The sequence below is a fragment of the Lycium barbarum genome, chromosome 9, assembly GCF_019175385.1.
Source record: "Lycium barbarum isolate Lr01 chromosome 9, ASM1917538v2, whole genome shotgun sequence".
In the NCBI taxonomy this organism is placed as follows: domain Eukaryota; kingdom Viridiplantae; phylum Streptophyta; class Magnoliopsida; order Solanales; family Solanaceae; genus Lycium; species Lycium barbarum.
In genome coordinates, this window is record NC_083345.1 from 44928484 (window position 1) to 45000572 (window position 72089).

At 38.8% G+C, this 72089-nt stretch overlaps 2 protein-coding genes across 7 annotated transcripts; both read right to left on the bottom strand.

Annotated features, from left to right (window-relative positions):
* Positions 1 to 40998: 40998 nt before the first annotated feature.
* On the bottom strand, positions 40999 to 54969 carry LOC132611513 (uncharacterized). 6 transcript variants are annotated; one of them, XM_060325930.1, is made up of 9 exons: positions 45637 to 45923; positions 45342 to 45542; positions 45174 to 45242; positions 44841 to 45088; positions 43252 to 43458; positions 42907 to 42999; positions 42728 to 42826; positions 42362 to 42644; positions 40999 to 41216 (listed from the first exon to the last, which is right to left on the bottom strand). In XM_060325930.1, exons 4-9 carry the CDS (start codon positions 45048 to 45050, stop codon positions 41197 to 41199), a joined length of 912 nt encoding a protein of 303 aa, XP_060181913.1. In that variant the 5' UTR covers positions 45051 to 45088; positions 45174 to 45242; positions 45342 to 45542; positions 45637 to 45923; the 3' UTR covers positions 40999 to 41196. The 6 variants fall into 6 exon arrangements, 5 of the variants coding, with proteins under 5 accessions (XP_060181913.1, XP_060181916.1, XP_060181914.1 ...); XM_060325933.1 differs by lacking the exons at positions 40999 to 41216; positions 42362 to 42644; positions 42728 to 42826; positions 42907 to 42999; positions 43252 to 43458 and adding exons at positions 54441 to 54525; positions 54695 to 54966 and having other exon boundaries at positions 44949 to 45088; positions 45342 to 45392; positions 45474 to 45542; positions 45637 to 45696; positions 45782 to 46301; XM_060325931.1 differs by lacking the exons at positions 40999 to 41216; positions 42362 to 42644; positions 42728 to 42826; positions 42907 to 42999; positions 43252 to 43458 and adding exons at positions 54441 to 54525; positions 54695 to 54967 and having other exon boundaries at positions 45035 to 45242; positions 45342 to 45392; positions 45474 to 45542; positions 45637 to 45696; positions 45782 to 46301.
* Positions 54970 to 55787: 818 nt separating this feature from the next.
* On the bottom strand, positions 55788 to 58431 carry LOC132611909 (uncharacterized). Its single transcript, XM_060326266.1, has 6 exons — positions 58110 to 58431; positions 57799 to 57920; positions 57523 to 57726; positions 56448 to 56540; positions 56272 to 56370; positions 55788 to 56168 (listed from the first exon to the last, which is right to left on the bottom strand). The coding sequence occupies exons 1-6, from the start codon at positions 58429 to 58431 to the stop codon at positions 55788 to 55790; spliced, it is 1221 nt and encodes a 406-aa protein (XP_060182249.1).
* Between the last annotated feature and the right edge of the window lie 13658 nt (positions 58432 to 72089).

The window sequence follows — 72089 nt, forward strand, 5'->3', positions numbered from 1 at the left end:
CAAAATTTTAATTTTTCTTCCAGTCTTTTCACTCTCAAAAACCCTAAGGACGAAAATATCTCTCTTGGGCTCCAACACTAAGGTAAGAACATCTCAATCATTGATTATCAATCCTTACAACAAACTCATGATTCTTAACATGATTCTTATGACTAAAACCTAGGGTTTGAAACAAAATTCTTCCTAAAGTGATTCAAGCTAGGGTTTGGGTGTTCTTCACTAGGAAAGTGAATTGTTAAACTTTGTTTAACACACTAAGGTATGTCTCCCTTTTAAAAACCTTATTATGGATATATGTTTTCTTCTCAAAGGTTCTTTATTGAATAAAAAGGTGAACTCTTCATGCAAAACCCTAATTCATGTCTTTGCTTGTGGTTGGTGTGCGTAAGGGGACAAGCCCACATTAAACCTTGATTGTATTATCCTCTATATACGTATATGGAATCATAATCGTTTTCTTCTATAAGAGATGATCAGTGATGATGGTTAATTGTTGTTATGGATGACTTTACAAAGAAACTAAGACAAAGGAATCTTGTTTAAAGAAGTGGAAACATTTTCATGATTATCTATGAAATTATGAATTTTCGTAATGCCATAATGAGCTTTAATGCTATTTGATGGTGTGACTACTTGAGACAAATTATGAATCGGCTTTTATGATATGAACTTTGTTGTTATGTTTTGCCTAGCTACTCGGGAAGAAGGGTAGCCACTATGGATCCTAGTGTGTCATTGCCTATCCATTCGGGAGGAAGAGTGGCCACCGCTGGGTTCGTTACCCGGGGTGTGATTTATGCCTAGCTATTCGGGAGGAAGGATAGCCACTGAGAATTATATGTTCCGGTGCGGTGCGCTATGCGCGATATGGTTGATTCTTGGGCCTATATTGGTATGTGTGACATTCTTATTCTCTTATGGAATTGTTGATGACTATCATAATTGATTAAAAAGGCATATTTGAAGTTGTAACATGACAAGAGGCTTTATAAATGGGTTTTGATACTTATTATTGAGATACATAAACTGAATAACTATTCTTACATCGTTCTCACCTAACTTGTAAGACTAATTTCTTTATGTATTATGTACTTTATTTTCTTATTACTCATTGTCCCCGAGGCACACACTGAGTACGAAGTACTCACGCATACCATTGTTGTTTTTTATGGTATGTTAGGTAACGGTGAAGAGCAGGTTCTTGATACTCCGGGAGTTTAGGAAGGACTTGCAGTTGCTGCTGATTGGGTGAGCCCACACATTCATTCGTGGGACACCCTACTTATTTAATTCCATTTATTTATATTAGTTTCCGTGCTGCGTCTCGATGAGTTAGACATTTATTCCTTATTCTTAGAAGCTCCTTAGTATACATTCGAATGTGGGTAGAAGAAGAGTTGTTGTTTAACTCTTTCAGGCACACTATCATGCTTTGGTTGAATTATTTAAATTATAAAGACTTTCACTGATTTAACTCTTATATTCATGATCTGTTTGCATTAATTTATTAAACTGTTAGAGGCGAATGTTGAACCTGGCGGGTTCAAGTGTTATTATTGCATCATTTAGGTTCTTCCGATGTTGTTCATGACGTCGGATGCCGGTCACGTCTATGGTGGGTTTTGGGGCGTGACAGTAGCTTTTTGGGATTAGCATGCTATTATAGAATATTTGTGGAAGGGTTCTCTTCTATTTCAGCACCATTAACGAAGCTAACTCAAAAACTAGCAAAATGTTAGTGGACTGATGATTGCGAGTGCAGTTTTCAAAAATTAAAAGATAGATTCACTTCAGCTCCAGTCCTGACACTTTCAGAAGGACCATATGGGTATGTTTTTTATTGTGATGCCTTCGGTGTCGGATTGGGATATGCGTTGATGCAGCACGGTAGAGTCATTTCCTATGCTTCCAGGCAGTTGAGGAAACATGAGAAGAATTACCCGACCCATGATCTTGAATTGGCTGCGATTATTCATGCGCTAAAAATGTGGAGACATTACTTGTACGGTGTACATGTTGATATTTATACAGATCACAAGTGTCTCCAATATATTTTTACGGAGAAGGAGTTAATCTACGACAGAGGCGGTAGTTAGAACTATTGAAAGATTATGATTTGAGTATTTTATATGATCCTGGAAAAGCAAATGTGGTGGCTGATGCTCTTAGACGCAAATCTATGGGCAGCTTATGTGATGCTTAACCAGAGAAGAAGGAATTAATCCGCGAGCTTCACCAGCTAACTAGCCTAGGAGTCCGTTTAATTGATTCAGGTAATACAGGAATTGGCATTCACAACTCAGTTGTTTCATCCTTAGATATGGAGGTGTGAGAGCGCTAATATGAAGATCTTCAGTTAAGTCACTATAGAGATATATTTTCGGAGAAAGAGAAGTCGCCATTTGAGGCTTCTACAGATGGAGTTCTTAGGTATCGAGGCAGGCTGTGTGTGTCAGATGTGGCAGGATTACATCGTCAGATTCTAGAAGAAGCTCATTACTCTCGGTATTCCATTCACCCAGGAGAGACAAAGATGTATCACGATCTTAAGTCAATATATTGGTGGGATGGAATGAAGAAGGATATAGCAGAATTTGTAGCCCAGTGTCCTAATTGCCAACAAGTGAAGATTGACTATCAGAAGCCCAAGAGGATTATTGCAAGCCATGGAAATTCCAACCTGCAAATGGGAAATGGTCAACATGGATTTCATTGTAGGTTTTCCTCGTTCCTAGTGCAAGTATGACTCCATATGGGTAATTGTTGATAGACTCACGAAGTCGGCTCATTTTCTAGCTACCAGTCAGAACTACCTATGTGGCAGAAGATTATGCAAAGTTGTACCTTAAAGAAGTAGCGCGGCTTCATGGTGTCCCTGTGTCTATTATTACTAACAGAGGAGCACAATTTACAGCTAACTTCTGGAAGTCTTTCCAAGAAGGTTTGGGTACTCAAGTGAGGCTTAGCACGACATTTCACCCCCAAACTGATGGGCAAGCCGAACGCACTATTCAGACCATAAAAGACATGTTGCGGGCATGTATATTAGATTTCAGAGAAAATTGGGATGATCATTTGCCACTGATTGAATTTGCCTATAATAATATTTATCACTCCAGTATTCAGATGGCCTTGTATGAAGCTCTATATGGGAGGAAGTGTAGATCGCCAATTAGGTGGTTTGAAGTAGGAGAGACACAACTGATAGGTCCATAATTGATTCAGCAAACGGTGGAAAAGATCAAGCTTATTAGAGACCGATTGTTGAAAGCCCAAAGTCGCCAAAAATGTTATGCAGACAATCGCTGACGAAAACTAGAATTTCTAATCAATGATTGGGTATTCCTAAAAGTGTCACCGATGAAGGGCGTGATGAGATTTGGCAAAAAGAGAAAATTGAGTTCTCGATATATTGGACCTTATAAGGTAGTCCGCAAGATAGGCCAAGTAGCTTATGAACTGGACTTACCTCCAGAACTTGAATCAGTCCATCCAATCTTGCATGTATCGATGCTCCGTAAGTGTATCATAGATCCTACTAGAATCGTGCCAGTAGATGATGTTCAAGTTACGAAGAAGTTAGTTTATGAAGAGGTACCCATTGCCATACTAGATAGACAAGTACGGAAACTTAGAAATAAATAGGTAGCCTCGGTTAAGGTCTTGTGGAGAAACAATAGCCGAGAGGAAATGACTTGGGAAGAGGAGGAAGACATGAAGTCTAAGTATCCGCAATTGTTTCCACCCCCGGAAGAGATTCAATACGAGACGCCATTATCATAAGGTATGTAATACTTTCTTTTAATGCTTTTGGTGGATTGCTGGTCGTATTTTCTTGCCATTGTGCTGTAGCCCTGTGAGGCGATGCTATTGTGGGTTGTTGTGACAGGATGGTAGCGCCATATTAAAGGGAAAACTTTGACGAAATTTCTGCAGAATTCTCGAAAACTTAACATTCGAGGACGAATGTTTCTTAGAGGGGAGGGATAGTGTTACACCTCGAAAAATTTCATGTTGTTGTGCGGTAAATAGGCTAACGTGAGTTAAGATGTATATGATGTCCCTACAAGTAAGAAGGGATGCTTAACGATTCTAATTAAGATTCCAAAGACATTTGAGGAGAGAGAAGAAAGCTTGTTGGAGAAAGTTAAGGTAGAGAATATCTTACCCCGAATATAAATGTACCAGCAGGTATTCCAGGTGATTTACGGGGTTAGAAGTTGAACAAATCAAATTGACACAATCTGAACGGATTCAGGGAATCCTGCAGACACCAGTCAGTGCCAACGGGCCATCGACATGTCGACGGACAGTCACTGTGCACTGTCAAAATGTTTCTGCAAACTGAGACCTGCAGGCGCCAGACGACGGACCAAGTTGATGGACCGTCGACACGTCGACGGGACCGTTGACCTAATCGTTAAAATGTTTCTACAATCAGGGAATTACAGGTGTAAGTCAACGGACCGTCGATACGACGACGGGCCGGCGACTCGACCGACAAACCGCCTCTCTGGAATTTTCTGGTTCAACTATAAATAGACGACCCTTGTCCAAAAATTTTAGATTTCATTTTCTCTCAAAGTCTTGAAGGCTCGAGAATATTTCTCTCATCATATCATCACAATCCAAGGGAAATCAAAGATCAAACACCAATAATCAAGGAAATCAAGTGTTTGGATGTTCATTAAGGTTGCTAGAAGCCAAGCATCTCTTTGGGATTAAAGTTGGGTTTCTCTCCAAGTAAAGTATTGCCATCCAAAGCTCATTCCTACATCATAATAGGTGCGTTTTATATTCATTTCATGTTATTGAGAATGTTGAGTGGTTAAAAGACTTGGATTATGGAAGAAAGTAGAGTATGGAGTTCAAATATGGAAATAGTGATATTCTTGAATAGTGATTTAACTTGAATGATAGTTTTTGACATGTTATGGGTATAATCTTGTTATGAATGATATTAATGATTTTGTAGAAGCATTGTATGAGAAGGAATACAGTATGGCGCAATAGTTAGGGTTATGAATGATTTTGATAGGGAATGTTGAGAATTGAATAATGTCTAGCTTAACAAAGTTTATTGATTATGATATTATGGATGTTGTTATTGATGTCTGGGAGATGTTATAGTATATGGAGAAAGTTGTAGAAACAAAGGAAGTGCTGCCCAATTTTCGTTAGCCCTTAGTCGCCTTAGCTTAGCTCCAAGTATGTTTCTGGTTATCTAACCTTAGTATGAATTCTTTTGGATGTAGAATCGTGAACTTGGAAGGAAGCGTTTACTCAGAATAGTTAGAGAGACGTAAAGGTATGCAAGGCTAGTCCCTTTCCTTCAAAGGCATGACTCTTATTATGTGACTCCTTTCTTACATTCCCATGATCTTCTTACATTCTAAAAGATAAAAGTTAGAGATTCTCAAGAGCTTTTTATGAACTAGAAATGAGATATGTTCTATGAAAATGATGATGATGATAATGATTCTATGAAGAGCTTGATATTCTTATCCTTATGATTCCATTGATGTCATTTCTTGTTGATACCTCACCTTATGATGTTAGATCCTTCAAGGTGGCGATGAGAGTCATTCCATAATGTAATCGGAGGCTCCCGACCTTATGTCACTCCGATAACGTTAAAGCTTTTACTTGAGCTCTCATCCATGCTTTAGATTATGTATATGTAAGAATACACCGCGCCTAGTTGGTTGGGCAGACACCACTACGATAGGCGTAGTGGGAAGCTATGACGATAATTACACTGTACCTATATGGCCGGGCAGACACCACTAGTGGGAGGTTTGAGATGTTTACCCCGAACGTGGGAGGCCCGGATACGGGCTAATAATGATCACACCGTACCTATATGGTCGGGCAGTTACATATACTTATATGATATGATGTGATAGTTATATTTGTTGGCATGCATGTCTCCGCCTTAAGAGGCAATCAGTTACAGGTTATCCCTTTATCTTATATTCTTGCATCCATTTATCATGTTATTATGTATGCCTTACATACTCAGTACATTGTTCGTATTGACATCCTTTCTTTTTATGGATGCTGTGTTCATGCCCACAAGTAGACAGGGAGGCGGTACGGATTCATAGGAGTCTATCAGCAGCTACACAGGAGCACTCCACTGCTCCGGAGGTGCATATTATTGATGCATTCCTTTGTGTACATATTTGGGTATGACGGGGTCCTGTACCGTCCTTATGTCTCAGTACTCTAGTAGATGCTCGTAGATACGTATGCGTGGGTAGTAGATGTCTCATGAATACACTAGCGTATGCTTTGTATATCATTTTGGTAGCTTCGTGGGCTGATGTGTATATATATATATATATATATATATATATATATATATATATATATATATATATATATATATATATATATATATATATATATATATATATTTTGTAAATGTTAATGACCATCTGATGAAGAGTTTTATCTTGAGAATGATATATATCTAGGTTGGGTATGATATATAGAATTGTGAGTGGTGCTCGGTAGCCAGCTCCGGGTTCCCGTCATGGCCCCTAGCTGGGTTGTGACAGTTGCCCACTAAGTTGGCGATGCCGGGCGGACAAACTCTATTTTTACCTCAGGTTCTCCCTCTTGATTTACGAAAGCAATGGAGGCGGCCTCTCTTGATGGCCAAGTGGGTTCTAGCGGACCAGATTCTGCTTCATGATCTTCGTCTCCTTGTCCCTCGAATAGGGGTACGTACCCAGGCGGTATTTATTTTTCTTTGTCCGAGATGCTCTTAAGATGACACTTTATCTCAGTAGTCTCTTTGAGCGGGCTCTCCGCCGAGTCCATCAACTCATCGGCCTCTTTGATCTTGGCCCTAACAGCTCGAATTTTCCTTTCCAGGTTTCGAATCTTTATTTTGATGTAGCATGTTCCTTGGTGTTCATGGCATCCATTCAGACCTTTTTGGGGAAATGTAACTAAGGTTAGTATGAGCTTGTAACTATTTTGGTGTATTTCTTTATTTTTCTTTTGGTAGTGGTCGGTACCCGAGATCAATCAAGCATTTATACGAAGCATATAAAACAAACAAAAAACATGTTAAAAGATATATTACTCGCATTCCTAAGGTTTCTAATTGCTTGAAACATAAATCTGCCATTTGTACTAAACCATTGCCCCATAATAAAAAAAAATCATTAATAATAATATTCCTTCCCGAAGGGGTACAAAAGGATAAAGTAGAGACAAATACGTAAAGTAAAACCGCAGAAATGTCCTCCCGTAGCCGATGATGAGGCTCGATCAGTCCTTCCTTTCTTTGCCATCTGGAGAATAGTCTGGATGTGGTGGTGGGCCTATGTCAATACAACGTCCATTAAGAAACTCTTCTCTGTGAAGATTATTGGAGCAATGTCATCCAAGGTCTTTTTCATCCGGTCATCGAGCTCAATCAGGCAGTCATGGGTGAATTCCAACTCGCGTCTCAAGCTTGATATTGTAGATTGATCTTGCTCAATCTTTTCCAAATATTTAGCATCCCTTTATTGGCTCTCCTTTGACTTAGACGGGCTTAGATCTCAGCCTTGGAGTCTTTATCTTGCACACGCCTGTAAAGGATAGGGCTAGGAGGGAGAGTGCCCTGTAAGTTGGCCCTTTGCCAATATTTATATTCCTCCTCACAACCCGGATGAAACCTATTATGAGCTAAGGTGTCGGGACCCCAAGTCGTGCGACCGTTTCACTCACGCATGCAATCCCCGGCTCTCGAAGTACTATCCCCGTCATAGTCAATGATGAAATCCCCATGTTCGCAACTTGGGTTACTATTTGGGTCCTCCCAAACTGCCTCAAGACTGTAGAAGGTGCATAAGGGCGAATCCCTTGAATTCCCATAAGCGGCAAGAACAGACACTTTCTACCCTTGACTACAACCGTGTCTGACACGAAGTCATCAAACATCTATTGAACACCCTCTTCCTTAAGTCTAGAAAAAATGAAGGTCCAACTCCGCTTGGTCTGATCCCCAAATTTCGGACAGAAGTTAAAGAGGCCATCCTTTTTTGCCGGCTTACTCAAGTATTAGTTACCCCCGACTTTGGTCATGTGTTTGAGGATCCACCATTTTGGGAGTAGGTTGCACTCTTAGAAGTATTTATAGTGGTTTCTAAAAAGGCTTAGGCATGGTACATATCAGCTAGGATGATGGCGGTTAGGTTAAAATATTTGGTGTTTTCTTGACGGGTTATGCCGTATAAGATGGCATAGGTGACTGTGATGACTCGGATATCTATGGCTAAAGACCAATCTTTGGGGAAGGCCATAAGTCCCAAGAAGCTAATGGCAAAGGCCAGGGGTTAGGTGGCTAACCATTTGGCATAGGTTTCGAATTCGCTCGGGTTACCGAACCGTTGTACAACTCTCTAAAGGGGATAGTTGGGCCATGTGCCCAATTGGCATGGGATAGGGAAAGTATTTTGAGTATTTAGGGGTAGGTAGGATTTTCTGGGATTAGGACATTTTTGTTGGGTTTCTTCCTTCTTTTTAAGCCCAATCCTACACTGGTTAAGACATCCTTCAATTCCTCCAAAGTCGGGGCCATTTCCACATTATCCCCAGAGATGAAAACCATTCTATCCCGGTCCTAAAACCCGATGATTACCTTTATTAGCTCCTTACAACCCTTCATTGTCATTATAGAGGTTAGGTTTCCCAGATGGAAAGAAATACCCTTTCTTTCTTCTTGAATCAATTGGCTCCACCATATATGTAGCAAGTTCGGTGTGTTAATAACCATATCAAATTGAAAGTAGATAGACACCTACAAAAATAAAGCTATGGTTAATTCTCCCACCTCCCCCCCCCCCCCCCCCAACAAAAGGCAATGGTTTAGCACATAAGCACATTACATGTTTCCAATTAGCATATAAATGAGATGCGGTGTTTTCGAGTCATGGACCGTACTTGACACGGGGTAGTCTTCTTAACGGGTTTAGATACGTCCCAAATATCCAAACCCAATCTAGTTCATCTTTGGATTTGGCTTAGTTCTAACCAAGGCTTATGCAAGAGTGGGTTTTTCGAATTGGCCTTGGACTCGAATGGACCACTCGGGGTGAACCGTTGTCGGTTGTTGGGTGACCGCACACCAACATCGCATTCAACGTGTTCGAAACAAGGGTGTTTTGGGTTTTTTCATGAAGGCTAGACCGTGAGCCCGTGTATCCCCTTTGAAACCATGTTTTTTTCTAAGAGTGGCGGAATTTATGATATGAAATGAATGACAGTTTATAATTGCAAAAACGTAAACACTTAAGCAAATAATTATAATTTAAATCACATTATATTGAAATCCTTATGGTTAGAACCTAGAAAAATCTCCAGCAGAGTCACCATTTGTTAAGGTTCACTTTTACGTGGGTGCATAAAAGCTTCTAAGATATTGTTGGTGCAATAATTAGATTATGTATTTTTTGAGTCGCCACCTAATTTATTAAAGGAAAATTAGGAAAATGGGTAAAAAGGGTTTATTCAAACAAGACAAAAAATCTTTTTAGACTAGACTTCGAGATAAGGGTTCTCGTGATCCCCTAGGGAAGGTTTTAAGCACCCTAGTGTTAAGGATCCATAGAATACGGCTGACCTACGAGCTTTAACGTGTAATTAATGTGATTATTTGATTAAAAGGTTTACTTTATCGCAAAATGTCATGCTTATCATAAATTTAAAATTTTGGCAAAATGTACCCTTAGGAAAGGGGGGTTTTGGTTTAAAAAAATCTGTATAAGTGCTCAACTCGCTTCATTTTCGAACCAAGACACACTCATGATTTCTCTCTAGTAGAGTCACTACTACTTTAGTCCTAATGATATGAGTTTTGTTCTTATAGGTTTTTATTATATAAGAAAGTAAGTGGAGTAGCCTCCTTTTTATAATATAAGTATATAAAGGGTTGTGTTAAGTCCATTTGTTAATTCATTGAAGCTCATTGTCACGACCTATTTTGCCTAAGTTGCGCGGGCACTTACCTTCCCACCTCGGTAAGTAAGCCCTCAACCCAACAATGAATAAATACATAAAATAATGAAATCAAGCAATGGAACAGAAGAGATATGTAAGTATCACAAAATATATATATATATATATATATATATATATATATATATATATATATATATATAAGTAGTAGAAAAGTGTGAAATGACAATAACACCCCAGGGTTTAGTCTGAATAACACAAGAGCATCTAAAGGGAAATAATACAACCTGGAATACTACTATGTAAAATGTCTATGTCTCTGAATAGAATAGGACATAATGATAGAAAGTATTCAAGGCAGCGGACGACCATGCTCGCCCTAGAAACTCGAGAGAAAAATGAAGCGATGATCAGCCACGCATCACGGAAGTGGATCCGATCTGGTACTCTGCATTCATAAAAGAATGCAGCAAGTGCAGGTCAGTACAGACAATAGTACTGGTAGGCATCATCAGCCAACTAAGCATAGTTAACACAATTCAGATAATAAAGCAAATAAGCAAATAAACCAACAAGTATAAGACAATACGATCAATTCCAAATATCCATCATCACCTATGTAAAGCATTTAATCCCCAAATGTGCTAAGTCTGAATATATCCAATCCAATCCAATATCACAATATACATCGAAACATCTCAAGTCAAGTCAAAATGCAATCCAATACAATAATGGTATGAATGCCATGCAATGCCATGCAAATGCGGTGTACACATGTACTCCAGCCGGAAATATTGACGTCTCGGTAGCACAACCCTATGTGACTCGCGAAGTCTAAGTGCCACCCGTCCCGGATCTTTGCCCAACAGACAGACGGGACCTCGGATCTTTGCCCATGGGGGGTTCTCACCGGCACCACCCTGGGGACCCGCACAGTCCATGCACACACTCAATCCACGATTCCTTAATGAACATCGGACATCGGACTCTCACGTCACTCAAGTAAAGGAGTTTCATCAAGTATCAATCCACGATTCCGGGATGAAAATCGGATATCGGACTCTCACGTCACTCGAGTAAAACTGAGCCTAGCTCATTAAGTATTTCATCAAAAATGATCAATATCTCAACAGTGTATCACAAAATGAGAGTGCGTGCAATGCATGAATCACATCAATAATCATGCTCAATATCACAAGTACCAACAATGGGTACGCCAACAATATATCTGAATCACAAATACCACCAGTGGGTATGCCAATAATATAACCAAATCACAAGTACCAACAGTGCGTACGCCAACAATATATCCAAGTACAAGTACCAATAATGGGTATGCCAACTATATGTGTAACACCCCGAAATTTTTAAACTAACACTTGAATTTTCGATTGACCACAACTTGATAGTAAGGATATATTTTATGTCGTACTTCCTGAATGTGAACTTGACGACATGTGAAACTTGTTTGAAAAGTTATGGCGTAGTATGTAAGATACTCCTATTATTATCTTAGTAATTTATTCGATGGATTAGATAGATATTTGTAAAAGTGGGAAGCCTTTTTATTTTATTTCATTATTTTCTTTCAATCTTATCAAGTAAGATACACACCCTTTTTATTCTATTATTTTCTTTCAATCTTATGAAGGAAGATCCATACCCTTTTGTCTCTTATCCTCTCCACCTCCATAAATTTCGTTTTCCCCAAGGAAACAAGACACCAAAACCTCTCTTCTCTCATAATATTCATCCACTAAATCAATCATCAAGACTTTCCTTGGTCGAGCCCCAAACAACTCTGCACGATTGAGGTAAGCTACAAACCCGTTTTTGGACTGGACTGCTGTTAGTATTTTTAGCATATTTCCTTGCATAAAGCTCCGTTTTAAGCGATTCAAGATGTTCTAGAAATCTATTTCATAGCCCTACAACTTTCGTTCAGGCTTCAAAACCCAGTTTTGCTTGTATTTACTTGAAAAGGGGAGAGGAAGTACAGGGCAGGTGCTGCCCAGATTTTGCTTTGCAAACCCTGCATGTACTGCTGTTAGTATTTTGAGCATATCTTTTTGTACAAAATTGCTATTGGAGTGATTCGAATTTCTCTGAAATCCCAAGACAGATATCTACAACTTTTATGAAGGCCACAAATTCTATTTTTCCCTGAACCCTTTGAAACTGAGCGACAGTACAAGACAGTAGTACTGTCCGGAATTCCTGTTTTGCTAGTTTAAGGTGATTTTCACCGATATCATTGGTAGTTTTGGTGTGCTGAAACTATTGAACATAATTACACATTTTATTGTGTGTTAAGGCATATATATACTCTTGTATAAGCTAAGGGAAATTGGCTAAGGAAGTCGACATATCTACTTGATCGCTGCCTTGGGATTTATAACTTCTTGATGTTTGTTTGAGCTTTAGAAGCTCTAAAGCTCCATGGTTTGCACCTAAACTTTAACTCCGCTCTCGATTAATTTGGTTTGATATATTGTGAGAAGCTTGAATATTGGTGAAATAATATCTACTTTAAATTGTTGGCATATTGATTTTGTTGCTATTTGGATAGTTTACTTGCTTTGTGGGTTGTGAAGAATATCTCGAGAGACATCAATATGATAACATGATCATTGAGAGTATGATTTTGTAAATTGAGTTATGAGTATGCTAAAATCACATTGGTGTTATATGAAGCGTTTTTGTAAGACGACTTAATTCGCCCACATATACGGATTGCTTGAGCGTTATTACACTCTTGATTATGGGGTGACGACCCTTCTTGATTTCGGATCTTGCCCATCTTGACTTTGGATTTGCATTTCGTCTTGATGATGGACTTTTGTCCATTCTCGAGTATGAGTGGAAAGCCACTTTCAACATGGCGCATGATTCTCTTGTTTATTGGATGACGATCCTTCTTGATATGGGCTTCAGTCCTTCTTGATATGGGCTTCGGTCCTTCTTGATATGGGCTTCGGTCCTTCTCGATATGGGCTTCGGTCCTTCTTGATATGGGCTTTGGTCCATCTTGATAGGGGCTTGGGTCCTTCTTGATATTTGATAGTGCTTGATGTGATGGCATGAAGTATGTGTTGGGCGAAATTAACTAACTGAATGATGTTTCGTGAATTAGCTTCGACAGTCTTTTGACACTTGGTATTTGAAGCTTCGAAAGCATTCTTGAAACTTGGTATTTGAAACTTCGAAGGCTTCCTGACACTTAGTATTTGAAATATTAGTATCTTGAAATATCTTATGGTTTGGTGACTCTTTTGAAGTGTCGTACACTGATTAAGTACTTGTCTATAACTCGGATGAGCTTATGTCTTGAACTTACTTCTTGCACTTATATTTGATTCATAGCTCACTATTAAATTAACCAAATGGTGGAAATTCTTGGAATTGCTTTGGAAAGCTTCTTGATACGTGAGATTTTGAATAATGATATCTTGAACTATTTTAATATATGATATTTACGTTCTCGAAAGAATTGTACCTTCATTTAGTTCTTGTTTGATATTTCATTTCCTTGAAACCATTGTACTTTCGTTATGTACTTTATGAAGATTTTGACAAGCTTATTCCCAGAATTTATTATGTGCTCCTTACATAGCCTGCTTCTCTTTTTGATATGAAATGTTAGTTGCGTTTATGTACCACTAAGCTTTATGCTTAGCGATAGTTTGTTACTATCATAGGTGATGCTCCGAGGGAGACTTAAGGATGGCCAATTGAGGTAGACTATTTGGAAGCTTAGAAGAAGATCACATTTGCATAAGCATGTTCATTTTGCATATGTTGGGGGACTTGTACATAATCCATATGACACACTAAGGTATGCACTTTTGAAACTTGTTCACATGGGCCTATTTTCGCTACTAAATTATTGTGAAAATCTTATTAATTAAATTTATTCTGAACGTTGAGGTATGAAATTTGCTTTTGTTTCGTAGGTGGCATCCTCCCAAAAAGGGGGTGCTACAATATGATAATCAAGATGATAAAATAGAATCCAATATCTACCAACGACTCATGGCATCAAGCCGGCACAATAGAACAACCAATATCATACATAACGAGATGGCTAGTCCAAACACACAACAGGGCCCAATCTAGGGCAATATCCAACCTGACTTCATACTCGAAGGTTCACATGCTATCTCCGACAATAAAATCTAAATACGTGCTTCGCCATACGAAATCTCACCAAAGGTAAGCCGTAACCTACCTAGATAGGTGAACCGCAACACCAACAACTTACTCCTTTGCCTTGCCCTTCCGCTGAACCTCAGAACCAAAGTAGTCTAAGCATAATCGAATTCTAGATTAGAAATCATGAAAAACGATACTAATATTGCTACTATTCAAATTAGGTCAATTCTATCCCTAGAATTTAGGGAAACGAGCCCACAAGGGAAAAACGGGAAATGCGAAAGAAAAATATCAAATTAAGCACTAAGTGATCATAACCTAACCACTAATTGCTGATTTAACCCAAGGATTAGCCCAATTTCTAATTGCAAGCAAAACCCCCAAATTGGGTATGAACCCTAATTCCTTGATTCCGAAATTCAACATTGGGAATGCAAGATATATGATTAATATGCTTAGATTCATCAAAATCCAACATAAACATCATCAATTTATCATTATCAAGCCTAGAGAAATTATTCATCAAAACCCTCTTTCAACTTCCATTACTAAGGGGTTATTAAAGGGAAGGGGGGAATCTAAGATGATTATGATTTAAGGCAGAGTAAAGGAATAAGCAAGATTTACCTCCAAGAATCTTCTCCAAATATCTCTAAGAACTGTTCCCTTAAGCTCAAATATAGATATGCGAAATAATGAGGGTCTAAGGGCTTTTATCACTTCATTAACTTAACAAACTACCCGTCATCGGCTGTAGCGGCACTGGGACCGCACCAGCGGCGCCGCTTCGGCAGTCAAGCCTAAAATACTTGGACCGCTACGGTGGAAGGGTTACCACTCACGCGGTACTGCTGCCGCGGTGCTGGTGCTGCCAAAGCGGGCGCCAGACACCAGAAAACTTCTCAAATTTCACAATTTGATCCGATTTTCTGACTAGTTTTTGAGGCCATTTGCTCACATACCATAACACATAGACACACATAAAAAAGCGCTACGGACACGCCCGTGGCCTCGAAATTCCCAACGGAGGTCTAATTGACCGAGTCAACGCCCGATGCCTTAATTCTAATTTCCCAACTAAAGTCCCAAAATGCATCCGAGTGCATTAGGAACCGAACCAAATACACACTCAAGTTCTAAACAACCATCCTGACCTCTCGGAATTGATGAAATTTCAAAAAAGGTTTGTTTACCCAAAAGTCAACTTCGGGTCAATCATTTTTCACTTTAAGCCTATTTTTCACAAAGGTTGCTCGAATCCGGTCTAGACACCTCGGGAAGTGTGCCAACGGTCCCCTCGGGTAAAAAATAAGCTAGTCAATGCTCGGGATCAGGAAAAAATGCCGAAAAGACTATAACGACCAAACGGGTCATTACATCAAATACCAATTGAACCGTAGAAAGGAAGGAAAACAGGTAAATACCTGAATCAGTAAATAAGTGAGGATATCGGCTACGCATGTCACACTCGGTCTCCCAAGTAGCCTCTTCAATAGGACGGTGTTTCCATTGCACCCTCACAGAAGCAGTCTCCTTTGACCTCAACTTTCGAACCTGCCTATCCAAGATCGCGATAGGCTCCTCCTCATAAGTCAAATTCTCATCAAGCCATATAGAATCCCAATGAACAATGTAGGTACCGTCGGCATGGTACTCTTTAGCATCGAAACATAAAAATCGGATGAATTCCCACCAAGCCTGGCGGCAATGCCAACTCATAAGATACATCACCGATACAGTCCACAATCTCAAATGGATCAATATATCTGGGGATCAACTTGCCCCTTTTACCAAACCTCATAACACCCTTCATGGGTGCAACCTTCAACGGAACCTGGTCACCAATAGCAAACTTCAAATCCCGGACCTTCCAATTCGCATACATCTTTTGCCGACTCTGAGCTGCCAAAACCTTGGCCTAAATAACTCTCACTCTATCAAGGGACTCTCTCAGCAAATTTGTACTCCAAGGCCGAGCCTCGAACCCATCAAACCAACCAATCGGAGACCTACATCTCCTACCATACAAAGCCTCAAAAAGCGCCATATCAATACTTGAATGATAGCTGTTATTGTTCGCAAACTCTACCAAGGGAAAGTCCTGATTCCAATGCCCACCAAAATCAATAACACATGCTCTCAACATGCCCTCGAGCACCTGAATGGTCCACTCAGACTGGCTATTGATTTGGGGATGAAAAGTTGTACTAAGATCCAATCTGGTACCGAACTCCTCACGAAATGCCCTCTAGAAACGGGAAGTGAAAATGATACCCTGATCAGATACAACAAAAATAGGGACCCCATACAATCTCACAATAGCCCGAACGTACATCTTGGCTAACTTCTCCGCGGTATAGGAAACCTGAACTAGAACAAAGTGAGCGGACTTAGCCAATCGATCCACTATCACCCAAATAGAATCAAACTTGCCAAGGGTCTTTGGAAGATCTGTGAAAAAATCCATGGTGATCCTCTCCCACTTCCACTCGGGAATGGGCATCCTCTGAAGTACCCCACCGGGTCGCTGGTGCTCATACTTTACCTGCTGACAATTTCCACACTTATCCACAAACTCGACTATATCTCTCTTCATCCAACGCCACCAATAGTGCTGTCTTAAGTCACGGTACATCTTAGTCACCCCCAGATGAATGGAATAGCGAGAGCTATGGGCCTCAGATAAGATCAACTGAATTAGATCACCAACCCGAGGAACGCACACGCGTCCTTTAATCCTCAGAATGCCCTCAGAATCAATCATGGCCTCCTTGGCCTCACCTCTAAAAATTCTATCTCGGATCTTGCTCGACTGAGCATCCTCAAACTGATGAGTTCTGATCCGATCCAATAAAGACGACTTCGCCTCTATACAACCCAAAATCTTTCCCGGGGCTAAAATATCAAGACGGACAAAATTGTTGGCCAGAGTCTGAACCTTCATGGCCAATGGACACTCAGAAACAATCAATCAAGCTAAACTCCCCATACTCACTACCTTGCGACTCAAGGCATCAGCTACCATATTGGCCTTTCCGGGATGATACAGAATAGAGATGTCATAGTCCTTCAGGAGCTCCATCCATCGGCGCTGCCTGGAATTAAGATCTCTCTAGGTAAACACATGCTGAAGGTTGTGGTGATTGGTGAAAACCTCACAATGGACACTGTACAAATAATGTCTCCAAAGTTTCAAAGCGAAGACTATGGCCAACAACTCCAAATAATAGGTAGGGTAATTCTTCTCATGAACTTTTAACTGACGGGAAGCATAAGCTATCACTCTACCCTCCGGCATTAACACCGTACCCAAGCCCATACGTGAGACATCACAATAGACAGCGAAATCCTTACCTTCCACAGGTAAGGCTAGGATCGGGGTTGTAGTCAAAAGAAGATTGAGCTTTTGAAAGCTCTCCTCACAATCATCTGCCCACTGGAAGGGAACATCCTTCTGAGATAATCTGGTCAAGAATGAAGCAATGGCAGCAAAACTCTTCACAAAGCGATGGTAATAATTGGCCAAACCCACAAAATTAAGAATCTCAGTAACAGTAGTAGGCCTCGCCCAACCCCTCACAGTCTTAATATTTTGTGGATCAACCATAATCCCATCCTTAGACACAATATGGCCCTAGAATGCTACAGACTCCAACCAGAACTCACACTTAGAAAACTTAGCAAACATGCTATGTTTCTTCAAGAACCCAAGAACAGCACGAAGATGGCTCTCATGGTCCTTTCTACTCTTGGAATACACCAAGATGTCATCAATAAATACAATAACAGAGGAATCAAGAAATGGCATAAAGATGCCATTCATCAAGGTCATAAATGCAGCCGGGGCATTGGTAAGCCCAAAAGACATCACTAGAAACTCATAGTGGCCATATCTCGTCTGAAATGTTGTCTTCGGAATATCCTTTGCCCTAATCTTCAACTGGTGATAGCCAAAACGAAAATCGATCTTCGAAAACACTGAAACACCCTGAAGCTGGTCAAACAAATCACCAATACGAGGTATAGGGCAATTGTTCTGGATAGTGACCTTTCTCAACTGGCGGTAATCAATATACATCCTCATGGTCCCATCTTTCTTCTTCACGAATAACACAGAAGCACCCCAAGGGGAGACGCTAGGTCTAATGAACCCCTTGCTCAATAAATCTTGCAATTGCTCGTTAAGCTCCCTTAACTCGGCAGGTGCCATCTGATATGGTGGGATGGAAATGGGACGAGTTCCTGGTCCAAGTCGATACAAAAATCAATGTCGCGATCGGGTGGCATACCCGGCAGATCCGATGAAAATACCTCCGCGAACTCGCTCACAATAGGAATAGACTCAAGGGTTGGAGATGTAACAGTCATATCACGAACATGCGCCAAATACGCTAAACACCCCTTACTTACTAACTTCTTCGCCCGAAGGAAGGAAATGATCTTCTTCGAGGCGGGACTAGGAGTACCTCTTCACTCAAGCCTAGGAATGCCTGGCATGGCTAAGGGAATTGTCTTAGCGTGATAGTCCAAGATTGCATGATAGGGAGAAAGCCAGGAAATACCCAAAAAAATATCAAAGTCCTCCATATCAAGGATTATCAAATCTACCCAAGTGTCATACCCCATAAAAGTAACCAAACAAGACCGGTAGACTCGATCAACAATCACAGAATCTCTGACTGGAGTAGACATATGAACAGGTATATCTATGCTATCACAAGGCAAATCTCAACCAACGGCATGAAATGCAGATACATACGAATAAGTGGATCTAGGATCAAACAACACAGATACTGCTCTATGACGGACATAAATAGTACTTGAGATCACAACATCTGAGGCCTCTACCTTGAGCCTACCATGAAATGAGTAACAATGGGCTCCACCATGCCCAATCTGAGATCCCTTTCTCATACTCTGGGAACCACCTCTAGCTGGCTGGGACCCACTTCTAAAACCATGGGAAGTACCGCGGCCTGACTGAGCACCGCCTCACTGCGAAGTCTCACCTCGACCACCAGATGATACAAAAGTCCTCGGCAGCTGATAATCCCGCTTGGGTTGGGGACATCTCCTAGCAACATGCCCAACCTCTCCACACAAAAACCAGGTGATGAGAGTCGAATACTGAAACACAGAAACTGAACACTCGGATGAAGCATCCCTGTCCACTGGTCTGGAGAATGAACTCTCAGGAGCTCTCTGCCGAAGTGGCTCACTAGAGGAAGCCAGTAACGCTGAATGCACGAGACGACCGGAATAGGACTGAGGTGACCTCGAAAACAGACCGATGCCCCTCGAACCAAAACTCCCAGAATTGTCGGTCTGATTTGGCATCTTGTCACCACCACCAAAAGCACAGGCCTTGGCGCACTCACCCATAGAAGCATGCTCGATAATGGACTGAAAGGAAGCCCCCATAGACTCCATCTGAAGACACGGAATCTGTAGAGAGCCACTGGTCCTTCAACAAAAATGCCTGATCCTATCAGCTTCAGTAGGGATCAACGGAGTAGAATAATGGGCCAGATAAAGGAAACGGGTCACATAGGACTCTAGAGACATGCCCCTCTACTCAAGGTGTAAAACCTGCTCCTTGCGAGCCTCTCTCAAAGACCAGGGCACGTACCTCTCAAGGAAGGCCCAGTAGAACTGAGTCCAAGTCAAAGGAGGGGAACCCTCAGGTCTGCACGCCACGAAATACCTCCACCACGTCTTCGCTTCGCCGTGAAACTGGTAGGACACATAATCAACGCCGTGGGTCTCCACTATCCTCATACAGTACATCAACTCATGCATATCATGAATAAACTTATAGGAATCCTCAGACGAGGTACCAGCAAACCTCGGCGGCTCTAACTTCCTGAATCTCCCAACCAGGTCCTGATCAGAAGCAGTCATAATAGCGCCCTCCGTGGGCCTTATCTCATCATTAGGAGCGGGTATCGCATTAATGTGAGGAGCCATAGCTGCAGCGGGATATACTACCCGTGTAGGTCCCTGCTCAAGGGTCTGCGCCCCAACCCTAATCTGTGAACCCCCGCTAGGTGTAGTAACATCACCTGCCGCCTGCTGGGCATCAAGATGAAGCAATACTCTGGCCATAGTATCATGCATGGCCTAATCAGAAGTAACCTCAGGTTGTGTCTGAGCTGGAGCCACATCCTCGGGCTCAGGAGACAAGGATCTCTCTCGATGTAGTCCTACCGCTGGAGCTCTACCCCTGGTTGGGGAAGCCCGGCGGCCTCTCTCTCTTCCACGCCCTCGGGTGCCAGCCGTAGCTGCGGGCTCTGGTACCTGACCTCAGACCATAGTAGCTCGAGTCCTCACCATCTGTGAGAGAAGATATAAGAGTAAGATACTAATTTGATCTTTTCAGATACCAATCTGAATAAAGTAGCACGAAGGAAAGAAAGAAAGTGAGATTTCCTAAATGTCCTATAGGCTCTCATAGATAAGTACGGAGCTCATCGTACCGATCCACGAGACTCTCCTAGACACGCTCTGGTATTAAAGACTGAGCAACCTAGGGCTCTGATACCAACTAGTCACGACCTATTTTTCCTAAGTCGCGCGAGCACATACCTTCCCATCTCAGTAAGCCAAATCTCAACCCAACAATGAATAAATACATAAAATAATGAAATCAAGCAGTTGAATAGAAGAGATACGTAAGTCTCACGATATATATATATATATATATATATATATATATATATATATATATATATATATATATATATATATATATATATATATATATATATAAGTAGTAGAAAAGTGCAGAATGACAATAACACCCCCAGGGTCTAGTCTGAATAACACAAGAGCATCTAAAGGGAAATAATATAATCTGGAATACTAATACATAAAATGTCTATGTTTCTGAATAGAATAGGACATACAGATATAAAGTCTTCAAGGCAACAGACGGCCATGCTCACCCCGGAAACTAGAGAAAAAGCTGAAGCGACGATCAGCCACACGTCACGGAAGTGGATCTGACCTGGTACTCTGCATTCTTAAAAGAATGCAGCAAGTGCAGGTCAGTATAGACAACAGTACTAGTAGGCATCATCGGCCGACTAAGCATAGTTAATACAATTCAGATAATAAAGCAGATAAGCAAATAAACCAACAAGTATAAGACAATACGATCAATTCCAAATATCCATCATTACATATGTGAAGCATCCAATCCCCAAATGTGCCAAGTCTGAATATATCCAATCCAATCCAACATCACAATATACACTGAAACATCTCAAATCAAGTCACAATGCAATGCAATGTAATAATGGTATGAATGCAATGCAAATGTGGTGTACACATGTACTCCGAACGGAAATATAAACTTATCGGTAGCACAACCAGTGTGACTTGCGAAGTCTAAGTGCAACCCATCACGGATCTTTGCCCAACAGACAAACGAGACCCCGGATCTTTGCCCACGGGGGGGTTCTCACTGGCACCACCCTGGGGGACCCGTGGAGTCCATGCACTCACTCAGTCCACGATTCCAGAATGAACATCAGACATCGGACTCTCACGTCACTCAAGTAAAAGAGTTTCATCAAGTATCAATTCACTTAATCCACGATTTCGAGACGAACATCAGATATCGGACTCTCACTTCACTCGAGTAAAACTGAGCCCAGCTCATCATGTATTTCATCAAATATCATCAATATCTCAACAGTGTATCATGAAATGAGAGTGAGTGCAATGCATGAATCACATCAATAATCATACTCAATGTCACAAGTACCAATAATGGGTACGCCAACAATATATCTGAATCACAAATACCAACAGTGGGTATGCCAATAATATAACCGAATCACACGTACCAACAGTGGGTACGCCAACAATATATCCAAGTACCAATACCAACAATGGGTATGCCAACTATATGATAATCAAGATGATAAAATAGAATCCAATGTCTACCAACGACTCATGGCATCAAGCCGGCACAATAGAACAACCAATATCACACATAACGAAGTGGCTACCCCAAACACACAACAGGGCCCAACCTAAGGCAACATCTAACCCGACTTCATACCTGAAGGTTCACATGATATCTCTGACAATAAAATCTAAGTATGTGCTTTGCTATACGAAGTCTCACCAAAGGTAAGCCATAACCTACCTGGATAGCCGAACCGCAACACCAACAACTCACTCATTTGCCTTGTCTTTCCGCTAAACCTCATAACCAAAGTAGTATAAGCATAATCAAATTCTAGATTAGAAATCATGAATAAAGATACTAACATTGTTACTATTCAAATTAGGTCAATTCTAGTCCTAGAATTGGGGAAACGGGCCCACAAGGGCAAAACGGGAAATTCGGAAGCAAAATATCAAATTAATCACTATTTGATCATAACCCAACCACTAATTGCTAATTTAACCTGAGGATTAGCCCAATTTCTAATTGCAAGCAAAATCCCCAAATTGGGTATGAACCCTAATTCCGAAATTCAATGCTAGGAATCTAAGATATATGATTAATAAAAGCTTAGATTCATCAAAATCCAACATAAACATCATCAATTTATCATTACCAAGCCTAGAGAAATTATTCATCAAAACCCTCTTCCAACTTCCATTAATAAGGGGTTATTAAAGGGAAGGGGGGAATCTAAGATGATTATGATTTAAGGAAGAGTAAAGAAATAAGCAAGATTTACCTCTAAGAATCTCCTCCAAATATCTGTAAGAATTGTTCCCTCAAGCTCAAATATTGAGATAGAAAATAATGAGGGTCTAAGGGCTTTTAACACTTCATGAATTTAACAAACTGCCCGTCATCCGCTGTAGCGGCACTAGAACGCCCTAGCGGCGCCGCTTCGGCGGTCACTTGATCGCTTCAGCGGTCAAGCCTAAACCGCTTAGGCCGCTATAACAGAAGGGTTACCGCTCCAGTGGTACCGCAAAAGCGGGCACCAGACACCAGAAAACTTCTCAAGTTTCACAATTTGATCCGATTTTCTGACTAGTTTCCGAGGCCATCTGTTCACATACCATACACATAGACACACATAAAAATGCGCTACGGACACGCCCGTGGCCTCGGAAATCCCAACGAAGGTCTTGTTGACCGAGTCAACCCCCGATGCCTTTATTCTAATTTCCCAACCCAAGTCCCGCAATGTATCCGAGTGCATTGGGAACTGAACCAAATACACACCTAAGTTCGAAACGACCATCCAGACCTCTCGAAATTGACAGAATTCTGAATAAGGTTCATTTACCCAAAAGTCAACTTCGGGTCAACCATTTTTCACTATAAGCCTATTTTTCACAAAGTGTCACGACCCAACTCCGTGGGCCGCGACCAGTGCCCTAGCTGGGAACCTATACGTACCCGATACCCAATTTAGCATATTATCAAAATAATGTAATATAATAGCAACATTAGTGGATGCTACAGAATTTAGCAGGAAAGCAGACTTGGCACACAGAAGCCGATAAGGCTGTCATAAAACCAAAACATCCCAAACATATGTACAGAACCCACACAGATGTATCCACAGACCTCTACAGAACATATCATAATCATAAGACGGGACAGGGCCCCGTCATACCCTGAACAAAGTACACATCCAGATAGCAGTGACAGACTGTACCAAAAGATGGGCTCTGTAGAAGAGAGCGCCCCAAAATAGCAGAAATGGGATCCTAAACGTGCGGATCAGCAAACCTGTCGTCTGTACCTACGCGGCATGAAAACGCAGCCCCCGAAGAAAGGGGGTCAGTACGAAATATGCACTGAATATGTAAAACGGAATCACAGAAGTCAAATCATAATGATTACAGAAAATGGGTACAAAATCCAGAGTGTCAAATGCATATTTCCAAATCAGACAGAATGTGTACAGAAACATATGTCATATCATATCCGATCCCTGCCACGGGACTCGGCAGACAGAACGTGGTCACCCTCCCGACACTGGTGCCACAATACAGAGGAATCAGAAAAGGGGGCGTGGCCCCGTATCATAAAATGTCATATCAGAATGGCCATAACAGATCAGATCAGAATAGGCGGACATGGCACATCATACTCCACAGACCCATGTACGCGTATACCTGCCCCCTCACATCGGGGCGCGGCGAACAATGCAGAGAATTACGCTTGACAACATATCCTGGCCCGGGCTCAGTGTGGGAAACATTGGGACATCCACGAATGGAGTAGTGAGAGACTAATGCAATTTAAAAATATAATAAATGTTTTCAAAGACTCGATGAAGCGTATCAAAGACAAACAAATCCAATGGGGTCGGACGGAATCATAATAAATGTATTTCGGATATCATAATAAATTACAGAAGTATAACTTTCCCGAAGTCATTCCGAGTGTCAAAATAATTTATAATATTTAACAGAATATTTAAAATAATATTCGTTAAGCGATTAGTAGGGTAATTAAAACATTTCTTTCAAAAATCGCTTAAAAAGGAAGCTTTAATACATTAGGGGCAAAAACGTAAATAGTGGGCCCGCCTCAGAACAAATAAGGTGGCGGGCTCAAATTGTGCCCTCTAAACATATAATATCATCTACGAAGGTTATACAGACATTCTATGACTTTCTGAGTAACTTAGAGCACAATTGCATAATTTCAGAAAAAGCGTATCAAAATGGTTCAATTCTACTGAAGGAAAAACTGAAATTTTGTCTTGCGGATTCCGAGGGCCAAGAGGTCCTTCGAGGCCCGGATCCGACCCTAATACACTAAGGGCATGCCAAGGGAAGAATTGGGTTTTCCTTACATACCTTTCACGCTCCTTAAGCCTTTCCAAACTCACTTCCCGTTTCGTCGAAAAACTGCAATTGGTCAAGTTTACCAATTGTAAGCTATGAATACCAAAGTTTCAACTTAATGCATATTTGGCTACCGAAATTTCGGCAACACTTCCCCTATACATATAGCACCCCGAGAATTCAACTCGGCTAGAAATCATCAACAACAACCCAAACGACAACATCAATATCAACAATGAACATTAAAAACATAAATATCCTTCAACTAGTCATTTTTCTCACAAGTTGACATAATCTTCAATTCAACCCAACTTTCAACTAAGATCAATAATTTCACATTCAACAACAATCATGATCATCACCATATAGTTCTAGAAACATTTCATATCGTTTTCCTCAAGATATACACTCGATATACATAATATACAACTTTCCGCCAAAGTCATAACTTATGCAAAACATCAAATCTTTGGCATACAACTTCATAACAAGTTTCCAACTTCCAAATTCATCAATGATCATCACTATTAGAAACCAAACAACTTCATTTCCTTAATGTCAGAAAATCATACTAAAACGACATAAGTTTCTACATTCCAATTCAATACAAACTTATATCATTCTAACTTCATTTACATTACAAACATCACAACAACACTTTAACACACTAAACAACTCAATTCCTTTCTATCCCAAACCATATACACCCTACGGCCATATGCCTATTTTTTCCAATATCAACTAAATTCATCCAACTTTCAATTCCCATATGCATTTCATCACAATCACAACTAGAATATAACATAAATTCAACACATTGTGGCTATACAATTGTGCATACCCACGGCTACACACCTACAACACACACCCACTTTGCAAACTTCCATTTTTCCATACAATCAACACATTTCTATATACTACAACACAATCAAAACTTCATAACACAATAAAAAGGTAGAAATTCTTACCTTTTCTTCAAGTCTTCTTCACTTGGAGATGTGATCACTTGGGTGATTCTAATGCTCCCCACTCCAATCCAACTATACCAAGTTACAAAGAAACCTTAACTTAGTAGGAAAACCACAAAAGAAAAATTTTAGGAGCAAGATTTTTGGTGGTGAATTTTTGCACCTCAAACCCGAAATGGTCTTCTTTTTTTGCTCTTGTTTTGCTCTTCTTTCTCTTCTAAGTCTCTTGAACCTTCTAAGGGATATTGATCCCTTTATAATTAATTAGCACATGGAAATACTCATTAAATCCATGGGTTGGGCCTCACTTGGCCGGCCACCCCTTAAACATTGGGCCTAAATTTTTATTTTATTTTTTTGGGCCAACTCGGTTGGTCCCGAGTTGGGCCTAGCCCACTGATCTTTCGACCTTAAAACGTTCATAACTCCTTGTACCGACGTCACCTGGGAACCCACGACCTATGGATTGAAAGCTAATTCAATTATCTACAACTTCTAGTTCAAGGTAGTTTCGAAATTCCAAACTTACAATACAGTTTTTTGCCCCCCAAAGTCAGGTCACCCGAAAACGTTTTCTTAAAAATATTCGTTTGGAGGGTTTCCACTTTGATTTGGTCCAAAGGTACTTCATGAGTTGTGTTTAACTTTACATATGTGATTCATATGACTTTTCAGATGTTCCAAAAAAAAATCTCGGTGTGTGGGCCCCACCCCAGCAGATGCTCCGAGGTTCAAAAATACGGGATATAACATCCTCCCCCCCTTTAGAACATTCGTCCTCGAATGTTAAATTAATCTCATAGGGTTTGAAAATACTTTGGGGGAGTTCATGTTTACAGACATCACATATGACACACGATTGATATTGAAATGAAATTAAGCAGGATTTAAGGTTACCTGTGGGCATAGGGAACAATTGAGGATATTTCTTCTTCATTTCCTCTTCGGCCTCCCATGTCATTTCCTCCCTATTATCGTTCCGCCACAGTACCTTAACAGAGGCTACGTCTTTATTCCGGAGCCTTCTTACCTGACGATCCAAAATAGATACGGGCTGTTCCTCGTACGATAGTTGCTCCGTCACCTGAATATCATCCGCATGGAAAATTCTGGAAGGGTCACCAATGCATCTGCGAAGCATAGAGACATGGAATACCGGATGTACCGCTTCCAAATCAGATGGCAAATCTAACTCATAGGCGACATTTCCAACCTTCCGAACAATCTGATAGGGCCCAATATAACGCGGACTGAGCTTACCCTTTCAGCCGAACCGCATCACGCCTTTCATAGGCGATACCTTCATAAATACCCAATCGCCTACCTGAAACTCCAACGGTCGACGCCGTTTATCCGCGTATGATTTCTGTCGACTCTGGGCTGCCAACAGTCGCTCTCGAATAAGTTTCACCTTGTCCACGGCCTGCTGGACCATATCTGGGCCAATCAACTCTGTCTCGCCAATATCAAACCAGCCGATCGGCGATCTGCACTTCCTGCCATATAAAGCCTCGTACGGAGCCATCTGGATGCTGGAATGGTAACTGTTATTATATGCAAACTGAATCAACGACAGGTGATTATCCCAGCTGCCTCTGAAATCAATAACACAGGCCCGCAACATATCCCCCAGCGTCTGTATAGTGCGCTCGGCCTGCCCGTCGCTCTGAGGATGAAATGCGGTGCTCAGACTCACCTGAGTCCCTAGTCCCTCCTGAAAAGATCTCCAGAAATGCGCCGTAAACAGGGCGCCTCTGTCAGAAATAATAGATATAGGAACTCCGTGAAGCTTCACAATCTCCTTAATATAGAGCCTGGCATAATCCTCGGCGGAATAGGTAGTCCTGACGGGAAGAAAATGGGCTGATTTCGTCAGCCTATCAACAACGACCCAGATGGAATCATACTTCCGTGGAGTGCGAGGCAAACCTGTAATGAAGTCCATATTAATAACCTCCCACTTCCAAGTCGGGATTTCTATCTCCTGCAGCAGTCCACCCGGTTTCTGGTGCTCAATCTTGACCTGCTGACAATTAGGGCACTGGGCGACGAACTCTGCAACATCCCGCTTCATACCGTCCCACCAGTATAAGCATCGAAGATCATGGTACATCTTCGTAGTCCCAGGATGGACCGAATAGCGAGCATAATGTGCCTCGCTCATAACCTGCTGCCGAAGGCCTGCAATATCAGGTACACACAACCTGCCTCTGTGTAACAAAGTACCGTCCGGTGAAAACTCGAACGGAGTCCTCTCCTTATCATAGGTTGTGTCCCTGTACCGAGCTAAGACAGGATCCTCATACTGACGCCGCTTAATATCGTCCCTGATGGACGACTCAGAAACCCCTCGAACAGAAATCTGGGTATCTCCAGAATCGGCCAGACGAACCCCGAGACTAGCCAACTGCTGAATATCACGGGCTATCTCTCTCCTGTCTGGCTGTAAGTCGGCCAAACTGCCCATCGACTTCCGACTGAGCGCATCTGCAACAACATTAGCCTTACCCGGATGATACAGAATATCCACGTCATAATCTTTCAGAAGCTCCAGCCACCTCCGCTGCCGCAAATTAAGCTCTCTCTGTCTGAAAATATACTGGAGACTCTTATGATCAGTATAGATATCCACATGAACGCCATATAAATAGTGTCTCCATATCTTCAGAGCATGAATTACCGCTGCGAGCTCCAGATCGTGGGTAGGATAATTCTTGTCATGCTTTTTGAGCTGCCGGGAAGCATACGCTATAACTCTGCCGTGCTGCATCAATACACAGCCTAACCCCATACCAGAAGCGTCACAATAAATAACATACCCGTCCGGTCCCTCTGGAAGAGTCAGAACTGGGGCTGTAGTCAGCTTCTCCTTCAGCAACTGGAAGCTCCGTTCACAAGCGTCAGACCAATGGAACTTAGCTTCTGAGTCAGCCTTGTCAAAGGCGCTAAAACCGAAGGAAACTTCTCCACAAACCTCCTGTAATAACCTGCTAACCCCAGGAAACTGCGTACCTCTGTGGGCGTCGTAGGTCTGGGCCAATTCTTCACGGCCTCAATCTTCTGTGTGTCCACCCGGACACCATCAGCTGCAATAACATGCCCCAAGAAAGCCACTGAAGACAGCCAGAACTCACACTTAGAAAATTTCGCATATAACTTCTGATGCCGGAGTACCCCTAATACCGATCTCAGGTGATCTGCGTGCTCTGCCTCCGACCGAGAATAAACCAGGATATCATCAATGAATACAATCACGAACATATCCAAGAATGGCCTGAATACCCGGTTCATTAAATCCATGAATACTGAGGGGGCATTAGTAAGCCCAAAAGACATAACCCCAAACTCATAATGCCCATATCGGGTCCGGAAAGCTGTCTTAGGGATATCGGCCTCTCGTACTCGCACCTGGTGGTAACCGGATCGAAGATCTACCTTCGAAAAACACTTAGCGCCCTGCAGCTGATCAAACAAATCATCAATCCTGGGGAGGGGGTATTTATTCTTTATAGTTACCTTATTCAGCTGCCGATAATCAATACACATACGCAGCGACCCGTCTTTCTTACGGACAAATAATACCGGGGCTCCCCAAGGCGAAGTACTGGGTCTGATGAAACCCTTATCCAACAAATCTTTCAGCTGCTCCTTCAACTCCTTTAATTCTGCAGGCGCCATTCTGTACGGAGGAATAGAGATAGGCTGAGTGTCTGGGAGTAAGTCAATAGAGAAGTCTATCTCTCGCTCTGGAGGAAGACCTGGAAGCTCGTCGGGGAAAACATCTGGAAACTCATTAACCACGGGGATTGACTGAAGTGTCGGCATCTCGGCGTCCAAGTCTTGCACCCGAACCAGATGATAGATATAACTCTTTCTGATCATTTTCTTTGCCTTAAGGTATGAAATAAACTTACCTTTCGGCGATGCTGTATTACCAGCCCAATTTATAACTGGCTCCCCGGGAAACTGGAAGCGAACTACCTTATTCTGGCAGTCAAAATTAGCGTAACAGGAAGCTAGCCAATCCATACCCATAATAACATCAAATTCAGTCATATCTAACTCTACCAGATCTGCCTTAGTGTCACGGTCACAAACGATCACAGACCAGTCTTTATAAACCTGTTTCGCTACAACAAAATCCCCTATCGGCGTGGCTACCTCAAATGGCTCTATAGGTTCAGACATAATACCAATTTTACCGGCAACAAGAGGTGAAATATATGATAAAGTCAAACCTGGATCAATTAGTGCATACACAGATCGAGAGAAGACCAATAAAGTACCTGTGACGACATTAGGAGATGCCTCCTGATCCTGGCGGCTGGCCAAAGCATAAATGCGGTTCGAAGGACCGCTAATACCAGAAGCTCCACCACGGCCTCTGCCGCGACCTGCTGGTGTTGGAAAACCCTGCCCCGTAGGGCGCATAGCCACTGACGACGATGAAGACCCAGCGGCTGATCCGGTAGGCTGCGCTGCACCACCCGAACTACCCTTATACGGGCAATCTCTCACAGAATGGCCCTGACGGCCACAAGAAAAGCATGCACCGGTGGCTCTGTAGCACTCTCCCGTATGGTATCTGCCGCAAAAAGAACACTGAACCCTGGGTGGCCTCATCTGACCAGAACCCCTATCTATCCGCGAACCTGAAGCCTTGGAGCTCTGGCCTGCTCCTGAATACCCTGGGCTATCGAACCTGCGACCTGTAGGCTGGGGAGGCGCGCTCTGTGCTGGCTGAGATGAAAATCTGCTAGGCTGCTGCGGCTGTTGGGGCTGTCTGCCCCGAATATCTCCAGATGACCTGGCCCTCTTGGGCTGTCTTCGATCCTGGCCCCTGTCAGGCTGGTGTCCTCCTCTGTCCCGATCCTCCATACCCTGGGCATGGGCCTGGATACGGGCAATGTCCATACCGGGCTGAGCAGCCAACACTAAGCAGCTATCAACAAAATACCGATCCAGCTCCATAATATATCTGTGCATCCGGTCCGCCATAGTAGCCACCACAGTAGGTGCATATCGGGCCAAGGAATCAAACTCCAAACTGTAGTCCCGGATACTGCGACCCTTCTGCCTCAATAATAAGAATCTATCAGATCTGGCTCGTCGCAACTCTGGGGGCAGAAAATGTCCAAGAAATGCCTGAGAAAAATCGCCCCAAACTGCTGGAGGAGCGCCGTCCCCCCTGGATAGCCCCCATGACTCGTACCAGTTTGCCGCCACATCATATAACCGGTACGAAGCTAACGCGACTGACTCTGTCTCGGAAGCATTAATCAAATCTAGAGTGCATCGCATCTTCCTGATAAACTCCTCAGGATCCTCCTCGGGCTTTGTCCCGAAGAACTCTGGAGGGTTACAAGTCAAAAACTCACGGGCTCTCGAACTATCACGCCTGACTGCCCGGTCACCTCCCAGTCCATGCCCCTGAACCTGCCCTGCCACAAGTCTCGTCAGCAACTGGACTGCCTCCCTCATAGACTGATCCTCAGTGCCTGGCCGTGGAGCTGGAGGCTCAGGTACTGGAACTGCGGGAGCTGGCGGTGGAGCCGTCCCCCGATCTGCGGCTGCGGCCGCCCCAATCTCCTCCACGAGTGGCGGTGTAGAAGAACCCTCTGTCTGGGGCAAAGTCCCCGGAGCAATATGTGCCTGGGCCCTGGTAATCCTTTGGACTCGGCTAGTCTCTCCCAAGGCTACTAACTTGGCCTTTTGGGCCGCTGTTGCCTTTTTTGGAGGCATATCTGCAAACATAGCCACTCGTTAGGAAGGGGTCATCCTGATAACACAGCTCTATCGCACGATCTAAGACAGAAAGAAGGGTAGTATCCTAAATGCCCTGTAGCCTCCTGTTTATAGGCGTGGTGCACAACACACCGATAAACAAGACTCTACTAGACACGGTCTGTGGACGTTCCGAGGACGAACTGCTCTGATACCACTTTTGTCACGACCCAACTCCGTGGGCCGCGACCAGTGCCTTAGCTGGGCACCTATACGTACCCGATACCAAATTTAGCATATTATCAAAATAATGTAATATAATAGCAACATTAGTGGATGCTACAGAATTTAGCAGAAAAGCAGACTTGGCACACAGAAGCCGATAAGGCTGTCATAAAACCAAAACATCCCAAACATATGTACAGAACCCACACAGATGTATCCACAGACCTCTACAGAACATATCATAATCATAAGACGGGACAGGGCCCCGTCATACCCTGAACAAAGTACACATCCAGATAGCAGTGACAGACTGTACCAAAAGATGGGCTCTGTAGAAGAGAGCGCCCCAAAATAGCAGAAATGGGATCCTAAACGTGCGGATCAGCAAACCTGTCGTCTGTACCTACGCGGCATGAAAACGCAGCCCCCGAAGAAAGGGGGTCAGTACGAAATATGTACTGAATATGTAAAGCGGAATCACAGAAGTCAAATCATAATGATTACAGAAAATGGGTACAAAATCCAGAGTGTCAAATGCATATTTCCAAATCAGACAGAATGTGTACAGAAACATATGTCATATCATATCCGATCCCTGCCACGGGACTCGGCAGACAGAACGTGGTCACCCTCCCGACACTGGTGCCACAATACAGAGGAATCAGAAAAGGGGGCGTGGCCCCGTATCATAAAATGTCATATCAGAATGGCCATAACAGATCAGATCAGAATAGGCGGACATGGCACATCATACTCCACAGACCCATGTACGCGTATACCTGCCCCCTCACATCGGGGCGCGGCGAACAATGCAGAGAATTACACTTGACAACATATCCTGGCCCGGGCTCAGTGTGGGAAACATTGGGACATCCACGAATGGAGTAGTGAGAGACTAATGCAATTTAAAAATATAATAAATGTTTTCAAAGACTCGATGAAGCGTATCAAAGACAAACAAATCCAATGGGGTCGGACGGAATCATAATAAATGTATTTCGGATATCATAATAAATTACAGAAGTATAACTTTCCCGAAGTCATTCCGAGTGTCAAAATAATTTATAATATTTAACAGAATATTTAAAATAATATTCGTTAAGCGATTAGTAGGGTAATTAAAACATTTCTTTCAAAAATCGCTTAAAAAGGAAGCTTTAACACATTAGGGGCAAAAACGTAAATAGTGGGCCCGCCTCAGAACAAATAAGGTGGCGGGCTCAAATTGTGCCCTCTAAACATATAATATCATCTACGAAGGTTATACAGACATTCTATGACTTTCTGAGTAACTTAGAGCACAATTGCATAATTTCAGAAAAAGCGTATCAAAATGGTTCAATTCTACTGAAGGAAAAACTGAAATTTTGTCTTGCGGATTCCGAGGGCCAAGAGGTCCTTCGAGGCCCGGATCCGACCCTAATACACTAAGGGCATGCCAAGGGAAGAATTGGGTTTGCTTTACATACCTTTCACGCTCCTTAAGCCTTTCCAAACTCACTTCCCGTTTCGTCGAAAAACTGCAATTGGTCAAGTTTACCAATTGTAAGCTATGAATACCAAAGTTTCAACTTAATGCATATTTGGCTACCGAAATTTCGGCAACACTTCCCCTATACATATAGCACCCCGAGAATTCAACTCGGCTAGAAATCATCAACAACAACCCAAACGACAACATCAATATCAACAATGAACATTAAAAACATAAATATCCTTCAACTAGTCATTTTTCTCACAAGTTGACATAATCTTCAATTCAACCCAACTTTCAACTAAGATCAATAATTTCACATTCAACAACAATCATGATCATCACCATATAGTTCTAGAAACATTTCATATCGTTTTCCTCAAGATATACACTCGATATACATAATATACAACTTTCCGCCAAAGTCATAACTTATGCAAAACATCAAATCTTTGGCATACAACTTCATAACAAGTTTCCAACTTCCAAATTCATCAATGATCATCACTATTAGCAACCAAACAACTTCATTTCCTTAATGTCGGAAAATCATACTAAAACGACATAAGTTTCTACATTCCAATTCAATACAAACTTATATCATTCTAACTTCATTTACATTACAAACATCACAACAACACTTTAACACACTAAACAACTCAATTCCTTTCTATCCCAAACCATATACACCCTACGGCCATATGCCTATTTTTTCCAATATCAACTAAATTCATCCAACTTTCAATTCCCATATGCATTTCATCACAATCACAACTAGAATATAACATAAATTCAACACATTGTGGCTATACAATTGTGCATACCCACGGCTACACACCTACAACACACACCCACTTTGCAAACTTCCATTTTTCCATACAATCAACACATTTCTATATACTACAACACAATCAAAACTTCATAACACAATAAAAAGGTAGAAATTCTTACCTTTCCTTCAAGTCTTCTTCACTTGGAGATGTGATCACTTTGGTGATTCTAATGCTCCCCACTCCAATCCAACTATACCAAGTTACAAAGGAACCTTAACTTAGTAGGAAAACCACAAAAGAAAAATTTTAGGAGCAAGATTTTTGGTGGTGAATTTTTGCACCTCAAACCCGAAATGGTCTTCTTTTTTTGCTCTTGTTTTGCTCTTCTTTCTCTTCTAAGTCTCTTGAACCTTCTAAGGGATATTGATCCCTTTATAATTAATTAGCACATGGAAATACTCATTAAAGCCATGGGTTGGGCCTCACTTGGCCGGCCACCCCTAAAACATTGGGCCTAAATTTTTATTTTATTTTTTTGGGCCAACTGGGTTGGTCCCGAGTTGGGCCTAGCCCACTGACCTTTCGACCTTAAAACGTTCATAACGCCTTGTACCGACGTCACCTGGGAACCCACGACCTATGGATTGAAAGCTAATTCAATTATCTACAACTTCTATTTCAAGGTATTTTCGAAATTCCAAACTTACAATACAGGTTTTTGCCCCCCAAAGTCAGGTCACCCGAAAACGTTTTCTTAAAAATATTCGTTTGGAGGGTTTCCACTTTGATTTGGTCCAAAGGCACTTCATGAGTTGTGTTTAACTTTACATATGTGATTCATATGACTTTTCAGATGTTCCAAAAAAAAATCTCGGTGTGTGGGCCCCACCCCAGCAGATGCTCCGAGGTTCAAAAATACGGGATATAACACAAAGGTTGCCCAAATTCGGTCTAGACACCTCAGGAAGTGTACCAACGGTCCCCTCGGGTAAAAAATGAGCTAATCAATGCTAGGGAACAGACGAAAATGCCGAAAAGACTATAAGGACCAAACGGGTCGTTACACTCATAATCAACTATATTTCACTTTCCAAAGCCATCTTATTTCCAAAGACATCTTATTCTCAAAATTGGTCCATGTATAATTTTTCTTGTTTTATCTCTTTGAGTTTGGGCCTTTGGCCTAAAATGCCCTTTTTTTCTGAAAATTATCCTAATTCTAAACCAGTTGTAAAGAGATCCAGTTTTACTTAGTAAAAAATCTGAATTTTGATTCTAAGTCATGCTCCAAGTTTACCCATCTCAATTTTCCACCGATGAGCCTTATATCCAAGTCATTTTTTAAGTCCAATTCCAGCCCAATTTAATACTACGGCCCAAAGGGGGTAAAGCAGTTATATGTTTGGTTTGAAACAGTCCATCCGCAGGCTTAAGGCCCAAAAGTTGATTTGTTATCATGGTTCATTTCATTTCTAGATTTCACAAAAAAAAAAAAAAGGAGAGGCCCAAAAATTACAAATTAGTCTCATTCAATGCCTATTGTCTTAATCCGTATCATCAAACTATTTTTAGATTTGAAGAAAAGTTATGTAAAGTTAAAAACCAGTTTCATGCATGTATAGAATTAAGCGAATTTGAAAATAATTTGGGTGACTTCCTAATATTATTAGCGTTTTCCTAAGTTTTAACATCCACAAGGGGTTTCAATATTATACAACATCTTTACAAACACACTTACAAATAAGTAATAGAGAAGGGTTTTGGCTGGTGGGCCTACCTAAGCCCACCAGTTGCCTATTTTCACCCATAGGTGGGCCTTGAATATATTAGCTTCCCTTTCTCAGATTTCGGACTCCATCAAAGGAATTTGGGCCTCAGGCCCAACAAGTTTAAAGAATAAGAGTTGGCCCAGAAGAAGTGTCCCATGCAAACAAAAGAAGTGAAATGGGGAAATGCGGTTCGGAGGTATCTAAACTTATATACTAAACTAACAAAAAACTTCAAATAAATGAAATATTCAAGTCATGTACGTATATTACACATAATTCTGAGCAGACTTGAGTGATATATACTCAGCATTTTAAAGCCCAAAGTGAATAAACGCAAACAGGCCTAAGCAGTAGATGAAAACAAGCCCAGATTCTTGGCAATCCACAGAATAATAACATTAAAGAATGGACTCGGCCCAAACCCCATTTAAAACATACAAGAGCGGCCTTTAGGAATATGTGTCACATGATATACAAAATATACACCTTGTATACACTATGATGTATACAAGTCTTGGATACCTTGTATATGCTCAGTGTATAACACACGTATCAGCAGCAGGCATGGGGAGTGGGAAGGGATTTTTGCATGATTCTACTTCAAGATATCTTAACAAACTTAACAACATTAAATTACCAACACAGGTCATGCACAAATTCAATCAAAAGGCACTACTAGAAATTTGGCCTATGGTAACGGTTCTGTTACCGTTGCAGTAGGTTGTTTTTAGGTTGCTATAGTGCTACTGCAACGGTTTTGGTGACTGTTACAACAGCTTGCTTTACAATAGGTCTATTGTGACGGTTCGTAAAACCGTTGTAATAGATTATCCTATCGCAACGGTTTGCTCTTCAAGAGCATTGCAACGGTTATGTGTCTACCGGAACAGCTACGAACCGTTGCAATATAGATTTTTGCATCCGTTATTCAACGCTATTGCAATGCTTATTTCTGACTATTCAACTACTGCTTCTTCCTATTGCAATGGTTGTTATAGAGCTAATGCAACAGTTATTTAATAATGCAACGGTTATTTTTAGGACTATTGCGACAATTATTATAATTCTACTGCAACGGGTATTGTAGGTCTACCGCAACATATATTATGCGGCTACCGTGACAGTTATTGCAGTGCTACTGCAACGAGTATTATGGTGCTACTGCAACTGACTATACAGGGCTGACACAATATAGACCACACATATATCAATCACAAGAAGAAACTATGCATAACTAAAATAATAATTCAAGATCCGACATCACAACGAAATAATAATTCAAGATCCAACATCATACCAAAATAACAATCCAAGATCCGACATCATATATACCAAAATAATAATTCAAGATCCGACATCATACAAAAATAATAATACAAGATCCAACATCATACCAAAGAGGTCAAGTAATATACATAAACGCAAAATATCAAGATAATGTTTGACCATTCAAGAGGTGGAACACACAAGTTTTCATTTTTCCAAAAAATTAACCCAATCCTCCTTAGTCGATCATGTATCTTCACTTCTTTCATCCCCTTGTTAAATTTCACCACCTATAAAAAAATGTTAAGGAAAAATGATTTAGAAAAGCTTTCATAAAAGAATTTAATCTCTACAATGCATACATACTAATGATGACAAGACTAGAAATAAGGAAACGACTAAACCCTAAAAGCTCTCTTCTCCCTCTTCTCTTTGGAGAAACAGGGCGACTTGAGTTTCATGGAAAACTTGGCCTCTCCGCAACCTCCCATGGTTGTGGGAGAGACAATTCGTAACAATAATCCTCAAGCATCATATGCTGCAAGCCTAAAACCCAAACGAAACTTGCAATCTTTACCAAAAACCAAGCTGAAACCTATCAAATATATTCATGGACAGCCTACTGTTCAATTTACTTTGAAGGAGGTAGGAAAGATCACGATTAAAGAAGGCTTACATCAAGCTATCATCCTAAAATTCTCATATGGTCATCCTGATATGCCTGAACTTTGCAACATTATTCCTAAGAAACTAGGTGCGCATGGAAACTGTATTATAGGCTGGCTTGCTTATAGGCATATCCTGGTAAGGTTCACTTTATATTAAGATTACTTTATGGCTGTTTCAAGGTTGATTAGCTCCATACATAATAATGGAGAGGATTATATTTATCGAGTTTTCCCTTAGACTCTAGGATTTAAGCCTAATGAGGAATCCTCTAGGAATTTCATATGGATCTCATTGCCTAATGAGGAATCCTCTAGGACTTTGACAAATGCTAAGGATGATGCAAAGAAAGCTACAGGAAAGCAGTGTGCTACAGAGAAGCCTAGTGCTATGCAAACCGATAATAAATTTGCAGCAATAGAAGAGAGGGAAGTTTATCCTGAAGCTGTTGTGGAGCTTGTTGATGTTGACAAAGGTGATTTTGGTAAACAATGAGTTACAAATGAAGTTCCAGTTAGGTAGAAACCTTTGAACAACACTGATGCACCTCAACTATTAGTGGAAAATCCTGAAAGGCCATTGAATATTAATGCTCCTATTTACATTCCTAGTAAGAAGGGGCATTCAACTGTAATACTAAGCAATGGGTGGCAAATACTTTTTATAAACCAGTTGAACAATGAAACCATTTCTGAAAATCCAGTTGAATATATGGTAACTACCAACCAATAATGTGAAACAATCCCTTCAACTACTTATGCTGCTGATGTTGTCAGTTGTGGGAGAGGAGATTGTAGAGTGAACAAATGGAAGAGAATGTTGAAGATGGAGAAATTCAAGGCATTAAAGAGGTGGGCCAACAACAGTCTAGTGAGTCAATCACATCTTCACAACAAGTACATAACATGTTTAAAGTAGTTGATGCAGAGGAGATGAGCAAGGATAATGCCGTGGCTAACACTATCCACAATCAAGAGATTCAACATACTCAAGGTTTGAACAAAGTGCAGAACAATGCAGAGGTATTGGTTCCTGTTGGCAGTGTTAATGCAAACAGTCAAGAGGTGAATAATTTTCCTGATGCAACACCAAGGAAATCAGTCCACTCACAGCAGGAGATTGCACAGAGTAAAGAGTAAGGGGATGTTGAACATGAAGCAATAGTTGTGAGGAATTATGCATCTCCAAGTGGTGCAGATATGCTGATCAGGCCACCTGATAATTATCCTGGTTAAACAGCAAAAAGAAGCCAGATAGTGGTTTAAAACAAGCACAATCAAGTGCCTAGATGACTGCACCAGCATAGATTGCACAGTAGTAGGAAAATGGCGGTAGTGCAAGTGTTAAATCTGGTGCTACTAAACAGCCTGTGCACCATGAAAATGCTTCTAATAAAAAGAAGCAAAAGCAGGTTGCTAGTTCACATGCAAATACTGGGAAATTGTAAGTAGCGATATATGGGAATAGTAAGAATGACCTGGATGAGGAATCTAGACAGTACTCTCAACAACAAAAATCAGGAACACAACAACAACAACAAATAGGCAACACAGCATCAAGGAACAATAAGTGCCTAGAACTTGCTATGACTATTTGGTTTACTAACTAAAACTAGTTTGTGATTTCCTGGAGAACTACTCTACATGGCATAAGAATCAAGTAACTAGTGAGAACTTGAGGTCCTATAATATGATATTGGCCAAAGGTAACAACAAACACAAGGAAGATAGCCAATCAAGATCATATGACATAGAAATAGCTACTGGAGAATGTTTCATATAGTATCTTAGCATTTCCTTTCATGTATTTTATATTCCTGCTTATACAAATTTGTGGATTTATTGATATATAATAAGTACTTGGGACTGCTACCAGCAAAATGCAGAAATTCAGAATGTTGGCAAGTATCTGTGCCTCAACTGGAAAAGGAAAAAAGGGCAGGAAAGAAACAGTTTTGCAACAGTTGCTTTTAGGAGCATAAGAGGTTGTGCAAGCATACAAGTCACAGAAGCTGGTTTTTGGTTATTCTATGATCAAAATCTGGTTAAGTTTCCAGAATTCTAATTAGATTTAATAATCCATTAGCAATTTGTAGCACCAATTTAAGTCATCATTTAAGACTTAAGTTGGTCGTTAGTTTAATTCTTTCATTTTTTATTAACCTTTTTGGCTACATTTGTAAGGACCTTTGAAGTTGTTCTGAGAAAAATTTATAAAATTAGCCCTAGGCACCAAAATTCCTATTGGACTTTTTTTTTTCAGAAAAAAAAAGAGGGAGAGATATTGCTACTATAAATCTTAAACAAGAATACGACAAAGACAACGACGACACGTCAATTTCACATAAGTAGCATAAATGAGTAGGACGAAAGAACCATACCCTATGTTTGTAATGATGGTATGCCCAGGAAATTCCTTCTCTTTTTGCATACCTATTTGACTTTTAAACAAAATTGTCTATGTTGTGCAAGTCTTTTATGCAAGGAAATTTACACACAGCAGAGGTGGTGGAATTCTGAAACTTGCTTGTACCACTGATTCTTCTGGAAATGATGTGGTCCAAGATAAAGTTCATTAAAAATCACATATTGCACCTCTTGATCCTGCTTATATAGGAACTGATAGGACAAGTGAGATTTACATGGAACATGGAAACACAACTTACATGGATGTCGACCTGCAGTTGGAGCAGGCCACATAGCTGCAGCTCTATATGAAACTTATCAGAACTGAAAGAGATTATACTGGTGCCACTGATTGCAATATGCACTACAAGAGAAATGGTCTTTAGCGAGGGGAAATTTGGTCGTTAAAAGATCAAATCCGGTCGCTATAAGTCAATAACGACGGGGTAAAATTTGGTCGTCACCGGTCATTAAAAGCTCCGTCGTTAAAACTTAACGACCGGATTGCAAACCCAGTCGTTAAATATTTTTTAACGACAACAAGTAATCCAGTCGTTGTACTTCCTTACAACGACCAAATTTCCCTTCGTTGATGACCTCTCTGGTCGTTAAACCTTGAAATAAAACAACAAACTCTAGTCGTTATTAAGTACTTTTAGCGACTGAAATTCCTTTCGTTGATCAAAATACTTTTAACGACTGATGTTCCTTTTGCAAATTTTAATAAAAATAATTAAATAATTCATAATTTTCCCTGCTCTTCTGAAGTAGTATAATTTTATATGTTTTCACATGCAACCTAAAACATACCAAATAATTGATATTCATATAAAATTTCATTGTTAGGCGCAAAAACCTAAACATCACATTAATTACTGAAAAACATATATATGTCCAACAAAATAAATCCATCAAATCCTAAAAATTGAGAAAAGGAAATTGTAGCATATGTACAAATGACGTCTCTGCACCAATACTAATAAAACAATAAACATAATGCACTTCAACTTGCTCTGCACTTTGTTCGAGCACATTTCTTCAATCTTCAAGTTCTTGATCTGTTAAAAGAACAATCCATGTCAGTTTAGTAACAGAATGCCTGCTAGCTATTTTCCTAGTTTAAAAAATAAAGGAATAATTTAATCACCAGTTAGCCAAACAATTGGAGCAAATAAATCATGCATTATCTATCAACATGTTAACATAGTATGAATAGCAAACAACAAATAGCTACAGAACAGTAGAAAAACATAGATTTATCATAATATACCTCTATACATGTCAAAAGTAAATATATCATCCCAACCAATAGATCCTTCTCACTCGTAGCCATTTCATTCTTAATCTTAATGAAATTTCAACACTATCAATCACCCTAAGGTTTTGGCTTGACCCTAAAACTATTTCACATTAGTAATGAAGACTGTCATTGATACTTGAAAGAAAGGAATTTCTAAAGGAGCAAACAGATTGTATTTGAAGTATACAAAAAATGGTTCAGCCATATAGTAGCTAACATATTCTTAAAGGCTTATAATTAATCTATACCATTTTGATTTCTCAAAACAGAGAGATGGCAATGTGGAGATAAAAATGATCAATAAAGCTATCACAATAAGCTTCTTCCATCTTGAAACAGTCACAACTAGAAATTACCTGGTGCATTATGGGACAATCAACACACATTTATTTTTAATTACCTTACACAAATTTGGGTGCGCATATATATATATATATATATATATATATATATATATATATATGCAAACCTTTGCTGGAGGGTTGATCACTGAAGTTGATCTCGACCCATTCCATTGTTTATTATATGATTCGGAAAGAATATATAGTCCAAACATTATCCAGCATAGTTTCCATGAAGCAACTCTAATTGTTCACAAACAGTTCAACCAAATAGACATATCCGATGAACTACTCTTTTACCCAAACGCCATCATCATCATCATAAAAATTAACAAATAAATCCACAAATCTCAAACGCCAGAAGAATGCATAACTGTTGACGTACACAGTAGAACTATTTCAAAAATTAAAACACTTGAATCTAGTCTCTAGATCAAATCATAATAGCAAAACAGGCTACTGCATTAGCAAAGTCGTTATCAAAGAGGAGCACTTGTAAAACATATCACTAAATCTATTGAGAAATACACATTATGTAATAGCTGACAGAAAATTTACTAACCTAGTGGAGGTGATGAAGGCTGACGAACCAATATACGTTCAAGCCGTTCATATTTACTCTCCAGAATATCCATGCGGTTTTGTAGTGATTCCTTTTCTTTTTTAGTTGTTTTAAGCTCTTCCAACAATGCAGCCTTTGAGGTGGTACCACCTTTCAACTCCTTAGCGGTTATCCCACCCCCAAATCCAACTGCATGACTTTTGCATTGAGGTCCAAAGCACCTTTCCACTACCTCAATATTAGTAAGAGACGGTTCAGATTGTACCAGCTCTTGGATTTCAGCCTATAAAATATAAGAATGTTTAAAATATTGCAATACACTAAAGAAGAGGAAGGATGTTAAATGAAATTTATAAAAAGACATACATATTTTTCGATGGTTTCAGGTTCGACAAGCTCATCGTCCTTCTTATGAGTCTCAAAGAAAATAATTTCCATGTTTGGTGGATTACCATCTTTGCCTCCCTTTACAATTAAAAAAATAAGTCACATAAATCTTTCATACAAAGAGGAGATTTCCTCATAGGGTTACACGATTTACTTACCATTTCGTAATTAATCTCTCTATAAGGTTTGCTACCTGTACGATGAGGCATAACCACCTTAGACCTATTGACTGAGTTTCTTGTACTTGCTTCCTGCATTAACAACACAATAGTGAAATTATTATAAGGTAGTTTAATGATTCTATTTTTAATGTTAGCTTTGAGGCTAGGTAGCAGAGAGTAAATAGAGAAAAAAAAACATCAATGCAACTTTATTTTGTGGGTCCTGTGGAAAGAAGACATCAATTTTTTTTTTTTTTTTGGCCCTGCCATAAATTGTTCTTGAAAAGTAATCACATGCCACTAGAAATAAAATGCTATTTGTTAATGGCTATGAAATCATACCTTGAATTTATCAGATAAGAAATGCTCCTTGACCAACCATTGCCAATCACTCTTTTCTACTCCTGCCGGCACATCTTTTAGAACCTCATGCAATGACTTCGATTTCATTTTCTTGTGCAATGATCCTCTCCAATTATTCCAAAGTTTCCTCATATGTTGCAGAACATGACCTCTATGATCAATCATGTCGTCACTGTCAAATTTTTCCTGAAATAGAGAAAAATATCAACAAAAGTGTCTTGAATAAGTTAAAACAAGGCATCAATTTACAGATCACCAACTATAGCAGTAACCTGGAAGTTTTAGGATCAAAAATCAATATTTCAAATCAATAACAAGTATTGTTTACCAAAACACAATGGAATGATCTTAATGGAGATAAAGGTAAGCAAGTCTCAACTGTTAACAATGCTAAAGAACCCGTTAAAGGTAATAACAAGAGCAAAAATAAAGTTTCTTACCCAAACAAGGTGAAGAATCATGCTACTATGGTGTTACAGAGTGGGAAAGTTGTGGGCAATGTTAAGAATGTGTATAAGTGGCAAACTAACCAAAGGAAAAATCAGAGACAAAAGAATGTTGATGGGAATAAACAATAACTGGCAGTGCCTGCAGTAAAGCAAACTGTAGGAAATAATAATGAAAACAGCTTGCTACAGTATGTTCTAAGGCTGTGCAAGTTGTTAACAAATTTGATAGCTTATGTGGGAACAAGAGGATATTAATGGCTACAGATGATGATGTTACTGTTATGTAGAGGGAACAAGAGGATATTAATGGCTACAGATGATGATGTTACTGTTATGTAGAGGGAACAAGAGGATATTAATACTCAACGCCAGGAAAAGGATGTTGAGAGTGTTAATGATACTGGTGGTATAGCTGGAGATACTCAGAAGAAGGTGCATATTGCCGGTGAAATTAGTACTAAATTGCAGGTGGGCACTGATGTGCAAATGCAGGAAATCAGTCAAGTCGTGGATATGAGTGCTGAGAAGCTGGCTGAAAAAATAGTACACAAACAGCAGCAAGTTCATGCTACTAAGAGTGCTTCAGTTACTCCATTTCAATTGAGGGATGCTGTGGTGCAAACAAGGCAACAAGCAGACAAGGCACTTGAAACTAATGTGTCTCCCAAGGCTAATAATCATAAGCAGCAACATACAGCTAAAAATTTTACAGCTCACAAACAACAGCCTGATGAAGTGATGAAGAGCAGTGGGAACAAACATGCTACTGGTTCTATTCAGCAGATGCAACAACAAAAGAATAATGGTACTACAGGAGGCAAGTCATCTCAGGTGGTACACCATGATGGAAATAAGCAGAATCAACTGGTAAATTCACAGATTTTGCAGCATTCTACATCCAATGTCAAAAGCCAAAATCAGGTTGCAGTAAAAAATTCTCAAGGACACTTGCAAGTAGCAGTAGCATGAAGGGAAAGAAGCAGAATTGATATGGATGAGGTCTACTGCACATAATTTTTTTAATGTTGCTAGGGAGGGTGATATATCACCTAGACATTAATTTTCATATCAAATTTTCACTTTATATTAAATCAAGAAAGCAATGTTGTATATTCTTACAGTAACAGCTTTCCACATGTGCTCAAGCTTATGTTCTTCGATGTCCAACCATGAGTGTACTCGCAGCGGGCACATATTACGATCACGAACTAGCAAACCCAAGTGTCTAGAAAATGAGGCGTGATTCGGCCCAACAACTCGATTTTGGTAGAAAGTGACTCTTAGCTTTTCTCCAGGTTTCAGTCGCAAAACTTTCTTACAAATGTTCATTCCTCTCACTTTATTTGTCTTTTCAGATTAACATGGACCTGCAAAATTTAAAGTACGTCAAACAAAACAAAACGTCCAAGCCACTAACAACAAGAAAATATTACACAAAAGTAAATAAAGTACTAGTTTCACTAGTCTGAGCATCTTGAGTCACTTCAGCAACTTTTTTTGCCTTTTGAGATTCAAATGGACCTGCAAATTTTAATCGAACAATACAAAAAAGTTCAAGTCTATTAACAACAAAAAAAGATCACACAGAAGAAAATAAAATTCTAGTTTCGCTTCTCTAACCATCTCGAGTAACTTCAGCCATCTTTTTTGCCTTTTGAGATTCAAATGGACCTGCAAATTTTAAGTCAAACAATACAAAAAGTTCAAGCCCACTAAAAACAAAAAGATATTACACAGAAGAAAATAAAATACCAGTTTCGCTTCTTTGAACATCTCGAGTCACTTCAGCCACTTTTTTTGCCTTTTGAGATTTAAATGGACCTGCAAATTTTAGTGTAAGTCAAACAATACAAAAAGTTCAAGCCCACTAACAGCAAGAAAATATTACAGAGAAGAAATTAAATAGAAGTCTCACTTCTCTGAACATCTCGAGTCACTGCAGCCACTTTTTTTGCCTTTTGAGATTCAAATGGACCTGCAAATTGTAGTGTAAGTCAAACAAAACAAAAAGTTCAAGTCCACTAACAACAAGAAATATTACACAGAAGAAAATAAAATACTAGTATCACTTCTCTGAACATCTAGAGTCACTTCAACATCTTGATAAAGGAAGTCTTCCATTGGATCAAAATCAGGAGGCACAAGGATACTTCTCTTTGTTGGCTTATTTAGATTAGAAGTTGCTGGAGTACAACTTCTATTTTTTCCAATCGGAGTCATCTTTTCAGCAGTAACTCTTATACTTTGTCCTCGACCGCTTCTGTCACTTCTCTGAGCGTCTTGAGTCATTTCAGCTACTTGATAGAGGGGGAAATTGTCTTCCATTGCTTCAAAATAAGGGTGCACATTGAAATTTTTCTCAGCTAGCATATTCAACTTAGAAGTTGCTGTATTACAACTCTTATTTTTGGCAATTAGAGGCCTCTATTCGGCATTAACTCTTAAAGAGCCCATTACTCTTAAGCTTTTCCCTCCCCGTCCCTTTGCTGCTAAGGCACCAGGTTGAATGAATTCATGCTTAGCAATCTTTGAAGCTGATCCCATTTCATACTTCTGGATTTTTGAGGGATTCATGTCAACCTAATACCAAAAAAAATATATAAGAGCAAAGTCAGCAAGTTTTCAATAAGAAGAAAAGTAAATTGAGAACGACATTCAGCATGAAGACACAATGTACATGTCACAAGATTCCTTGCATGAACCATTACTACTATAGTAAGAGCGAGGTAATATTCAAGATTAATTCATTGGGAAAAAAATTCAGAGTAAATAATAAAGAATCAATAGCAAAAGGTGGCCAGAGGCTGATGCATCAGTGCAGCTTGTTTGTGCACCTTTGGTTGCTGATTTTCAGGTGGAAATTTGGTGTGATGCATCAGTGCAGCTTGTTTGTATGTAGTACTGGTTGCTGGTGTGAGACTACGGATGGAGCAATACAGGCTAGTAACACCAGAAAATTAGGCTACAGTTGGGACTTTGTGAATAAAAGGATACTGATGGTGCTGTTTGGAATTATGGCACCTGCTGTGGTCTATTCAGCTACTACAGAGCTGTTAGTTCCTCAGTTGAGTTGTACAACTGGAGGAAATTACAAGAAGGATCTACAAGAAAGGGGCTTTCTTGTCACTGATTTACGCAAGGAAATTTGGTCATGGATTGTTCGATTTTTCCTCGTCTAGTTCAAGCTACGAAGCTGCACTACGCTGGGGTTCGGGTTACTGCCAGGCAATTCCTTTGGTTCTTCAATATTGATGTGAAGGGATGCATTTTGGTTCTGATTAGAGCACCTGCTGGTGCGATTTTTGCAGAACACCAGATGGTGATGCGAAAGGTGAGACGGGGCTGCACTTTTGGCGAACCTTTTAGCTACTGTCCAAGCCATATTGGGTGCGTTTTTTATGAGTAGAAAGGGCACCAAATGGTGATTTTTAACGCAAAAACTGATGTCATTTATTGTTGCATAAAATCACTGAATAGAGGAGAAAAATATAGCTTTGTGTGGTGGAATTTTACTCGACTAACTGCTGCCAGGAATGTTCCTCATTACTTTTTTTGGCCAGCAATTTTGTAAGTAGATTAGGATGGCTTTTGCGATATGGTGTGAAAAGGAGGGTGACGGGCAAGAAGAGGATGATGGGATCAACAATGTGCCACCATGTTCAAGTATTTAGGGAGGAGATCATGGAGAAGAAAAAGCAAGGAAACACAGCAGCTACACAATATGCAGGCCACACACACAGTAGCGAATTTCAGCAGTGGAGGAGGCATTTGTGCAAGAATTTTTGGTACAGATGCAAGGACCTGTTGACTTGAAAGCAGAAGTTTGCTACTTTTAAAAAAAAAATGGACAGTTGTTTAGTTTGAGGAATAGCTGGTGATTATCAAAACCAGCAATTGCAAGTGGCAAGCTAAAATTGCTGGTTTACTACTAAGTAGTCAAGAGGTAGATAAGAATGAAGTGAAGTGCGCAAAGGAGAAACAACAGCAAGTTGATATTTCTGTAAGTGATTCAGTGACTCCAATGAGGGGTGCTGAGTTTCAGTCAGGCCAGGAAGAAGATATGATACTTGGAAATGAGTTAACTTCAACTATAAATACTCCTAAGCAGCAACAAAGTAAAACTGTTGCACCAGTTCTATCTGGTGCAGTACAGGACCATAATAATGGTGCTAAGAAGGCTGGAGTGTTTCTACCCATGGCAAATCAGGTGGCAAAGGTAATACAAATGTGCAAGAAACTCAGCAGTAACAAATTACTTTAAATTCAGAAGGAAAGAATAGCCAGGCTGTGCAAAGTGCTGCAAAAAAGCAGATTCAGGTCTTACATGCTACTTCCGTAAACTTAAAAGTTTCAGGCAAGGAACATAACACTCAGAAGCAGGTTAGGAAACATGAGGCCAATGCAAAGGATAAAAAACAACCTCAAGTTGTCAATGTGCAAAAGAACACTGTAAATTTACAAGTACCAGTTGCAGGTGAAGAAAGGAAAATTAATCTTGATGAAGAGTCAGCTGCACAGAATTTTCTCAATGCTACAAGGCATGGGGACTTGTCTTCTAGATAGGTGCAAAGTGAAAAAAACAAAAATAAAACTCATGCAAGGAAGCATAGTTGGGATGGTAAGATGAATGAGGAATTTGTTCCAAGGCATATACCAATGAGACAAGCAAAGCAACAAGGGGTTGTCCCTACCACTTCAACAAAGTCTACAAGATCCAAGAAAAATTGATGAAGTACCAAGACATTTTGGAAAGGCTAGAAGATCAAGACAAGGTGATAGAATTCCACAATTTAGAAGATTTTACAAGTTCAAAGAACAAGGGCCTTGACTCTATATTCGTTCTTATATTATTTTCTCATTATCTTAGTATTATCATTTGTAATATCATCACATCATTTTTGCGTGTTAGAAAATTAATAAAACTAGCCCTAGGCCCAAAAAGCCTCTTGGACTTTCCCAAAATAATAAAAAATAAAGAATTATCATTAACCAAAAAAAAAATTAACAAATTAAAAGAAATCATAATAAAGCTCCAAACCTTCATGTGTTCTTTTCCTTTTCATTTGTGTAGAGTTATCTAACTCCTCTAAGTCGTCATCTTCTTTTTGCAAAATGTCAAAAGAATCACGAGGTTGAACCTTTCATACAATATGCCAACCTTTATTGGAATGATCGACAACATAAAATACTTGTGATGCTTGGTTGGCTAATACAAAAGGCTCATTTGTTTTCAAAAATCGCTGGCGGTTAACACTTACAAAACCATATTCATCCATTTTAACTCCCCTCTCTTGATCATATACATCAAACCATGTGCATCGAAACAAAATAACTCTTCTTCCCTCAACAAATTGTAATTCAAGAACCTCGGTTAACTCGCCATAGTAATCCATTTCTTTTTGCTCTTCATCAGTCTCACCAACTACAACCACCCCAGAATTTTGAGTTCTCAAACCTTTATCATACTCTTGCACGTGAAACCTATATCCACTAATAATGTGGCCTTTGAATCTTGTCACATATGGCAAAGGACCACGTGCCAGTGAGAGCAAATCTTCCATTCTCTTACTATCATCGTGTTTGTGTAATCTTGCAACCTAACAACATCGACTACATATTTTAGCAAATACTATTTACATATTTGATTCAGGAAATTTTTTGATTAAATGATACTCACCTTTTCTTGCAACCAAGTAATGAACTGCCTATTCCATTCCACATCTGAACTTTGTTGAGAGGTATCAACATGAATTTGTGAAAACTCTCTACAAATAATTTAAGTGTAACTACATGTCATTTTAAATGAAAAATATGGACAACGTATCAGTAAATTATTAGATTAAGTCATTACTTACTCGAGAAATGGTTGAATTTCATCACAATTCTTCAATATATAAAAATGTGCCTGCTCCATTTCAGTTGAATCAAGTTTATCTTGCTTGCTACCTTTCCTACCCTTTATAGGTTTTCCTTGTTGACAAAAAATTGTCAAACCTCCCTCAAATTCAAACACACCACCATCATAATTTCGTTCAAGGCAATTAAATTTTGTCTTCATTGTATTCAAATACCTTGAACATAAAGTCATACATTCAGTTGCTAAATATCCCTCTGCAATCGAACCTTCTGGGCGAGCCATATTACCAATAAAAGACTTCAAAAAATGTAGGTAGCGCTCTATTGGATACATCCATCGATATTGAATTGGTCCAGCAATCTTAGCTTCATTAGGTAAATGAATTGCCAAGTGCACCATGACATCAAAAAATGCAGGAGGAAAGACCCTTTCTAACTTGCACAAGGTTAATGGTATTTGGGCTTCTATTTGTTCCAACACATCCACACTCAAACATTTCGCCCCAAGCACTTTGAAAAATAAAGACAACTCAATAAGTGGTTCCGACACAGATTTGCAGAGCATACCACGTATGGCAAGTGGGAGTAAATGTTGTAGAATAACATGACAATCGTGACTTTTTAATCCTGAAATTTTGCGATCTTTAAGGTTGACACACTGGGAAATATTTGATGAAAATCCATCTGGGACCTTTAGATTCTTTAAGAAATTGAAAAACTTTTGCTTCTCTTCAGGAGATAATGTGTAACATGCTGGTGGTAACTCATATTTATCCCCATTTTTTAATGGATGCAAATCTTTTCGTATGTTCATTGCTTGTAAATCCAACCGAGTATTCAAGGTGTCTTTGGTTTTTCCTTTGACATTTAAGATTGTCCCCAATATATTATCACAGATATTTTTCTCAATGTGCATCACATCTAGATTATGTCGCAACAACAAAGTTTTCCAATAAGGAAGATCAAAGAATATACTCTTCTTATTCCAATTATCACCCCTACTTTCATGTGATATCTTATTCTTCTTCTTTGGATCCTTTGTTAGTGGTAACCCATCTAAATCAGCAACTTGATCAAGTATATCACCACTGGACAACATTTTTTGTGGTAGTCTCGTCTCCTTAGTGCCATCAAATGACGCTTTATCATTCCTCCATTTGTGATCAAGAGGAAGAAAGCGTCTGTGGCCCATGTAACACTATTTTTTACAATTTTTTAGCCTTGTGGAAACAGTTCCTTTATTGCAACATGGGCAAGCCAATTTTCCTTTTGTACTCCATCCAGACAAATTTGCATATGCTGGAAAGTCATTGATGGTCCATAATAAAGATGCATGTAATGTAAAATTCTTTTTAGTTGACGCATCAAAGGTCTCCACTCCAGTTTCCCATAATTCATTCAACTCCTCTATCAAAGGTTGAAGATAGACATCAATTGCATCCCCAGGACTCTCAGGACCAGGTATAAGCATTGATAAAATAAAATTCTCTTGCTTCATGCAAAGCCAAGGTGGTAAATTATAAGGAATAAGTACCACGGGCCAAATGCTGTATGGAGTTCTGGACATTCCAAATGGTTGAAATCCATCACTAGCAAGCCCAAGTCTTACATTACGAGGCTCAGCAGCAAAAGATGGGTGAAGCTCATCAAAGTTTTTCCATACCATTGAATCAGCTGGGTGTCTCATAATCCCATCATCAACTCTTTTATCATGATGCCATGATATAAGAGGAGATGTCTTTGAACACATAAATAATCTTTGAAGTCTGGGCTTTAGAGGAAAATAACGTAAAATCTTGTATGGTATCTTTTTTCCACTTTTAAATTTGGTTTCCCCACTATGTTTATCCTCCTTCCATCTGGATACCCCACAAACTTTGCAAGATTCAAGACAATTATCATTCTTCCAATATAACATGCAATCATTCTTACACGCATCAATCTTCTTATAAGAAAGACCAAGATCTCGAATAACCTTCTTTGCCTCGTAATATGAATTCGGCAAGTTTGTTCCATCAAGCAATAAATCTTCTTTCAAAAACTTTAATAACATCGTAAATGACTCATTACTCCAATGACCAATACTTTTAATGTGAAGCAATTTAACCAAAGTAGAAAGTTTAGAAACTTTTGCACTTTCATATAAAGGTAGCTTAAAATCCTCCAGTAGCTTATAAAATCGTTTTGCTTCAAGATTTGGTTCCTCCTCGACAAAATCATCACCACTATTGTTCATATTATCTCCATTATAATACAAATCTCTCAAAATCCCATGTATTTCATCCTCACCATCACCCTCTTCGATGTCATTATCATATATAAATTCAGAATCTGGTTGTGCTTCACCTGACCTCTCCCCATGGTGATACCAAAGAGTATAGCCCGGTATTATCCCATGTACTATCAAATGTGACCTGACCACAACACGTGTTCTAGAAGTTGCATTACCACATTTGATGCAGGGACAACGTATCAATTGTGGTTCTCCCAATCTTGTAAAAGCATAATCTAAAAAACTTTCCACCCCATCTACGTAAGCACCAGCAAGTCGATCATTAATAAGTTCCATCCATTGCTTATTTGGTGCCATAATCTTGGTTCATGTAAAATAGATATAAAATTAAATTAGTACAACAACCATGGAGTAAGAGTTAAACATTTATTCTAGAGTTATGGATTAATGAGAAATAGATACATATAGTTATACTCGTCTCCGGAAACGTGCAACATCACAAAATACATAAATTTCATTGTACTGAAAAACGATGAACTTTTTTATAGGTATAAAATGATGATTTGTTCCAGTAGACAATTTTAAAAAATAAAGGACACTTAAAGAGTGTTTTATGAAGGAAAATTAAAAAAAAAAAAAAAAAAGAGGTAGAGATAACAACTATGACATTGGGCTAATGAAGAAACTTCAGCATATTGGTCCTTTAGGACTATGTATGATACTATCTCACTAATGCAACATGAAAATAAGAAATCTTTGTAAGATATGTGCTGAGGAAGCTTACAAAAATGTTGAAAGATCTACATATCACAAAATTAAAGATCCTAGTGGAAAGGAGGTTGCTAAAATCAAGGTGGCAAGCTCAAGATCACCTTGCAAACACTTTCGGAAAACCATTGAATGAACCTTGAGAGGGATGAAGATGGAAAACCAGCCTTGGTTTGCTACTTTTGAGACTTCAAAATGTTAAGTCCTGTTATTTTTGTATTCCTTTAGGAACTTTAAAGAAAAACTAAAATTCTAGAATGTGATGAATCCACCAGATCTCTCTTCAATTTTTTTTTTTAAATTTCAAACAGCTGGAAGTTAAATGATCGGCTATAAAACAACCTTGCTTGAGGCAGCAAAATTCAAGATTCAAAAGACAATAAATATGAGAAAGAGGCATTGTACTCTGCCATTCAAGGTTTTGTTGGAAATGAGTGGAATGGTTCATTTCTTTATCCTGATCCTTGTGGCTGGACAACAATAGAGGTACTAATCTTATGATTTCATTTGCTAGTTCTAGTATGTTTTACCATTCGTTTTTTGGTTTTTTTGTTTGTTTGTTTGGAATTGGAAATCAAAAAACAGTAATGCTAGTTCAGACAACACTAGTTAAACAAAAAGTGTTGCTCCAGCATGCACTCAGTAGAGTATGTTACAAAGCCATGCATGGATTTTTTTCATCAACTCTTTCCATAAAATTGTTAGTTAAAGTGACAAGGAATTCCTAAATTCTTATTTCATTTCTGGATTTGCGATCAGTGTGATGTGAGTGTATGTCAGAGAGAGACATCATTAAGGAGCTATCCAATTTCTAAGACACTTTCCTATTAGTACCATCTACTGCAGTAATTGCAAAATTTATCACTTTTTTATAATGACTTCCCTTATCTTGATGTAAAATTGTATTCATTTCTAGAATTAAGTTTTCTCCACTTCCTAATACTATAACACATCTCCCTCATCTTCATAAATTATTTTCCGCAAGCGACTAATTCACCTGAAACATGACTTATGACAAAAATACATGTTATTAATCTATTTTCCAAGTTAACCATGAAAAGTCACTTGTTCTTGTTGGTTAACTTAAGTCTAAAATAGAGTAAAAATTCTTTACATTGTAACATAAATTTTAGTTTAATTACTTTTATCAGCTCCATGAACTCTTGTTTTAATTATAATACACAGGGAGTATCATGTGATTTCTCCAATGGCTTCTGGCACATAACGGATTTAACTATCGGAGACCTATACGACAACTCCCTTCACTGCTCCCCAGCTGCAGAATTCACAGAACACTTGTTTGACCTTAAGCATCTAAAAAGACTTTCCTTCTCAAATTGCTTCCTCTCAGATCTGAACAAACAAATTACAATTCCCATATCAAATTGGGATAGTCTCGCGAACAGCTTGGAATCATTAGAGTTTCGATCAAATGCTGGTCTTACTGACAATATTTGTTTTGCCAACCTTCTTGGCATGAGATTTGAGCAACAAAGACAGAGCACTGACAATGACATTATCTGGCTACAGAACTCTAAGACTCGATTCCTTCATTATTAGTAGAATGACGACCAATAAAAAGAATATCATCCGAAGGCAGAGAGAAAACAAATATAGGGTTCAGCTCATTATAAATCAGAAAAAGGTTTTCAAGACAAATTATTGATATCCGGGAAAAAATCTTCAAGCACAAAATACCAGCAATCCATGTTTGTCCAATTTAACAGTAAAATGTATCACTAAACCAATTAATCAATACAATCGAAAAAATATAATCGAACAGAGAACTCATACGAATAGGAAAAGAATACCCAATTTCACAATCAATAAATACAATATTTAGTAAATTGACAGATATTTACCTTGATGTGAAGGAGAAGGAAATTGTAAATTGTTGAGATAAGCTTCTTTCTCGAAAGCCAGTTCTTTTCAGTAAGTTGTACCAAACTGGTTGTGTAATCAAAATAGAGAGAAATAATTAGGTTTTTATATGGGTTGGGCTGGGAAATGGAGCATAACACCCAAACCACAAAATTTGGTTGTTATCCAAATTGAAATTTCAGTGCAGGAAGAACGAGATTTACTTTCCCCAAAAATTTCAACAAATTTGTTTTACCTTTCAATCCTATCTTCAGAATCAGTTTCACCACAAAATTTGGTGTTTATCCAAAGAATTTGTTGCAGAATTCCTGAAATTGAGCCGCTTGATAATTACCCGTATGTGTAGCAGCCGTTGCAAACTCCTTCTGGTGGGGTTTTACTCAATTATCTCTTTAGATTCTGATAGTCATCCTTCTTTCTAGCTGATTAAGTTGGTGTGAGTCTCCTCTAAAAAATTGCATACAGAAAAATAAGTAATTAATGCATATCTAAGCATTATAAATTAAGAAGCAGTTTGTTTTTATTTTGAGGGGTGATTGTTGCGTATGAAGGGGAGTGGGGTTGAGGAAAAATGGTGGGAAAGCAGATGAGGGGGAGCGTGGGGCTGGGAAAAAAAAGTAGGAAAAATTAGCGCCTTATTTTATTTGGGGGAACGACTGGATATTATGTTTTTTAAGGACTGGATATTGCCCCCTCGTTGATATTGAACTAAAAATTATCTTTAATGACTGGAGAAGAATTTAGTCGTTATAAATATACTTAGAACGACCGGATTTATCTCCCTTCGTTAAGAAATCGTCGTTAAAAGATAAGTTTCTTGTAGTGATGAGTGGTGCAGCTGGTTTTTTAGTTTGCAGGATAGGAGAAATGTAAATACTATTTATATGCAGGTTACTCATAAAAATTGGAAAGCATGCAACTGCAGCTCTTATAAAACTGTAGAACTGCAGGTTGCATATATGGATAGGATACAGGCTAATCACTGCCAGTTTTGTCAACTACTTGGTGCATTAAGGATGCAGACTTGGGACATCAATTAGCTGACTATTACATAAGGAAAACAACACAAGCAACAGAGGACATTGCAGAAGATATGGCTACAGAGAAAATGCAACAGAGCTATGCACCAAGGGACCAAACTTCGGACACCACTTAGTTGACAATATATACAACAACACACAGATGTGCATGCAACTTATCAGCAACTTTTTTTCCAAGTTTTAGTTTAATTTTACCACGTTCGTTGTATAGCAATTTGTAGTACAAATATAAGTCATCTATATCGAAACAGAGAAGAAGTGAGACTAACCTTAATTGTTGCTATCTGCTTATGGTGCAGACGTAGCTTCTCCCGGTGAAGGAACACACAATACTACTAGCATATCTGGACTAATTAATCCTGCACGTTGGAGTGTTTCAATTACTTTTGCAGTAATGTCTGCAGTAACTTCTGCTCGCATAGTTCTCTTTTGTTCCTCCATTTGTTCCTCCATTTTTTGGATCCTTTCTTGCATTTCTTGCACTACATCATTTGTGGCATTTGAAGTTGGTTCAAAAGTTCCCGCTTTTCCTTTCAAAGAAGTCTTTGTAACCCCCCGTCCATATAGTCTTAGACATCCCGGATGTTCTGGACCCATAACGGCTGAGTATGCATCAATAAGCTGACTACCATCTACGCTTAGTTGTGTTTCAATTTCCTCCATTTCAACCTAACAAAGAAACTCCAACAACCGCATTCAAGTAAACAAAAACTAACAATAAATAATTGATTTCAATAAAAACTTGCAATAGATAATATACATACAATTTTACTAGTTGTGTCTTCATTTGACTCCTTGTACAAGCGCCCGGGTTTCCTTGCTCTTGTTTCCACAAAATCTCCTTAAGTGATACATTTCCCTTGGTTTTTTCCTAGTCACATCAAAATGGATTTAAAACGTCACTTAAAATGACAGGTTAATACTTAATAAAAAAATAAGAGAACACACCAATTTATTGCGGACTAAAGCGGAACCTTTTTTGCCGACTGTGTGCGGATTCAACAACTTCTTCCGATTCTCAGTATTTGTTTTAGACATTTTCTGCAAATAAATAAATCAATTAAATGTATTAACTATAAAAATTACCAGTAAAAACTATTACAGCCACAAACAAGCTCAAAATAGACAGTTATTCGCATACAACATCAGCATAAAAAGCTAGTAAGTCAATTTTATCCTAAAACAACTAAACAGTAAGAGCAGTTTCCCTTTTTTTTTCCCTCAAAAGGCCACTGGGATGGCTCATTCCAATTGAATTTTTTTTTCAAGCAATCAAATACTGTGTTGTAATCTGAAAACTGCAGCATCTATATCATGATATGTATCTTGTTAGGATAAATCCATTCCAGCTGGTTATATATTTAGAATGACTTGAATCATCCGTACTCTTGTCCTAATGGAATGAACATCGAAATCTTAATACCACCACTAGATCAATCCTACAGATTATCAGATAATCCACTCAAAACCAATGTGTTAGCTATATGTAAAAACTCAAAAGATCTGTACAAGATTGAATTGTTGAAATGCAGTTCTCTCAATCAGATGCACCTTTCCTGATGAATGTTCTCCTGATGCTTGGAGTATGATGCTTATCCAGATTGAGAAGTTTTGTTGCAGAAGTTTCCTTGATATTTCATACAGATACTATTTCATTTTCTATACTATTTATAATATCTGGCAGTCCTTTAAAAAAATCCAAGATTTCTCTCTTCCTACATAGACTATCTTCCTATGTGATTTTTGTTCCATCCTCAAGCAAAAAATACATTCACAGAACAAGTGGTCTCTTGTTTCCACTTACTATATCTATGACACATAAAGATTGCAACAGAGACAAGAAGATAAGAAGAGAAATTACAAGAAAAAAGAAAGAAATAGCAGTAGCGATACTGCAGCAGAGAAGAGAAAGGTAAAAAAAAACCTACAACGACAGCCACATCGCAGCAAAGAAAGAGAAGACAGAGATACAGAAGAACACTTGCACCAAAGAAGACAAATGTATTTTGGAAATATATTTTACCTGGAATTTCTCAGACTTCCAATATTCGAGGAGCTCTTTAAATTGAGATTCCGGAATATGACTTGGCCTTTTTGCCATTATGATTTCATCAGTGACTTTTGGTTTGTAACCAAGTTTCTTCAAGTCACTTTTATGCCTTCTCCAAGCAGCATGAATTGCTTTCAAAGTCCACTTTTTGCCAGCTTCAGGAATATCATATTTCTCCTACAATTTTGTGTCATTTTGTTAGCAAAAACAATACTTTTAACAAATACTTAAATATTGGAAACTTCAAACCTTGGTATATGTCCATAAATCATCTTTTGTGTCTATTTTCCTCCAATCAAGTATATCAAATGGGCAAAGGGTCGCAGTCCTCGCTAATGTACCGAGGAAGCTACCAAACTCTATTATAACATCTTCAATAGGAACAATAGGTTGGTTGAGCCTATTCAGTAGGATCAATTTACGCTCATGTCGGCTATGCACACTATGCATTTGCGTTCTACCTCTTTTTCCTTTCTAAGTCGAAAGGCCTAAAGTTAAAAGAAAATACAAGAAATTAGAAGTCATGGATGAATTTAATAAGTTCGTAAGCTATATGTTACCTTCTTTAGATTTTTCATTTGTGGGAGGAATTGTAGAATCCATTTGCATTTGCTCCTCGACGGGCTGTTGCTCTTCTTCGAATTGCTCCTCTACTTGTTGCTCTTCTACAAGTTGCTCATTTTCATCAGATTGTGGTGCTACTGGCTGCTGTTTTCCAATTAATTCTAGCAGATCCTCTTTCTCTGACCGTATAGCTTGAACAGTTTCGTTTGCGGTTAATAACTGCCGTTTTTTATTTGCCAAGGATGACAATGAACCAGGTTTAGCATATGTTCTGCTTTGAGCTCTTTTGTTTCTTTTTGAAGGCCCTTGTTGACTCATGACTATCAAAATCTGTGTAAATCTAAGACTGAACAAGTGAGAAAATCTGGAGGACAAAAATAATAAGCATGATACAGATTATTAAAAATCTGATATAATACATGATGAAGATTATGTAGGATATCCTAGTACCAACAAGACAGATATGGTTTAACCTCAAATGGCAAGTATTCTGTCACGACCCAAACCGGAGGGCCGCGACTGAGACCCAAGACCCTACTCGGCTGAGTGCCATACTACCATTCCATCCATGAGTCACAACTTTTTGTGAACCTTTAATCTATGAAATGACGCTTTCGTCAGGTACAGAAAAACTTTTCAATAAAACTCTTTTGTCAACTCAGAGACTTCTCCCTTATCGTTAATTTAAGAGAACCTTTAGTCACAAATAAAATCCTTGAAAATAAAGCTTGAAAACACATCGACCTATATGGTCGCTTTATACCACTGTCGACTCCTCGACGCACTATCCACAGGACACTGTCTGCAAAGTCTCTAACATATACACAATACCATAACATAAGTACTTTGACTCGGCAACACTCCGAACTTAGATGGAGCTCACCAATCCAGCTGATAGCCTGGGAACATCCTACAACCAATGTATTCTACTCATCTGTATACACCTGCGTGGCATGAAACGCAGCGCCCCCAGGCAAAGGGACGTTAGTACGAACAATGTACCGAGTATGTAAGGCATAATTGAATAATACTATAAGATCATAGTAAGAGACGTAAAGCACAGCACGACATAGAGTAAGGAAATAACCTGTACCTCTGTTTGCCTTTTAAGGAGGATATCATGCATGCTAACCCTACCTTTTGAAACAACATATAAATATTTACAAGTAAACTGCCCGACCATATAGGTACGGTGTAATACTGCCAAGCCATTTAGGCACGCCGTGATCGTCATTAGCCCGCGTCCAGGCCTCTCGCGTCCGGGGTAATCATAAACTGCCCACTGCAGTGGTGAGTCTGCCCGGCCGCCTATTGGACGACACGGTGTTATACTGCCCGGCCATGTAGGCATGGTGTTATACTACCCGGCCATGTAGGCACGGTGTTATTAAAATACATACATAATTACAAAGCATGCATGAGAGCCCAAGTGAAAGCTACAACTCTATCGGAGTGACGTAAGGTTGGTAACCGCTGATTTATATTATGGAATAATCATCATCAATATATCTCACCTCGAAGGAACATATCATGAGGAGAGATCAACAACAATGAGCAATTGAAGGAAATCATGAAATAAACTCGATAATCTCATAAGAGCATTAAAATCATAAGCTTTGGAACTTCTAGAATCAAAATCATCGTCTTCATGCGCATCATAGAAAACATCTCATTTTCTTTATCCTTATAAAGCGTACTCATCTTTACCGTCATAAGAAACTCTTGGGATCATGAAACTTTAACTTTTGAGGATAACGACATTATGGAACACATCTCACCTTTAGTGTCATAGGAAGCTTTTAAGAATCATGAGTTTATAACTCTTGGAAATAGGAAGGTTATGGAAACATATGTGGAATCACAACGTAGGAATCATGCCTTTGAAAGAAAGGGACTAGCCTTAACATACCTGGAAGCTCGCTTCTCGACTTTCCAACCTACCTCCTGTCTTGAAATCTACATATAAAATCATTCATTCTATTGTTAGGCTCGTTGTTATATACTTATCCTAATCCTCCAAATAAATTTTTCTAGAATCTGCCGAAATTTCGGCAGCATCTCCTCTATTTATATGCCTAGCCCAAAATCTCAATTCAGCAGCCAACAACAACAACAACAACAATACCAACATCAACAACAATATTGTCAACACCAATATGTACAATAAAACAGCCCACACACTGTTTTCCAACTTCCATAACTAACCAACTTACTACACAATTATGTAGCAACTTTATCTTCGTAAATAAGTCTTAAATAATACCAAACGAGGAATATTCATACCTTATTCTTGTAGAAATAGCAAGATCTCCAATATCCTCTTTGAATCCACGCTAGAATCCACCACACCACAATGCTAGAATCACGACCACGTGCTATCCGAACCTAAACTAATACTCCGTCGCTTAAAAATTGCTCACTTTTTGTTTCCCTCTCTCTCTCTCTTCAATTTCTAGAAATTTCTAGCAAAATATGGTGAAGAAAAGGGGTCCTTCGGGTCATGGTCACTGTAGCAGCACTGTAGTAGTACTGTAGCACGCGTTTCTGCTCTATCAGCTGAACTTGTAACGTCCATAATTCTATACTCCGAAGTCCAATCGACGAGCAGTTTGTTGCGTTGGAAACTAGACTCGACGAACTTAATTTTAGGATTTTTTTCACCTTAAAACACTTCATATGCTAAGAGATAATCGTCCACCAAGATGGACCAAAATTTTCACGCAAAACATTACCCATCCTTTTTCCAAAGTCGTACTACTCGATTTCTTCCACTCATTTCCTTATAAAACCTTATGGTATACCTTATATACATCCTTCCTCATTAAATATAGTTAATAATGCTTGCTCCTTATATTCCAAAGTGGCTTTACTTAATCATAACTCAACGTACTTATGTTTCAAATTTGATAAGTGCTTCTTCGAAGATACGGGGTGTAACATATTCCTTGACTAAGAGCTATCTTGCATTACTAGGCGACAGACAAAAAATAGGAGAATCTTAGCTGATATGGAGCAAAGTCTTATTGCCAAAGCATAGAATACTAATGTGGCTATCTACGAAGCAAAGACTGCTTACAAGGGCCAGACTGATGAAAATGGGGATTGCATGTGAGGATGATCTATGTGTACTATGTGGAACATACAGGCCTGAAACAACACACTTGGAAAGCTTTATCCAGACTTGGTTGGGGATAACAATACAACTGGAGCAGGTTCACTCAATTCTACAGAAGGTCAACACCAAACACTGGAGCAAGTTTAAAAGAGAAGTACTGGCAGCAAGCCATGGAGCTGTGCTATATCATACTTGGCAAGATAGAAATGCCAAGATATTCAAGGGACAAGATATAAATATAAAGTTTAAAATTCAATAGCTAAAGCCGGAGTGATAGCAAGAATAAGTAAGTATAGAAGTCAGAAAATAGCAAGGCAATGTACTGGTTTTTTGGACAGAACTTGTAACTAGAAATTGAGGCTATGTTCTGCTTAACACCATCTGGGAGTTGAGGGAACTAGTTCTTCTTAGGGGTAAATATGAAATCTGTAACTATGATAATATTAACAATGTATAGCCAAAAAAAAAATTATGCAGGAGCAAAAGCTTAATGAGTTTTTTGGATGATTCAATGAATGAGGAATATGCTCAATACATAAATTGAGAGCAGCTTGGCATGAAGTTTGAGTCAACAGAAGATAAAAACATGAAAAAGTTCAAAGGTCAAATTAAAGATAGACCAAATATTTTGAAGTCCAACATAATTATAACAAAGGAAAGGAAAAAATCTCTGCGCATCTGTTTATGCAGAAGAAAAGAGATATCGTTTATCAATAACATGATAACAAAGTTTTGCTTCTTGTTCCTAGATTTGAAGGAAAATAACTGAGAGATAGAGTGAAAGACTAGAACCTGAATTTTTGTTGGTCTCCTATGAAGTTAAAGATTCCTCAGAGATATTGCAGAAATATGGATGCTGCATATGAATATAAGAAAAAAAGACTTAATAAGTTTCTCACCAATAAAAATAATTTTCTCAAAATTAATATACGAAAGAAAGATTACATAATGTATCATACATTTTGTGCACTAATTTAGAGAAAAACATGAAGGTAAGCACATTAACAGAAAGAGAATAAGAGATAGTAAACGGAGTCCAATTTTCAATTCACATCATTATAAAAGGGAATTTATTATTCACTACAAAAATTGATGAAGGGTATATATTTGTACAAGTTCAAAAGATCCTTTGTCAATCATCAGGCTCCATCCAATCCCAATCGGTATCATCGAAGTCAGCCTCCTCTTCCGATGCTTCCATAGATACGTCTTGTGAATGTTGTGCAAGGGAAGACACATCAATGATATCAACAAGGAGATCTTCTCTCGACCATTTGACATCAACATCGAGTAATCTTTCTGATGAGCCAATGTCATCATCAGGCTCCCTCCAAAATGTTTCTTCAATATTCGGACAATTCTCTTCCTCCAATTCATACAAATCAACCGAGACTTTATTTCTTGTATAATAAACCCCTTTCTCAATTGGATCCTCCACATAAAAAAAAACTTAATGCACTTGAGATGCTAGTACAAAAGGGTCGTCTGTGCTGCATTTTTTATTGAAGTATACCCGAGTCAACCCATAGCCATCGACTTCATTATGAAATCAATCACATCTAAATAGTACAACACTAAAACAACCCCAATAATCAATCTCAATGATATCTTGAATAACTCCATAACAGGTAACCATTCCATCAACGGGATTTTGGTCTGTGGCACTAGCAAAACTATCAGTTGTTGCTGACAAACTCACTCCACTATTTTGAGTCTTGCATGAGGCATCCCGTTTCATCATATGAAATCGGTATCCATTGATGAAATATCCAGTATATCTTCTGGCCACTACATTAGGCCCATAAGATAGCCATATTATATGATTGGGCACTTTAAATTTTTTAACTTTCTCTTTTAACCTATCACCAAATTCTCGACTATGAATTCATGCTTTTTCCCATGCATTTCCTCTACCACGTTTATCAATTATACTCTAATGTTCCCTGCAAGCATGTATGCTATATTAATCATTAGGTATATAAAAATGAAATTTAAAACACATTATCATAATAAATAAAGTTCAAAATTCAAATGACTATTTTTTCTTACTTGTTAAACGTCTCTACTTGTTCATCTCCAGTATTGAACAAAGCATACCGATGTGCTTCAACCCACCGATGACTATCCAAGTCAAATGTCTTGCCTTTCCTTTTCTTCTTACTTCCAATTGGATGGCCTGTCTTAGGAAATATATGTGAAAAATCATTTCCCTTTGTTTGAACATCTTCATCCTCGGTCTGATACCTACTAAATCTTGTCTTCACCCCATCATGTAGGTATCTTGAACAAAAGGTCAAACACTCTTCGGCCAAAAAACTCTCCGCTATTGATCCTTCTGAATTGGATCGATTTCGAACGAACCCCTTGTACTTACACATGTTTCTCTCATTGGGATACATCCAACACAAATGAACCGGACCCCCAAGCTTAATTTCATCTACTAAATGGATAGGCAAATGTGTCATTATATCAAAAAAGGTTGGAGGAAAAAACTTTTCAAGGTCACATACTATATCTATGATTTTAACCTTCATTTTATCAAGATCTCTTCTTCTTATAACCTTACTACATATGGTTCTAAAATAATTCCCCAACCTAATCAAGGCCAAAGACACATTCTTGGGTAACACTTTTCTAACCGCAACCTGAAGCAAGTACTGCATTATGAAATGAGCATCATGGCTCTTATATCCTGATACTTTCATCTCCTCCATTTGCACACGACGTGATATATTAGAGGCACACCCTTTTGGTAATTTGACATTTTTTAAAACAATGCAAAACAACCTTTTCTCCTCTGGTTTCATAGAGAAACAAGCTTTAGCCAGATGAATTTTACCATTCTTATCATCTTTTAATAGTTGAAGCTCCTTGCGTATCCCCATCTCATGCAATTCATAGAAAGAATTTACATGATATTTGGACTTTCCAGGTACATCTAACAAAGTCCCAAGCAAACTATCACATATATTCTTCTCTATGTGCATCACGTCAAGATTGTGCCTCAATTCGTTATGTGCCCAATATGGCAATTTAAAAAATATGGATCTTTTCATCCATGGACCATCACTCTTCCGAGCCCTTTTCTTTCGGCCCTTCCCAAAGACATTATTGAATTCACGTAGCTCTTCAAGCACTTCTATGCCTGATAAGAGAGTAGGTGGAGTTTTATGCTCCTCTTTACCATCAAATGATTTCTTATCTCTTCCAAATGGATGATCAGGAGGTAAAAATGCTCGATGACCCAAGTAACACATCTTACGACTATGTTTGAGATATTGAGAGCAAGTATCATAATTACAGGGGGGGCATGCCCATCTCCCCTTGGTGCTCCATCCGGAAAGCATTGCTAGTGCTGGAAAATTACTAACTGTCAACAATAAAGTTGTACGCATTAGAAATGTTTGGTTAGTTTCAGCATCATATGTTTCCACTCCCATTTCCCATAGTTCCTTCAACTCTGTAATTAGTGGTTGTAGGAACACATCTATATTGTTTCCAGGAGACGATGGACATGGAATGATCATTGACAACATTATATACTCCGGCTTCATGCAAATCCATGGTGGCAAATTATAGTTCATTAACATAACTGGCCATGTACTATGGGAAATGCTCATGGTTCGGAATGGATTGAAACCATCACTTGAAAGACCCAATCGAACATTACGAGGATCTTTAGAGAAATCTGGGTGCAATGAATCAAAATCCTTCCAAGCCTCCCCATCAGCAGGATGTCTTAAATTCCCATCTTTGGGTCGTTCAGTAGCATGCCATCTCATGGCTACAGATGTTTCAGAACACATAAATACCCTCTGAAGCCTAGGCTTTAAAGGGAAGTACCTTAAAACCTTTGTTGGGATTTTAGTGTTCTTATTAGTCAAATCATCACGAACATTCTTCCATCTAAAAGAACCACACACAGAGCAATTATCTATCTTCGCATTGTCATTCCAAAATAGCATGCAGTCGTTAGGGAATGCATGAATTTTCTCATAACCAAGACCCAAATCTTTTATCACCTTTTTTGCCTTGTTGAAAGACTCAGGTAGCTGAGCAAATGGATATGCCTCTTTTATCAAGTCTAACAAGTCTGAAAAGGCTACATTACTCAACCCGTGAATGCATTTAAACAAGTACAACCGAATGGTGAAACTCAACTTAGAAAAATTCTTACACCTTGGGTACAACATTTGTTTCCCTTCCTCAACTAATTTGAAAAATCTCTTTGCATCTTCACATGGTCCCTCTCTCACTCCTTCATGTCTCAGATCACCTTCTACATTCCAAAAAGTATCATAAAGTAGTCCATCGATATCGTCATGCATGTCGGAAGTTTCATCATCATTGGTTGGATGCGGCATATTTGTTGAAGAAAACCCTTCTCCATGGAAAACCCATTTGGTGTATCCATTAACAAATCCATAACCAAACAAGTGATTCTCCACCACCGTTCGAGTATGCCAATACCGATTAGAACACCTTTTACAAGGGAATAGTATTTCATTTCCTTGAGAAGCTCGTTCAAATGCCTTATCAAGAAAATACTTCACTCTACGATCATACTCATTGGTGGATCTTTGGAGATCCATCCAACTTTTATCTATAGTATCCATTGAATATCCTACGTGACACGAGCATAACATCAAAATCAAAATTCAAATAGAAAATTTAAGCAGAAATGCATACAAAAAGAGAAAAGTATCAGTTTCCCCATCAACCCAATGTTTTTCTTTGAAGAATGTCCAAGAAAAATGCAAACGATTTTTTTTCCCACAAAGATCTAGTTCTCTGGTTTGAAGAATGATCCAAGAAAACCGGAAAAAAACAACAATTCCACAGCTAGACTACATAAAGATCACATATTTATCATATCCAGAAACTAAAATCCACAAACAAATGCAGAAGATATTTTCTTTCTACAAAAACCCAGACTTTCAAGAATGATTCAACAAAATGGAAGAAAAACAACAATTCCATGGCTAGACTACATAAAGTTCCCATTTTTATCAAACCCACAAACTAAAATCCACAAACAAAAACATGCAAATGCAGAAGAACCTTTCTTTCCTTAAAAATCCAATTCTCAACTTTGAAGGATGATCCTAAGAAAATTGAAGTAAAAACAACTCCACAACTAGACTACATAAAGATCACATTTTATCACACCCATAAACTAAAATCCACAAACAAATGCAGAAGATTTTTTGTTTCCACAAAAACCCAGTTCACAAATTTCAACAATGATCCAAGAAAATGAAAGAAAAAGGTAAATTCTCCTGCTACACTACTTAGATATCCCTTTTTTTTCACACCCAGAAATTAAAATTCACAAACAAATGCAGTAGATATTGTGTTTCCACAAAAAATAAAAAATAAAAAATGCACAGTTCACAGATTCAAGAAACTGTAAGAAAATCAACAATTCCATAGCTAGACTACGTAAAGTTAACATTTTTATCACATCAAGAAACTAAAAATCCACAAACAAACTCATAGAATTTCTGATTTTTATAAATAGTACAACAATAATACATGTTAAGAGAGAGGGGAAACTTAAATTTCATGGAGCAAACCTATAGATGCAAAAATCAAGAAGACTAATTTGCTGAAGAAAAAGATGAATTTTGCCAGAGAAACTTCAACTGAGAATAAATTAGTCTCATTGCTAGAGAAAACCCATATTGTTAAAAGCTTCAACTGAGAAGAAATATTTCATGATATGTTTCCAGTAATATGTTTATTCACATACGGTATATTTTTTGGTCATTATTTTTTATTAAAAAATGGGGGTTTTGGCTGGTCCAATAGAATAAGTGGAGGGAAAATATTGGGGGAAACTAAACTGTCCCAATAGCTAAATTTTCTTATATGACTGTTGCAATAGAATCATCTATTGCAACGATTCCAATACCCGTTACTAAATGTACATCTATAGCATCTGTTATCGGACTAACGCGACAGTTTAATTTTATAAATATGTTGTTAGGTCAAAATGTCTTTGCAACGGTTAAAACCGATGCAACATATACTCTATTGCAACGGTTGAGTAACTGTTGCTAAAAAAACCGTTGCTATAGGCCTATTTTCTAGTAGTGAGAGAAAGGGGATGTGGATTGTACAAGGTGGAGAATTCAAATTTAAGACTGCACAAGACCTGATCTCAAAGTAAAAGAAAAGGGGGTAAAGAGCTATGCTAGTCAACAATAGTTTCACTTCAGATTTTCTCAATAGAGTAAGGAAGAGTTCAGAAAAGGTAAAACAAGGCCAAGACATATGGTGTTTGGGAAATGGGATCAAGACTCATACACTCCCTAAGCTTCTCAGATGATCATTTGCACAATAAGTTCATTTCTTATCCAAATTAAATAGCCCGAACTATTGAAGACTTAACTCATTTAAACCATGTAGACAAAATACTGACTAACAAGAAATAAACATAAGCAGGCAAGTTTAGGAACATGCTTTCAGATTTGTGCCAGCCTAAGGGTTATACTTATAGGTGCAACAACAGTTAGACGTGGTATCCATGAATCATCCTAGGCCTTACTAGTACTCATAATCCTAACAATTCAGCAAAGAATGAGGGAATAGGGTTAGCCATGGTACAGTTCTAATAGATCAGTAAAAAAGAGAAAAGGAAATGAGAGGAGTGACAAAATAGTAGTTCAACTTATAGGTCATTTTTCCTTAATTTGGACATCCAAAGCTCTTGAACAATTAACTATATTAACTATCTTTAAGAAAATCCCAACTTGACATTACTTAATCCTATTCTTTGCTTAACTAATTAATCCAAGTGATTCTTGATTTTAGAACTTTAAGCCATATTTGCTCTTGTCCTTTATTTCATTGATTATCTAAACTAAAACATGAATCAGAGCCACGTAAAGTGAAATATGGAGAATGCTTGCACCTCACCATATCTTTAAATACCAACCGTCCATATTTAGCCTCTATTGACACTCAACCACTCATATTAACCCTTCAGACTTTATAAACTATAAATCATTTATCAATCAAACATATGACTTAGCTAAACTAGTTTAACATGATATAGAGATAGGACCTTATGACATTTTTAAAAACTGGACAGACTAATGAACTACACACATGATTAGACTATGTATGAACTTATCCATTTCATTAACACTTTGAATCAGAATCTAAACCAACCTATGACAGTATCAACATCGACCCAACATAAACTTGACTAATCAGAGCTCCACTGAACAAAACAACATATTAAAACTAAATTCAAACTACTAAACAAACTATGAACTGAGTAGATAACCACATGAATGCTAAATTACACTATATAATGTTAAGACTAGTGTAAACTAACTAATATACATAAAGTACACAAGGCATAAACTAACTAAACCAACTAATCTAGAATCAACTAACATTAATTAACACTAAAACATATAAATAAAGCACATAAAACCTATAAGGCATAAACTAACTAAACTAACCTACACAAATTAAACACATAAGCACATAAAGGGGAGTAAAAATGCAAAAAATCAAAAGAAAGGATAAAGAATTACCTTTCAAATAAGGAGCCTTCGTCAAGAATGGACTTAAAGACTCCCTCTCCACTCGAATTGCTCAGCCACACACAAAAAGAACAAAACAACTTTTAAATTTGTTGACTAAAATCAAATAGGTAAAGGTCTCAAAAGTAGAAACCCTCGTTAATTTGATTTTTTCTTTTCTTTTCTGAGTATATTGTTATTTCAGTATGCTAAAAAAGGCTCTCCTAAAATGCGAAGGATGGGATTCTTTATATAGAACCCCTAATTCTCAAAACCCTAGTAACAAATCGATGTGGGAGTCTAGCATTTCTGAGAATTGCTTCTCTCAAACCACACCTAATGGTTGAGGTTCAAGCCAACAAACAAATAAAGGGCCAGATTTAGATCCAATTTGAATCGACCCATTGGTTCCTTCATGAACTAATAGGAATTGGGGATTCAAAAACAATTACGAAATTTCAGTCTATGACCGTTGAAATGCTGAAAAAGCATAGAAAGAGGGAGATAATACCTCGTTTAGGTTGGAACGTGGTGGTTTTGGTTTAGAAATGGCATAGTAATAAATGCTCTTGCCATTCTCATCCATGCCAAGTCAACACCAAGCATCAAGGGCCCACAATTGTGTCACAACCCAATTTAGGATCACGCGGCCACCTACCATTTCCACCTCGGAAGGCGAACCCTCAACCAAAATAAAACATTTCCAAGTAAAGAATGAAATTCATTGCTTCAAGAAATATTATAATCAACAGCGGAAATCAACCAATATATTCAAACAAATTACGGAAGTGTTTACAAAAATTAACAAATACAACGACTCAGTTTTTCCCCCATGACCTGGTCTAGACTAGTACAAGAGCGACTAATAATGAACCGAAATACATCAATAATTCTATGACCCAACCTCCATCTCAAAATGAAAAGGATTGAGGCCTTCAAGAGAGGTACTGTGCATCTTCCGAAAACTCCAAGGATCAATTTCCTGAAAAACTCTACACCCCAAAAGGGATGTAGCAAGAGTAGAATTAGTGCAACACTAGTAATGGTAGGCATCATAGGCCGAAAATGGTTAGAAGAAAATATCAGTAAAAAAGTTCACAAATAAGCATGGTAAGTAAAACTATGTCAACAACACACATTACCTACCGCTCGTCACAACAACAAGGTTCCTATTCTCATTAACTCTTCCCTAGTAATCCATTTACCTACTTACATCATACTCGCTTTCATCTCCTTAGAGTACAATAGCCAGTTCACACAGGTAACATAAGTCAACTACCATTACGCTATTCAATCTTAGTATCGGAAGTCATTCCATCATTCTGATATTAGTTATTCACCTAATTTTAGGAAACCAACATATACAACTAACCCAACAAATAATCAACATGGTAATCCAAGATCATGGACTATGGTTATAGCAACTAAACCCAACTGTGTCAAGTATCAAATTCTCAATCCAAATTCCATTCATCATAAAAACATAAGAATGTCACAATAGAAGCCATAGTGCAATGCAATGCAATAATGTATGAAATGTATACGTAATGCAATGCTGTGTACACATGTACTCCGGACGAAAATATTGACGTATCGGTAGCACAACCCATGAGGGAACCGCAGAGTCCATGTACCTCACGGTCCGGCAACAACTTGGATACCGCTACATCACGATCCAGTCACAAACCTCGAAAATCGCTACCACACAACCTCAATTTCGGGACAACCATCGGATATCGTCCCTCACATCACTCTCATCCAACTGAGCCCAGCTCATCACAGTGTTTCCTCGAGTATCATCAATGTATCAACAGTATATCATTAAGGGTGAGAATGCATGCAATGTATGAGTTTAATGTCAATAATCAGATCCATATCACAAGTACCAAGCATGGGCACATCAATAATATCGTGCAAAAGGCTACACAATCAGCCATAATAGAACGCTATCCTTGTATCAAACCTCAACAAGAAAGATACTACAATATCATAAACAGGATATATCGATAATCCCCAATAACCAACACGGACAAGTCACATAACAATATCACCTCATTCCTTTTCTGCCTAACAACAGCAATACATGATGAATACACTTTCTACTCATAAGATTGCCACCAAACATCCGGCCTAGAATCATTCCGTGTTCTTTGGCACATTTTATCCATTGCAATACCAAATAAGATTCACTAATAAATAGCACAGGACTTGTTATACGCATCATACTAGAACTGTTCATCAAGGAACATAGTAAACCAAGTACCGAACAACTAATCTTCCAAGTCAGATAAAATCCACCAATACTCAAGAGAAAACCAACACATGAACCTAGGGGATCTACAGGACCCAAGCCCGAACACACAATCTCAGTAACATCCTAAGAATCCATCCCAATCACCAATTTCTATACATGCATTCTCCGTTTCTTCTAATACACGAATATGTAATACTAACCGGAGTCTACCGACAAGGAAGTCGTAACCTACCTCGAGGCCGACCGGGTGCCAAGAACATCTATAGTTTTTCAATTTTTTCATCACATCTTAACCCGCACGAAGAAACTTGGGAAAATCATGAGACCCAAGAATAGGAATCATCATTAGAGAATTTATAAGAAATTGGGATTGATAAAGAAAGTTGAGAATTTAGAATATCTCAAGATTCTTAGGCCTCCATTACTAATGAAATTTTTTCCTATCATAATAAAGCTAGGTGATTTATTAACCTCCATTCATGTATAAAGTGAACCATTTAAACCACTAGCTAGGTAAAGTCACCATTTTTAACTCTATCTTTTAGAAACCCATTTTCAAGATTCATGAAAGAAACCCATTTACAAATTTAAGAAGAAGATGATAATCTAAGTTAGTAACCATTCTAGGGCGATGAACATGAGAGATTAAATCAATATAATCCAGTTAAGAACATGCTAACCATTTATCCTTCAAAGTCTAGGAATTGGTGATACCCATTTTTATTAGCTATCTAGGTTAATACTTCAGAACAATTAGCTATGTGAAAGAAGGGATTAGAAGAAATTAATAAGATACTATTCCCTAGAAGATATGAATTTGAGCTCCCAAAAAGGCTTGAGGGGCGGCTGAACTTTAGGGTTTTGAGCAAATGGGGCCAAATCCCAAAATGAACTCTTAAATAGAGAAAATATTGTACATCACCGCTAGCGGTTTGAGAACCACTAAGGTAGCATAGGAACTGTTGTGGCGGTACCTTGACCAATCCACCTTACCACTTCGGCGGTAATCCACCGCTACAACACCACCACTATAGCAGCATTCTAGTCACTGTGGTGGTTCCATTGGGCT

Excerpts from the sequence above, each read along its gene's own strand:
- LOC132611909 (XM_060326266.1), bottom strand. The coding sequence starts at position 58,431 with ATGAGTCAACAAGGGCCTTCAAAAAGAAACAAAAGAGCTCAAAGCAGA. Across the intron at positions 56,371-56,447 it reads CTTTAGTCCGCAATAAATTG|GAAAAAACCAAGGGAAATGT; the intron begins GTGTGTTCTCTT and ends TGATGTGACTAG. Across the intron at positions 56,169-56,271 it reads GTCAAATGAAGACACAACTA|GTTGAAATGGAGGAAATTGA; the intron begins GTAAAATTGTAT and ends TTTCTTTGTTAG.
- LOC132611513 (XM_060325929.1), bottom strand. The coding sequence starts at position 52,167 with ATGGCACCAAATAAGCAATGGATGGAACTTATTAATGATCGACTTGCT.